Source organism: Triticum aestivum, chromosome 1A, assembly GCF_018294505.1.
Source record: "Triticum aestivum cultivar Chinese Spring chromosome 1A, IWGSC CS RefSeq v2.1, whole genome shotgun sequence".
In the NCBI taxonomy this organism is placed as follows: domain Eukaryota; kingdom Viridiplantae; phylum Streptophyta; class Magnoliopsida; order Poales; family Poaceae; genus Triticum; species Triticum aestivum.
Window position 1 is genome coordinate 103919413 of NC_057794.1, and position 72089 is coordinate 103991501.

Here is a 72089-nt window from a genome sequence, read left to right on the forward strand (position 1 = left end):
ACGGATCACCGCCGCCATCACCACCGTTTTCACGGGGGAAGCCAGGATGACTGCATGGTCCGTTAACCATCAAGACTTCCGTCGCGGGATTGCTGCTGTCGCACTCGGATTCAGTCACAACGGAGCCAGTCGAACAGGCCGTAGAGAGTTCCGTCGGGCTCGATTGCCACGACTTGTGGGGTGGCTGACTGATGGGCCACCGCGTGTCTCACCCACCACTGGAGCCGCAACCGACCGGAACGCTTGCGCCGGCGAACAGCGGGGGTGAGGACACCATAGGAGCCAACCGATACCGGGTCGACGGCTACCGGAGAAGGATGCCACGGACGCATGCGCGAAAGTGCGTCGCCCCGCAGACGGGAAGCGCCTCGATGTCGAGTGGAGCTTCCTAAAGCCAAGCGGAGTCATCGACAACGAAAACGAGCGCGCCGTGACGGATCTCGCGGCCCTCAGCCAGTCCGCCAGCGGAAATCATGATGATGAGAATCGGAAAAAATTGCAACTCCACCAAAAAGTCGCTAAGACCCCTGCCCCACGGCGGGCGCCAACTGTCGTGGATCTAAGACTGACAGTAGAATGGGGGTAGGTATGAGGAGGCAAGATCCTGGCTATGGCGAAGTTGTACACACGAGTTTTACGAGTTCAGGCCCTTCGCAGAGGAAGTAACAGCCCTACGTCTCGGTGCCCGGAGGCGGTCGACTGGATTATGTGTGTGTATGTGTGTGTTACAGGGGGTGCGGACCCTTGTCCCAGAGGAGGGGGTGGCTTATATAGAGTGCGCCAGGACCCCGGCTCCCCTTCGTTACACAGGGTTCAATGTACATAAAGATGAGGCGTTACTGGTAACGCCAGCCTTAAATGCCTTAATGGCCTTAAAGATTACAGAGTGAACGCTCATCCGTTGCCGTTCCAGATGACTCCTGGTCTTCAATAGGTCAAGTGCATTCTTGTATGGTCGAGTGGTCGATTGGTCGAGCGACTTCAGGAAGGAGGGGTCTCCGAGTAGCTGATCGGTCGAGTGGATTGCACTCGACACGTTTGTTGGGCCCTCCATGTGGTCTCTTGAGCTTCTTTGCTTCTATGACAGTGACCTTGGATAGGACATATAGGTCAGGCCTACGACCCTACCCCATGTCTATATCATCATCAGTGGAGTCTTGGCAGGCGTGGGCCTGGCTGCAGCCCCGCAGGTGTCTTTGGTAAGGGCCTTGCCGGGGGTCCGACAAGGGTCTTGCCGCGGCACCGCGGTCGTCCTCGGCAAGGATCTTGTCGGGGGTCTCGTGGACTTCCTTGGCAAGGATCTCGCCAAGGATCGTCGTTTTCTGGCTCTCGTCTGATCTTGTGTATTTATGGTTTCTACAAAGATCTGCATGCCACCATGGAGGTGCCTCCCGAGCCTTGGTTCCAATGTGGTTGATGGTGTTGGAACCCCTTGGGCTCAAGGGTGGTGCGCTCTGCTGGCATCGGGCAAGTTGCCCCGGCAAGGATCTTCTCAGGGCTGCGGAAGCCGCCCCGGCAAGGGTCTTGCCGGGGGATTCCACCTCACCCTCTTGCTCTCTTTGTGTCCCTGGTCTTGGCGTTGCTCTAGCTGTCGTGTGTTCCGGCTTCCCTCCTCTGCCCTGCTTAGTGTGGCCATGGGTGCGGCTCTGACTGCCCGTGCACAAGTAAAGGGGTGCAAAAGGAGAGCCCCTACTTTTGTACACTGACGGGAGCCCCCGGGCCTGGGCCACACATCAGCGCGACGCGTTGTTGGGCTAGACCCAGAACGGTGCACGGGCAGGTGGGGCGGATTTTTACTATAGTAACTTCTCTCTCTGCTGCGCTTCCCCATGACCTGCGTTGAACGCGCGACGTGGGGGTCATGCGTGACGTGGGGGTCATGCATGGGGCGGATTCCGCACGCATGCGTCACATCGTGGTAAAGAGGCGGCTCGCGCCTTCCCCATAAAAGGAGGAAAACGGAGAGGCGCGGCTCATTTACTGAGTGGGCTCGGGTCATGGTCTTCAAGGCGCCCGCGTCCCATGACCACCGGGTGGAGAACGGCCGTCTCATCCGTCCCCTCGATTTACGCTCGCCCGCCATGTGTCCCCCGTGCTGTGAAGATGGTAGGCGGTGGGTGCGGGCCTTGAATGATGAGGCAGGGAAACGGGTCGCTGCTGATTGGGGTAGCGGGTCGGCCTCGATTCTCTGCGCCCTCGATGGTCGAATTGGCTGAGTGGGGCGGCCGAGTCCCGACCCCGCCCCTTTATAAGAAGGGGGAGGGGGATGGCACCCCATATTCTTTCAACATCCCTCTCCTTCCACATCAGCTCCGCTCTTTCATCTGCCATGGCGAAAGGGGACACCGGTCCTTCGACGGTGGCGGCGAGGGTCTCTACTCGATAGCGCGTCCGTCCTTCCCAAAAGCCCACGGCGGCGGAGCCGGCCACGAGAGGAAGGGGGCGAGGCCGAGGCCGGCGTGGCGCTCGGGGAAGAGGGGACGGGGCGGCGCACCGGCCTTGCCTCCGCCAGCGATGCCTCCCCCAATGGAGGGCCACATCGGGGACCAGCCTCACGAGTTCTTCATCAGGCTGCGTGAGACACCGCACCATCGCCTTCGTCTTCCTGCGCCATTCGCTCGGTAGATGGAGCTCGATCCTCCCCAGACCCTGAGGTTGCATATGAGGGGCTGCAGGAACGGCGGCACGCGGGTCGACATCGAATTTCCCGCCCCTCATGTCATGTACCTTCGCCGCGGATGGAAGACTTTCGCTCGTATCCACAGCCTGACGGCGGGGCTCGTTCTCTATTTCAAATTAATGGAGAACGGCCTGCTCTCCGTCAAGGTCTTTGGAGACTCTGGAACTCACCTGAAGTGCTGCGTGAAGAGCTCCTCCGATGATGAAGACTCCTCTTCAAGCGGGAGTGATGAGGAGGACAGGGACAGCAACGACGACAGCATCGAGCGAGGGCACGTCGACCTCGTCTCCGACTGACCGCGTCGCCCCTCCCCTGCCGTGCGCTCTACCGAGGCCTCCCTCATCAAGCTCTCCATCGGCGCGTTCCCCTTCTCCTCCTTTTTGCCTTCACCTGCCGCATCTGGGAGGAAAAGGGCAAGAACGGGGATCACGGGGCACTTATTTTTTCTAGTTTGTAAGCCTGCGGGCACTTATTAAATTTCAAACTTTGTAATCCCCTTGCTCGTGTACCCATTCCGTATGAATTGTACTTGTTTGCAACGTATGAATGAAAGGAAGGGTGTTTTCTGGGTTTCATTTGCGCATGGGCGAGGGCCACACCGAGGAACGCGACCTCGTTATCTTAAGATAAACATGGTATCCCGGCAACAGGCCTTGTCATCTGCTACCTCTTGAGCACTGCGTTGGTTTTCCCTTGAAAAGGAAAGGGTGATGCAGTAAAGTAGCGTAAGTATTTCCCTCAGTTTTTGAGAACCAAGGTATAAATCCATTAGGAGATCATGCTCGAGTCCCACGCACCTACACAAACAAATAAGAACCTCGCAACCAACGCGATAAATGGGTTGTCAATCCCTTCACGGTCACTTACGAGAGTGAGATCTGATAGATATGATAAGATAATATTTTTGGTATTTTTATGATAAAGAGAAATAAAGATGCAAAGTAAAATAAATAGCAATAGAAATAGCTAAGTGTTGGAAGATTAATATGATGGAAGATAAACCCCGGGGCCATAGGTTTCACTAGTGGCTTCTCTCAAGAGCATAAGTATTACGGTGGGTAAACGAATTACTGTCGAGCAATTGATAGAATTGAGCATAGTTACGAGAATATCTAGGTATGATCATGTATATAGGCATCACGTCCGTGACATGTAGACCGAAACGATTCTGCATCTACTACTATTACTCCACACATCGGCCGCTATCCAGCATGCATCTAGAGTATTAAGTTCATAAGAACAGAGTAATGCTTTAAGTAAGATGATGTGATGTAGAGGGATAAACCCATGCAATATGATATAAACCCCATCTTTTATCCTCGATGGCAACAATACAATACGTGCCTAACTGCCCCTGCTGTCACTGGGAAAGGACACCGCAAGATTGAACCCAAAGCTAAGCACTTCTCCCATTGCAAGAAAGATCAATCTAGTAGGCCAAACCAAACTGATAATTCGAAGAGACTTGCAAAGATAACCAATCATACATAAAATAATTCATAGGAGATTCAAATATTGTTCATAGATAAACTTGATCATAAACCCATAATTTATCGGATCTCGACAAACACATCGTAAAAGAAGATTACATCGAATAGATCTCCAAGAAGATCGAGGAGAACTTTGTATTGAGATACAAAAGAGAGAGAAGAAGCCATGTAGCTAATAACTATGGACCCGAAGGTCTAAGGTAAACTACTCACACATCATCAGAGAGGCTATGGTGTTGATGTAGAAGCCCTCCGTGATCAATGCCCCCTCCGGTGGAGCGCCGGAAAAGGCCCCAAGATGGGATCTCACGGGTATAGAAGGTTGCGGTGGTAGAAATAGGGTTTTGGCTCCGTCTCTGATGTTTCCAGGGTATATGGGTATATATAGGAGGAAGAAGTACGTCGGTGGAGCAACGAGGGGCCCACGAAGGTGGAGGGCGTGCCTAGGGGGTAGGCACGCCCCCTGCCTCATGGCCTCCTTGATTGTTTCTTGACGCCCACTCCAAGTCTCCTGGATCATGTTTGTTGAGAAAATCACGTCCCGAAGGTTTCATTCCGTTTGATATTCCTTTTCTGCGAAACACTAAAATAGGCAAAAAAACAGCAATTTGGGCTGGGCCTCCGGTTAATAGGTTAGTCCCAAAAATGATATAAAAGTGTAAAATAAAACCCATTAACATCCAAAACAGATAATATAATAGCATGGAGCAATCAAAAATTATATATACGTTGGAGACGTATCACCGTCCTCCTGCTCTATGGCCCGACTACACTCACGCTCTTGGCGGAGGTAGGGGCCGAGTAGGATTAGGCCTTTCGCTCGCCCTCATCCCATCGCATCACAACCAAGTTCCGGTCCAAAGAGAGTTCTCGGACACGAGACGGAGGGGGCAAGATGGTACGAGAGCAAGCGGAGCCTTATACGTTCAAGGTTCATACGGGTGCACGAAGTGGGGGAGAAAAACATATCTGACGTTGCAGCCCCCGGCAACCTTGGCTTGCCGCGGTTAGATCCTTGTGTCTGCAGCCCCCGGCAACCTTGGTTTGCCGGGGCCGGAGCGCCGGCTTGTTCTTTTTCTTCCCAATAGCTCAGCAGAAATGTCCATGTACCTTGCGAACCAAAGGGGACGGAAAGGAACAGAGTGACGCACACTCGACCTGTATCTAGGGGTTAGCCTCCGCTAAGCACTATCAACCCTAACCGAGGGAGAGACTCGACCTAGCATGCATGTTAAAACTTAGGGCGCCAGCGCTTCATTTATTTATGCTCGGGGTCTGCACCTGGCTTTGTACAAAGGGTTACATGCCTTGCCGACAAGGCTTGTACAAAAGGTGGTTTGATGGGGGGCCCGGCAACTGTGCCTTATGGATAAAACTTGCGAAGATGTTCGATGTTCCAGTAGTTGCTCACTGGAACGCCATCTTTGGTCTCCAAGCGGACTGTGCCAGGCCTGGTGACTCGTATTACCTGATAATGGCCTTCCCACTTCGGCGTCAACTTGTTGGAATTCTTGGCCGACTGAAAGTGCCAAAGAACAAGGTCGCCTTCCTCAAATCTCCGGGCATGAACCTTGCGGCTATGGTAACGGCGTAAGGCTTGCTGGTAGCGTGCTCCTCGTACAGCCGCCCGAAGACGATCTTCCTCAAGGAGCGTTGTGTCATCTTGCTGCAACTGCTCTTTCTCAAGCTCATCATAAGCGAGCACTCGAGGTGACCCGTATGTGAGTTCCATGGGGAGAACTGCTTCTGCCCATAAACGAGGGAGAAGGGTGTCTGACCGGTGGCTCGATTTGGCGTCGTTCTGATTAACCAAAGAACTGCCAGCAATTCATCAATCCAGCGTCGTCCACACCTGCGTAGCCTGTCAAAAGTCCTTGTCCGAAGGCCTCGCAACACTTCAGCATTTGCCCTCTCAACCTAGCCATTACTCCGTGGATGTGCAACAGAAGCAAAACAGACCTTGCTGCCGAGGTCCTGGATGTACTGCATGAAGGCGTGGCTCGTGAACTGTGTGTCGTTGTCGATGATGATTCTATTTGGCACACCGAAACGGTAGACTAGCCCCTTAAAGAATTTGATGGCTGATTATGCTGTCACCTTTCTCACTGTCTCCACCTCCGGCCACTTTGTGAACTTGTCGGTTGCAACATACAAGTACTCAAAGCCCCCGACAGCACGGGGAAAGGGGCCCAGTATGTCGAGCCCCCAGACCGAGAATGGCTAGGAAAGAGGGATTGTTTGGAGCTCTTGAGCTGGTTGATGAAGCTTATTCGAATGGAACTGACACGCTTCACACTTGGTTACTAGTGTCGTTGCATCCTGGAGGGCAGTGGGCCAGAAGAAACCTTGTCGGCCTTGCTGGCAAGGGCCCTTGACCCTATGTGGGAGCCACATATGCCTCCGTTTATCTCTGACAACAACTCCAGTCCTTCCTCCCGGGGAATGCACTTCAATTTCACACCATTTGGTCTTTTTGTGTACAGGATGTCATCGACAAACTGATACATGGCAGACCGATGGGCTACTTTCCCCGCTTCTTCCTGCTCCTTAGGGAGTTCCCCTGTTTGGAGGAATCAGACGGTATGTTGTGCCATGCCGGAGCCTGAGAGGCTCGATGGCAAGGACTAAAGGCACTTCCTCTGCCATGGGAGCAGCTGTCTCTACAGCTAGGACTTGACGCCCCGCCGAAGTTGGTTGCCCCATGGCTGGCTGGGTGTCCACGGCAACATCCTTGCCGGCGGGTCCTGGGAGCTTGGCAGGACAGTACTTGTCGGGGCCTGATTTCCTTCGCTTGTTCTGCCCTGTTGATGGTTCAACAGATGGTTGACTCAGCCGAAGCACAAAAGTACCTGGTTCCATAGGTAGTTTGAAGGCGGCGTGCTTCGACAGGTAGTCGGCAATGTCGTTCTCCACTCGAGAAACATGCTCCGCCTGTATACCGTCAAAGCGCTCCTCCAGCTTCCTCACCTTATCTACGTAGGCCTCCATCAATGGGCTTTGATAATCTTTGTTGACTTGCTTGACAACAAGCTGCGAATCACCCCTGACGATGAGCTTCTTGATCCCGAGGTCTGTCACGATCCTGAGACCGGCAAGCAACCCCTCGTATTCAGCAGTGTTGTTCATGGACATCTCCCTGGGAAAGTGCATCTGTATTACATACTTGAGGTGCTCTCCGGTGGGTGCGACGAGCAGCACGCCAGCACCGGCACCTTGCAGAGAGAAAGCCCCGTCAAAGTACATAATCCAGTTGCAACTTGCCTCCTTGCCGGGGAGGGTGGTCTCATGGGTCTCTTCATCGGGCGTTGAGGTCCACTCGGCAATGAACTCTGCCAAGACTCTGCTCTGGATTGTCGAAGTACTTTCGGACTTCAAACCAAAGCTCGACAGCTCCACGGCCCACTCCACAATCCTCCCGGTTGCGTTTGGGTTATGCAATATCCGTTGCAACGGGAGGCGGGTGACGACGGTGATCTCGTGTGCTTGGAAGTAATGACGCAGCTTCCTCGAGGCCATAAGGAGGCCGAAGAGCAATTTCTGCACACCGGAGTACCTTGACCTAGCCCCCTGCAAGAGGGAGCTGACAAAGTAAACCGGGTGCTGCATCATTTTCTTCTTCTGCAGCACTTCGTCTGGTTGCGCAGGCCCTATCCCGCCAGCGTCAGACCCTGTTGGGGGCCTTGCCTTGCCGTCATCAGGCCCTCTCGGGGGGGGGGGGGCTCTGGCTTGCCATCCGTCAGTCCTGCCGTTGTCACTGCCTCTTCGTCGACCTCCCTCTATGCCACTAGTGCGGCACTGACCACTTGGTTCATTGCCGCCAGATATAGTAGCAACGGCTCTTGTGGTTTGGGCGCAACTAGTATCGGTGTAGAGGAGAGGTATTTCTTCAAATCATGTAGCGCTGCTTCGGCCTCTGGGGTCCATTCCATTGGTTCTGCCTTTTTCAAGATTTTGAAAAAGGGAAGGGCACGCTCAGCAGACCTGGAGATGAATCTGCTCATGGCGGCAACGCAACCAGTGAGCTGACGCATGTCCTTGATCCGCTTGGGCGCCTTAATCTGCTCAATAGCCTTGATCTTGTCTGGATTCGCCTCGATCCCACGCTATGACACGAAGAACCCGAGAAGTTTGCCGGACGAAACACCGAAGACACACTTCTCAGGGTTCAACTTGAGGTTGATCTTGCGCAGATTCGCAAACATCTCTTACAAATCTTGTATAAGTGTCACCATGTCTTTGGTTTTAACCACTGTGTTATCCATATAAGCTTCCATATTTCTATGTAGCTGGGGCTCAAAACCAATCTAGACTGCCCTTGCAAATGTCGAGCCAGCACTCTTCAACCCGAAAGGCATCCGTAAAAAGCAATACGTGCCACATGGGGTGATGAATGCTGTCTTCTCTTCGTCTTCTCTTGTCATGAAGATCTGGTGGTACCCCGAGTAGGCGTCAAGGAATGATAACAGATCACACCCGGCCGTGGAGTCAACAATCTGGTCAATGCGCGGCAATGAGAAAGGGTCCTTAGGACAAGCCTTATTGATATATGTGTAGTCAATACACAGCCTCCACTTCCCATTTGCCTTGCGCACCACCACCGGATTGGCCAACCACGTCGGATGGAGTACTCCTCTCACCAAGCCTTCCACTTCCAACTTCCTGATCTCCTTCATGATGAACTCCTGTTGTTCCAAAGCTTGCTTCCTGACCTTCTGCTTGACGGGTCGCGCATGAGGACAGACAGCAAGATGGTGCTCAATCACCTCCCTGGGAACGCTGGGGATGTCGGATGTTTGGCATGCAAACACATCGACGTTCGCCCGCAGGAAGGTGATGAGCGTGCTTTCCTATTTGTTGTCTAGGGTGGAGCTTATGATGAAAGCTCCTCCCGTGCCATCCTCCTCGATGGACATCCTCTTGGTCTCTGGTGGCGCAGCTTTGGATTTCTTGCTCTTGCTAGTGGAGCTCTCTGGCACATCCTCGACAGGGGCACAACACTCCGAAGAGGTGCGCTTGCCGGAGTGGGTGCGAGAGGTCTTGCTGATCCTCTTCCCTGCCGGGGCTCCAGCGGCAAGAGCGAGTGCTTTGGCGGTTGTCGCTGCACCTTCTTCCCAGTAGAGTTGGTCGGCGTAGATTAGTGTGTCCTTCTTGTCGGAGGGGACGGTGATGATGGTCATCGGCCACGGCATCTTCAGCGTGTGTAGGCATAATGCGCCGCCGCCATGAACTTGGCTAGTGCTGGGCGGCTGAGGACCCCATTGTAGGGCAAGGGGATCTCAGCTACACCGAAAACAATCCTCTTTGTCCTATAGTTTAACTCGTCTCCAAACATCACGGGCAGCGTGACCTTACCCTTCGGCTGACTCCTCCCCGGGTTAACCCATTGAAACGTGCCCGTCTCTTCGAGGTCTCTGACGGTGTCCTGGACTAGGGGGTACTCAACGTGTCATCTCCCGATCTGTTAGATTGGGTCGAGGACCCCCATGGCCATATACTCATGGGCCAGTTCGGACAGCTGCCGCATACATGGAAGATTCCACAAGATTTGGTGATCAAGACAAGGACTCCTCCCCACCGGCGTATTCGGCTAGGACTCTTGTTATCGTAGGCCTCTGGTGCATTATATAAACCAAGGCCAGACTAGTCGATAGAGAACATATACAACAATCATACCATAGGCTAGCTTCTAGGGTTTAGCCTCTCCAATCTCGTGGTAGATCAACTCTTGTAATACTCATATCATCAATATCAATCAAGCAGGACATAGGGTATTACCTCCATCAAGAGGGCCCGAACCTGGGTAAACATCGTGTCCCCTGCCTCCTGTTACCATCGATCCTAGACGCACAGTTCAGGACCCCCTATCCGAGATCCGCCGGTTTTGACACCGACATTGGTGCTTTCATTGAGAGTTCCGCTGTGTGATCGGCAAAAGGATCGATGGCTCGCCTGCAGATCAACTGCGACTTCGGCATCTTCGTCACCAGCTCGACTGGTCACCTTGGCTAGACCAAGGACTATGCCCAACCTCCGATCATCATGTTCCGATGAGGGCCTTCATCAACATCAACTCTGATCTCTATCAAGATCATGGATGAATCATCCATGGAGCTCCGGGGCTCAACGTCAACATTGCCCTCGGGCGACCGTGCTGTTTTTCCGAACAGCAAACTTGTATCCCCTTCTAGCACCTCTTAGAGTATCGCTTTCACGATCCCTTTGGTGGAATTGTGCGGAATTGAATCTACAACAGCCATGCAAAATTTCGTCGAGTTCCGATCGAGGATTCTCCGACAATCTACGATATACCGGAGCCCTGTCAATTCTGGACGGGAATTTGGACGAGTTTAGGGCGTGGTCTCCAGAGCCTAGCTCAGAGGTCCTTTGGAAGATCCAACCATTCACCTACTGCGGAATTCCCATATCTACGACCCCTCCAAATTTTAGCTCGATCCGACGGTTCAAACTCCGGGAACCTTCCGATGAGTGGATCAATTTTCGGATCCGTTCTCTGTGCGAATACGGATCCAACCTGAATTCATGTTTCTTTATGAACGTGACATTGGACAACCTTTTTAGAGGAATTCTTTTCTAGGGTATTGTGCGTTGTTTTTAAACATGTGCCCGTAAATTTTTAAGCCTCCCCTGAGGTCGCCTTCATCATCATGCTGGTGTCAAACCAGTCCGGCGATATTGCTCCAAGGATGCCGACCTGCGCTAGACACGTCGTCACTTTGTTGAGCTGAGCTCACTTCTTCGGATCATCATCTCGGCAAGCCAAACAAGATTCCGGCATCGTGAAGGATAAATCATCACCAACATCGCCGCCCCACGGATTACACAGAGCGAGCATACCGGAATCGCCGCACGGTCACTTCATCAAGCCGGCATCGACCACGTCACGACCTGCATCGGCAGGGCCGCACTATTGCTTCTTCAAGCTAGTTTCCATCACGCCGACGTCCGGAACTCGGACCGACCTGTGAATTCAGGCTTTGCCACGCCTTTACCGCATCACGCCGACGCCCTGCATCGACATTGACTTCGGCGCCAGGCCATATTTCTTTTATTACTCACTTTGCATAAATTATTCATTATGCAACGATTTTTTTAATTATTATTATTACTATTATCTCTGGTTTGCACTATTTTTTGTGCACAGGAAAATGATCCGGGGACTTCGTCATCACTCTGCCGGTCTGCATTGACTGTGCTATGTCACCACTTCGGCGTGTCGAGCTCTCCGCTCCGCCACCTCGGGACCGGCTTGGGGGATGGAACCTTGTCCTGCATCAAGCTCGGACCGCGTCATCAATGCCGAACACATTAGCCAGCTAAGTCGCTTTCCTGCTCAAAGTTTTAATTTTTAACTTGTGTTCGGTTCGACCAAGCATTATACTTTTTTGGGAAAAGTTGCTTGTAAAAAATTTCCTTGTCCAAACTTTGTTTGTGACACACATATTCAAATACCCCGTTTATTTGGGGGCTTCCTTTATGAAGCTTTTCCTCTTGCATATGATTATACTTGTACGGCTTCGTTCCTTGTTCGTGTATTACGCCACAATATGCACCATATTGACTTAAGCGATTTGCAAGCTGGGTTGCCTGGCTCCTGTGCTTACCCCTACGTTCCTGATTGTTCAGCTAGGGAGTAAAGGGAGCACCTCTGCGATTTTCATGACCGGGTCCTTCCAACTCTGACCTCAGACTGGGTGAAGCTGAAAGCTAGCGCTCTTATTGTTTTCAATCATGGTCGGCACACAACGGAACTCATGAGTACAAAAAATCTATTGCACAAGTCTCATAGCAATAATGAGCGCCGAAGAAAGGTATCAGTGGGGGTACTATTTTCTTCGAAGATGCTTCTTACACCTCGTCTGTAATATAGCATAAGTTCCCTGAGCGCGCTTTGTCTGTTACAGCCTTATGGCCCGGTTGCCTGGTTATCGGAAACACTGTCGATATTCTCGACAGGTGGAGTACATAACACTTTTCGGTCCCTGACCGAAGAGGGAGAAGCCGACGGTCGGTTAAGACGCGTTTAAAGTTTGGTTGAACAAATATATGATATAAGTACTTCGGTACATACAATCATTATACATAAAATTCTTTTACCCAAGTCACTTGGGGGCTCTTAAATTTATATGAGCCATTTTATAATAAGTGTTCTTCTTCTTAGTTGTTGCAAAGTTTTTATTACTATTATTATTCATCACTCCTTTTTTCGACACGAGTGTGCGGTCACTAGCCGGGGAGCCTAATTTCTCTCTCAAAGCTGCTAGAGTCTAGTTTGCTAAACTGGCCTAATGAGAAGTACTCCGCCTTCGGGATAGGAGGTTGAAGCCGTAGGCTGACCCGCTTGGAGTCTTGAGATAGGATGTGTCATGTTAAAGCATGACAGAAGCACTCTTTTTTTCTAAGACCAATTTTCGGATTGGCACCGAACACTTGATCTTGTTCGGATGTCATGTTTTTACTGACGTTTTTTGGTTTTCCAAGCTTTTGGCACTTTTAAACTATTTGTGTGTTTTCAGCACAAGTCTTGTAGTGCAACGCCGGACACCTTTAGAGATTAGGCAAAAACATTCTCGGATATTGCTATATATGCATCGGTTTCGAATTGTGCCTTCGGTCAATAGTTGGGTTGCCCGGCTCCTGCACTTGCTTCATACGTTCCGCTTTGTTCGGCTAGGCGTGCAAAGGGAGAACCACTGGGATTGTGCTTCTAGCTTACATGGTTAAGCACCTTAGTGGAGAAAGCCGAAAACTGACTGTCACAATAAGCGTAAACTGGTCAGCGATCCAATGACTGTGTTAAATGACGAGCCATTCATAACAATGGCCGAAGTGTTTACGGCTTGACCTCGACTGTCGCCGAACACTACCGGGGGCTAGTAACTAGCCTCCCAAACTAAATCCTCAATATTTTGCTCTTACATTAGAGCTGAGGTTTCATGATCATGCTTAGAATGACAACCCAAAGAAAGGAACCGATAGCGGGACTATTTTCTTTGGAAGACATTTCTTATGTTAAACAAGTAATATAACATATCTCTCTGTGTACCTTTGTTTATAAAACCGTATGGCCAGATTGCCTTGTTTGTCGTAAATCTTTGCCCTCATAAAGGCTTTATAAAGTAAGACAAACACTCCTCGGCTACTGGCCGAGGAGGTGGAAGCCAATGGTCGGTCAACAAAGTTTTGTACAATGCGGATCCAAGCATTAAATGACGTAAAGTACTTGGATACATAGAGTCATTAGACATACTTTGTGATTTTACTATGGATATCGATCCTTAATTCGGCCACCCTTCCCCGCATTAAGGCTCGGGGGCTACTGGGCTTCGGGCTTATTATTTAAAAATATTAAAGGGGCATATCGATCCCCTGATCTAGTGTTGCCACCCGACCAGTGTCTCGGGGGCTACTGCATTGCCTGTCCAATGCAGAAAATTTTATGTGCAATATAGTTTCCGAGGAGATTTTGATCCTCGGGTTGGTCGGCCGCACCCAACCTGAGTCTCGAGGTCTTAGCACGCCGCTTTTAGTGTCCCGAAGTATTCTGCCGAGCTAGGACTTGATCCTCAGGCCGATTTTGCAAATCAACCTAAGTATCAGCGGCTACTAGGATCAGCGGTCTTATGTCATCCTTCATGTGCATCTCAGGTTTTAGACCGATACCCACCTTGAGGGCTACTGGCTATATATCTTGGCAGAGAATAAATTGCACCAATCAAAAATATTGACAAAAATCGGCCCACATTCGGGGTGGTGCACCACCTCGAAAGCAGCCCGGCATAAAGCTCGGGCGCTAGTGGCTGGCTCCATAGAGGGCATTTTCGGCGTTGGAGCTCGGATACAGTCCGGCGTTGGAGCTCGGATACATAGTCCGGCATTGGAGCTCGGATACATTTCGGCGTTAGAGCTGGGAAGCGGTCCGGTGTTGGTGCTCGGCTGCAAAAGATACCTCGAATGCAGTCCGGCATTGGAGCTCGGATGCAAGAGGACGCTACCGCCCGGGAACAACTTCAAACACGAGGTGTGGCATAAAATGACAAGGCATTGATAAAGGCCGGAAACTTAAAGGGGCTCCTCGGATACCTGACGTGTAAACTCGTCGAATGCATTTCGGCAATCCTCAAGATCGAAGATGAGAAGATTTGTTGAACCGGTTTTCAAGACCAACAACCGAAGATGAAGAACAGTTTGGAAGAATCGAGGAGCATCCCTAGCTTGAAGACCGGTTTAGGGGGCTACTGACGGTGTCCTGGACTAGGGGGTACTCAAAACGTCATCTCCCGATCTGTTAGATTGGGCCGAGGACCCCCATGGTCGTATACTCATGGGCCAGTTCGGACAGCTGCCGCATACATGGAAGATTCCACAAGACTTGGTTATCAAGACAAGGACTCCTCCCCACCGGCGTATTCCGCTAGGAAACTTGTTATCCTAGGCCTCTGGTGCATTATATAAACCGAGGCCAGGCTAGTCGATAGAGAACATATACAACAATCATACCATAGGCTAGCTTCTAGGGTTTAGCCTCTCCGATCTCGTGGTAGATCAACTCTTGTAATACTCATATCATCAATATCAATCAAGCAGGACGTAGGGTATTACCTCCATCAAGAGGGCCCGAACCTGGGTAAACATTGTGTCCCCTGCCTCCTGTTACCATCGATCCTAGACACACAGTTCGGGACCCCCTACCCGAGATCCGCCGGTTTTGACACTGACAGTCTCCATCAGGAATCTGCAGCCTTTTGATCACAACGGGCGAGATCAAGTTCAGACCAGCCCCGCCGTCAACTAGCATCTTCGTCACCTTGAGGTTGCGTATTGTTGGCGAGACCAACAACGGCAAACACCCGACCGCAATTGTGCGATCAGGGTGGTCCTCGGCATCGAAAATGATAGGCGTGCTGGACCACTTCAGTGGCCTCTGAGCATCGAGTGATGGTTCCGCTGCTGTGATCTCACGCGCCCACTGCTTGAGCTGGCGGTGAGAAGTGTGCAGCGAGGCGCCAATGTCGACGCACATGGCCTCCATAGCCTTCTGGAACTCGTGCTCACCGGACTTGTCATCTTCGTCATGATCTTCATCTCCTTGCTTCTTGTCGCGGCCCCAAGCGGGCCTCTCTTGCTGGTTATCCTTTCTGCGGCGGCCTCCTTGGCTGCCATGCTTCTTGCCAGACCCCTCAGCACCATCCTGGCCCTTCTCCTTGTCCCACCTCTCATACTCAGCTTTTTGCTTCTCAGCAAGCAGCTCGACTTGCCGGCAGTTCTGGAGGTCATGGCCCTTGGTGTGGTGGATCTTGCAATATTGTTTGTCGGAGCCTCCTGGCTTGTCGGCAGCCGCCAAGGCCCGGCAAGTGGCGCACCCGGCAATTTCCTTGTCGGGATCGTCTGCCTTGGCCTTCTTGGTAGCGCCGGTGCCCTCGGATCCCTCGACGGCAAGCACGGTCTTGCCCTTGCGCTTCCTATTGCGGCGCTGGCCCTTCTTTGTCGGGGTGGCCGTGTCTTCGTCTGTGGAGTCGGTTTCTGTGCCGGCGTCCTCGCCGGGGTACTTCCTCCCCTCTTCGGCTCGAGTGCACCTATCGGCCGGAACATAAAGTTCAGCCACATCTTTGACCTTGTTCATCGCCAGCTCTTCATGCATCTTGCGGTTGTGCACATTCTGATGGAATGCGCTTATCACGGCGGCGGGATGAACATCTGGGATGTTGTATTGCACCCGGCTGAACCTCTCTATGTACTGGTTTCACCTTCCTTCTGGGGGATGATATGCAAATTGCTTTCCTGGCCTTGAGCTTGGTGGCCTCCGGTAAAGGCGCCAATGAACTCATGGCACAAGTCCGACCAAGAAGAAATGGAATTCGCTCGCAAGTGCATCAACCATGACATGACATTGGGTTTGAGTGCCAACGGGAAGTAATTGGCAAGCACATTGTCGTCGCGGGCTCCAACAGCTTGCATCGCGTTGGTGTAGATGATGAGGAACTCTGACGGGTGGGTCTTGCCGTTGTACTTCTCGCCAACGTCAGGCCTGAACGTGCGGTGGGAGGGCCACTGGAACTGCCGCAGCTCACGGGTAAAGTCTGGGCAACCCACCTCGTAAGGTAGGTCGCCAGAGCCCCCCGGTGTTGGGTGGTCCATACTGGGCCCTGCCCGCCTATCTGACTGGTGGCATGCATCGCGCTGGCGCTCGATGGCGGTTCGAGCAACTTCACGGGCTCGCTCCTGAAGAACTTGGCGCTGATCGCGGTGGGTCTGTGGGTCGGACGACGCTACAGAAATTTTATCACAAGCGTCGTCACGACGGATCGACACCCGTGGTGGCTGGTGTGGAGGAGGGGAGTGCACCGTGGATGCAGCACCCCCGATCCTTCCACCACTGGCATGCGGCGGCTCGTCGGAGCGCCGTCCTGAGGGCCCCTCCGGTTGTGGCTCATCTTTGTTGGCAACATTTATGAGGCTTCAGATGGTGGCTCTCCACTTGTTGAGCTTTTCTGCAGCAGGAGGAAAGTCGAGGAGAAACTGCATGCGTCCCAAAGCTTCTGCTGCGTGGGTGGTGGCAAAAGCTGCGTGGACCGTGACGCGCTCTGACTTCTAACCATGTTAGAAGGACCTCTATCATGGCCTAGCGGCTGTACGCCATTTTCGCCAGCGCCTCGGCGCGCGTGCTGGCCTTCTACGTCCCGTGAATGATGCACATGACTCTTCCCACGACGGTGCCCGGGGTCACCAGCATGGTGACGCTGCTCGTCGTGCACAACCTAGGAAGAGCGCCACGGGGCGCTGGCATAGGCGCCTCGGAAGTCGCCGCGACGGAGATGTCGGTGGGAAACGACACCTATGGGGTCACTGGGATCCCTTCTACGGTTGGTGGGCGCGGGGTTGTGCAAAGAGCGGGTCTGGTGGTCAGCACGCAGATCGTTTACCTAGGTTCGGGCCGCGGAGACACATAAAACCCTAGTCCTGCTTTGATGTATATTTGAGTGTTCTTGTGTTCTTGAACTAGCTGCGGTGTTTGTCTAGTCCAAAAGATCTGAATCCCTCTCCAATACGCCTCGGGCCTCCTTTTATAGACAAAAGGGGTAGCCATAGTGGCACACAGGAGGTGGAAAGGTGTACAGGGGCTGAGTCTATCCCCTGGCATCGTCGGAAAAATGCATTTAATGTGCTGCTGACGTGCCCCTCTTGCTTTATTGGGGACGGCAAAGAAGCTCGTCCCAGCTGTCGTCGCCTCGCCTGGCTCCGACGCGCATCCAAGCTGACAAGGCGTTGTAGCGCCACGTTGGCTGGCTGCTGGGCTGGCGCGGTGGTGGAGCTTTCACGAAGATCTGCATGCCACCACGCACGTGCTTGCTGAGTTGGTGTGGAGGCCGCGCGCTGCCACGCAGATGCTTGCTCAGCTGGTCGAGCTAGCAGCTGCATGGGAGCGGCGGTGGAGTCTTGGCAGGCATGGGCCTGCCTGCGGCCCCGCAGGTGTCTTCGACAAGGGCGGCAAGGGTCTTGCCACGGCACCGCAGTCGTCCTCGGCAAGGATCTTGCCGCAGGTCTCGTGGACTTCCTTGGCAAGGATCTCGCCAAGGATCATCGTTTTCTTGTTCTCATCTGATCTTGTGTATTTATGGTTTCTACAAAGATCTGCATGCCACCACGGAGGTGCCTCTCGAGCCTTGGTTCCAATGTGGTTGATGGTGTTGGAACCCCTTGGGCTCAAGGGTGGCGCGCTCTGCCAGCGTTAGACAAGTTGCCCCGGCAAGGATCTTGTTGGGGCTGCGGAAGCCGCCCCGGCAAGGGTCTTGCCAGGGGAGTCCACCTTGCCCTCTTGCTCTCTTTGCGTCCCTGGTCTTGGCGTTGCTCTGGCTGTCTTGTGTTCTGGCTTCCCTCCTCTGCCCTTCTTAGTGTGGCCGTGGGCGCGGCTCTGACTGCCCGTGCACAAGTAAAGGGGTGCAAAAGGAGAGCCCCTACTTTTGTACATCGACAAAGCTCTTTTCTGATGTCGTTGCCAGGGAGCAATAGCGTGGGGTGGTATTATCATGTATGCTTGTTTGCTTTCTTCACTAAGTAGATTTTGTTTTCCCTTTTGTTTTTGTTTAGATGTGGGTGAAACAAACAAAAAAATTGCAAAATACAAAAAAATTACCTACCTCTTATGCCTAAAAACTTTTTCAAAAAGAGAAGTGATTGGAATGTTATGCATTGGAGAAGTGAGGGTCGAGCTTGAACACTTGTGTTCATGCTCATGGAAACAATGTAGAATTTTTCATGGAAGTTTCTCAAAAATAAGTATCCCCTTGTATATATTCATAGAATTTTTCATGGAAGTTTCTCAAAAATAAGTATCCCCTTGTATATATTCATTGTATTATAAAAATAAGGTGTCATGGTTTGGCTTTAGGATGTTTAAATTGCTTGTTTGGTCTGTGCAGCAGAAAAACAGAAACTTTTGTCGTAGTCTTTTAATTTTCGTTTTTTACTGGTGTATGATAATATCTTGAAATTTCGAAACATTACTGCTTTGCAAAAAAATAGATTGTCCTAATTTGTTAGAGTTTTTGAAGTTATAGAAGTATATCAAAGTTCCAGATGGCTCCAAACTATCCTGTTCTTGACATATTATGTTTTCTATGTGTTATTCACTTATTTTGATGAATCTATGGGTTGTATCGGGGGGTATGAACCATGGTAAAGTTGGAATACAGTAGATATAATGCTGATATGAAAATGGAATGAGTTTACAACAGTACCTAGAGGTAGTGATTTGCTTTATTATACTAACGGATCTCACAAAGTTTTTGTTGAGTTTTGTGTGGATGAAGTGTTCAAAGAATGAGGAGTTACCGATATGAAAAGAATAAGGAGAGGCAAGAGTTCAAGCTTGGGGATGCCCAAGGCACGCCAAGTAAATATTTAAAGGATACTCAAGCATCTAAGTTAGGGGATGCCCCGGTTGGCATCCCATCTTTCTTCTTCAACAATTATTGATATACCTTAGTTTTTGTTTTGTTCACATGATATGTGTCTCTTGAGTTTATTTCCCCTTTCTTTTACTTTATGAACCATGCTAGTTTGAGATATCCCTTCATTGCTTTATATAATGCTCTTTGTGCTTCACTTAAATCTTTTGAGTATGGTTTTATAGAATGCTTCGTGTGCTTCACTTATATATTTTGAGCTTGGATATTGATAAATATATATTATTTGTAGAATGCTATATGAACTTCACTTATATCTTTTAGAGTATGAATAAAATTATCATTGAAAGTGAGTTTGTAAGAGTGTTAACTCTAGTTAATGATCCCACTATTTTGGAGGGTGTTGGATCTTATAATATTTATGAAACTGGATTTGGAGAGGTCATGACTTTATTTAATGATGATTCCACTATTTCGGAAGAGGTTCCAATTGATTATGAGAACAAAGTTGCTATCTATGATAATTATTGTGATGACACATATGCTAAAAATAATAATGATAACCATGAAACTTGTCATCTTGATTTTTATTTTCAATTGGATTATGCCTCATATGATAGTCATTTTGTTGAGTTTCCACCCACTACTATTCATGAGAATAAATTTTGCTTATGTGTAGAGTGGTAAAATTTCTATGCTTGTGGATCATGAAAAGAATGCTTTGTGTGAGATCTATATTGTCGAATTCATTCATGATGCTACTGAAAATTATTATGAGGGAGGAACACATGCTTGTTGCAATAATATCAAGTTTCCTCTCTATGTGTTGAAAATCTTGAAGTTATGCTTGTTTCCTATGCTAGTTGATTCGTGTTCCCATAAGTTGTTTGCTCACAAAATACCTATTCAAAGGAAGTGTGTTAGACTTAAATGTGCTAGTCATATTCTTCATGATGCTCCCATTATGTTTCAATTCTTATCTTTTATGTGAGCATCATTGAAATCATCGTGCCTAGCTGAAAAGGCATTAAAGAAAATCGCTTGTTGGGAGACAACCCAATATTTGTCCTTACTATTTTTGTGTGTTAACATGATTAAGCTACTGTAGTAATCATGTTTTATAGATTTTGTTTCAATAAAGTGCCAAGTAAGACCTTTGGGATGGCTTACGGTGATAGTTGATTTGATCTTGCTGAAAAACAGAAACTTTTTCACTCAGGAAAACAATTCTCATTTTTAACAGAGGCACGATAAAATATTGGTTCTTCTTTCAGAAGATTAGCAAACAAATTTCTTATGTTTTCCTAATTTTTTAGAATTTTTGGAGTAGCAGAAGTATGGTTGTTGTTCAGATCATTACAGATTGTTCTGTTTCTGGCAGATTCTGTTTTCAATGCATAGTTTGCTTGTTTTCTAGTTTATATGGCTTATATTGCTCAATATAAATTGTGGAAATGATATGGTACAGTAGGAATTGTGTGAGAACAATTATGAATCTTGTCTTGGACAGTACCAAAGTGAATGATTTACTCTTTATCATACTAACCCATCTCACGAAGTTCCGTTAAGTTTTGTGTGATTGAAGTTTTCAAGTTTTGGGTGAGATATCGATACGATGAGAATAAGGAGTGGAAAGACCCTAAGCTTGGGGATGCCCAAGGCACCCCAAGGTAATATCCAAGGAATACTCAAGCGCCTAAGCTTGGGGATGCCCCAGAAGGCATCCCCTCTTTCGTCTTCAAAACCATCGGTATACCTTACTCGGAGCTATATTTTTATTCGTTACATGATATGTGTTTTGCTTGGAGTGTATTTTCATTTTACTTGTTGTTTGAATAAAATCATTGGATCTGAAATCTTGAATGAGAGAGAGTCCTCCCATGGCTAGTTAATTACTTGACTACTCATTGTTCTTCACTTATATCTTTTTGGAGTAGTTTGTCATTTATGCAAGTGCTTCACTTATATCCTATGAGTAAATGGTTGAATGAATTGAATACCATAAATGTCACATCCCTAGCTTCTGGTGCTACCTGGTGTTTGCATCATGTTTAAATTTTGAAACTTGAACTGAGGAAAATTGGAAGCCTCAAAACCCTAAATAAAAGAAGGGCAAAAACCCTAAAAATCTCATTCATTGTTCCAAAATGCTCTTCTTAAATGTTTGATAATTTTTGGCAAGGGTTCTGGTCCCAACCAAAATATTGAACATTTTTAAGGATTTATTTTTGGGACTTTGAATTTAATTCATTAGCTATTTGAATTTGAATTATATTCATATAATTAGAATATAATTTCAAATATCCTTGAAATATTTTATGAGCTTTTGGAAAAGTCCATCTAGCAAAATAAAAATATTCAGAGGAGCTTTTGGCATTGTTTGAATTATTTTAAATTCAAAACAGTGGCAAAAGGATTAAATAAAAGAAAACAGAACAGGAATATAAAAAAACAGGAGAGAGAGGAAGACTTACCTGGTAGCCACCAGCAGCCCAGCCACTTACCTCGCGCCCCCAACCGGCCCAGCACGGCCCAGCCCACCGCCGCTCTCCCCCCTGTCGTCTTCCTCCCTCGCCAGAAGGACAGAGGCGAGGCGTGGCGAGCGCCGACGCCGCCCCGGCCACGTCCTGCTTGCCGCCTTCTCCCCGACGCGTCTAGATGGCGCCACGCACCTCCCTGCCTCTCTCCCTCACTCTCCCGCGCTCTCACCCCCTTCCCCTTCCTCTGCTCTCTCTCTCGCGCAGCCCGAGCAGAGCTCATCGCCGCCGCTCGCCATTGCCGCACCCAGAGCCTCCCCCTCGACCCCTCGGTGTGCCCAGCAGCTCGGCTACCTCACCCTCATCCTCTCCGCCGAGTTAAGCGACCTCGGACGCCCTGCATCGCCGTCATCGAGCCATCTTCTTCACGCACGGCCGCCGGATGCCGCTTGTCGATTTGCCGCCTCCGACGCCTCCCCGAGACCACCGAGCTGCTCATCGACCTCGCTGTGAGCCTCCGTGCAGAACCCCTCTCTTTCCCCTCGCGTTTGCGAGCTCTAGGCCATAGCTCCGTCGCGGCCGAACTCCGACCGCCGCTGACCTCGTCGCCGCCGTCACTGCAGCCACTGGAGCTCCCACCCGAGTACACCAGTGTGCTCAGCGCGCCTCCACGAACCTGCAGCTACCAGTAGCTCCGCCTCCCGTGCCCTCTAGCACCATACTCGGCTGCTCCCGAACGCCGGCCGCCGCCACGAGCTCGACTCCGGCGAGCTCGAACCACCCCAACCCCTCCCATTTGGCTCTCTGGATGCGCAAGAGCGAGGGCTATGCCCTGGTGCCCTCAGCGCGCCAATCCGACGCCCTAGCGCAAGTCCGGCGTGCCCCGCCGTGTTCTGTGGTCGCCGTCGGCTGGTCTCCGACGTGCTGACGTGGCGCCGTCGTTAGGGGCTAATGACCCTGCTAATTAACCCCTGTGACACTGACAGCTGGGCCCCGCCATCTAATTAATCATAGATTAGTTTCTATTTAGTTTTAACTAATATCAGTGGGCCCACACGTCAGCTTTGACTAAGCTGACGTGGCTGTTGACTGGGCCCACATGTCAGCGACACTAATCAGCCCCAGTCACTGACCAGTGGACCCCACTGGTCAGGTTTGACCCGGACCAGCCCAGTTGACTCTGCTGACATCGCCGTGAATTTATTTTTATTCAGAAAATTCCAGAAAATTGTATAAACTTCTAAAAATCATAGAAATTCAACCGTAACTCCAAATTAAATAATTTATATATGAAAAATTATCAGAAAAATTCAAGGAATCCATCTGTACCATTTTCATGCATGTTAGAACAACTTATAGCTGCTGTTTAGCACAAATCAATTAAATGGCATTTGAATAATCACATATGGAGTTTGAATTTGAATCTTGTATTCAAACCAACTTCATTTAATCTGTTGCTAGTTGCATTAGCTCAAAACACACTCATATTGCCATGTCATGAGCATGCATCATATTGTTGCATCGCATTGATTGTGTTCTCTCTTGTTTGCCAGTATTTGTCCCCTCTCGGTAGACGATGTTCCGACGATGTGATCGTTGACACTGATGAAGACTCAATGTTATCTTCAGAAGTGCCAGGCAAGCAAAACCCCCTTGTTCATTCCGAAACAATCCTACTCTCTCGCTCCTGCTCTCTTTTAATGCATTAGGACAACACCGATTCATCTGTTACTTGCTGCGGTAGCTGAACCCCTTTATCCTCTACATGACCTGTCATTGCCACAGTAAATAGATGAAACCCACTAGCATGAGTAGGAGTTGTTTGAGCCCTGTTGTGCCTACTCATTCATGCTTGTTTGTCATGCCTGCTACTGCTTAGAGTTGTGTCAGGTCTAATTCATCAGGGATGAATCAGAGGTGTGTGAACATGTCCTACTGTGTGTGAGCTAAGTGTGTGAATACGATTTGGTAAAGGTAGCGGTGAGAGGCCATGTAGGAGTACATGGTGGGTTGTCTCATTGCAGCCGTCCTCAGGAACTGAGTTCTGTGTTTGTGATCCATGATTCAGCTACTACCACGCATTGGGCCCGAAACCAATGGACCCTCTCGGCTTCTTGATCACCCTTGTCCTCTGTCCAGGAGTTGCAAGTAGTTTCTGGTGTTTGTAGTATGCTGGAGGCCGTGCGCAGCGCTGACCGTAGGGGTGGGCTGTGATGCGGTAGGCACGTGGCACGGTGTACCGGGCGCCCATTTGATGTCTCGGGAACCCTGTTCACATCGTTTGGGGCTGTGAGCGAAACTCCGGCCGGATCTCCTCATGGATGGAACCCGAATAGGCGATAAACCTGGACTAGAGACTTGAGTGTTTAGGTAGGCCGTGGCCGACACCCACGTTGGGCTTCCGCTTGAAGGTTGTCGAGTACATGTCGTGTAAACGGCGGTAAGTGGTGAGAGTGTGTGTGAAGAAGTACACCCCTGCAGGGTTAACATCATCTATTCGAATAGCCGTGTCCGCGGAAAAGGACTTCTGGGTTGCTTATATCAGTTCATAGACAGGTGAAAGTGGATACCCTAAAATACGCAAGATAAGCGTGAGTGCTATGGATGGCGTTCTCGTAGGGAGACGGGAGCGGATCCATAGTGGTGTATTGATATGGTGAATATGTGGACTCGTGTGCGCCACCTCAAAAGAGTTGCATTGCAGTCGTAGTTCAGGATAGCCACCGAGTCAAAGCTGGCTTGCTGCAGTTAAACCCCACCATCCCTTTGTTGATAATGATGCATATGTAGATAGTTCTGATGTAAGTCTTGCTGGGTACATTTGTACTCACGTTGCTTAATTTATGTTTTTGCAGAGAGACTTCAGTCTCACTAGTAGTTCCACGTGGACTTCGACATTTAGCTTGTTACCTCAGCTACGATCTTGTGCCCTCGGCAGGATCTGGTAGATAGTCAGGCTTCTCAGCCTTTTTCATTTATAGATGTCTGTACTCAGACATGATAGCTTCCGCTTGTGCTTTTATTTGTATGCTCTGAATGTTGGGTCATGAGACCCATGTTTGTAATATTCCGCTCCTCGGAGCCTAATGAATAAATATTTGAGTCGTAGAGTCATGTTGTGATGCCATGTTGTATTTGCACATATCGAGCATATTGTGTGTATGTTATTGAAATGCTTGGTATGTGTGGGATCTGGCTATCTAGTTGTTTATCCTTAGTAGCCTCTCTTACCGGGAAATGTCTCCTAGTGCTTCCACTGAGCCATGGTAGCTTGCTACCGCTCTGGAACACTTAGGCTGGCCGGCATGTGTCCTTCTTCGTTCCTGTGTCTGTCCCTTCGGGGAAATGTCACGCGATGAATACCGGAGTCCTGTTAGCCCGCTACAGCCCGGTTCACCGGAGTCCTGCTAGCCCAGTGCTACAGCCTGGATTCACTCGCTGATGACCGACACGTTCGATGCTGGGTCATGGATGCCTGTCCTTGTAAGTTAGTGCCACTTTGGGTTCACGACTAGCCATGTCAGCCCGGGTTCTTTGTCATATGGATGCCAGCGACACTATCATATACGTGAGCCAAAAGGCGCAAACGGTCCCGGGCCAGGTAAGGTGGCACCCGTGGGAATACCGTGCGTGAGGCCGCAAAGTGATATGATGTGTTACATGCTAGATCGGTGTGACTTAGGATCGGGGTCCTGACAGCGTTGGTATCAGAGCTTGACTGCCTGTAGGATTACCAAGCCAAACTGGTCGAAGTTGAGTCTAGAAATTCTTTAGTTATATAAGGGAATTGATTGTGGGATGGAACGTAAGGCTCTTTTTACTCCTTATACCTTATGCCTTCTGATCTAAGTCATCTTATCTTTCCTACGGGGTTAAGGAACTAGGCTATCTCCTCTTTCTATCAGGATCACGTGTTTCTAATCTGTAGACTTGTAAGATTGTTGGACTTAAGCCTCGTTTCAGTTCCTATTACTTCCGTATGTTAACTGTTGATCTCGAAACCTTGGTATTGTGCTTCTGAGTGGCTATGCCACCATTTTTGTAGCATGTCTCAAATCTTTTGAGTATTTATAGCCGTTATGCTGTCCGAGTCATCCCAGGTTTCTAAACAATCTGATGCATTTGCAAATCCGTTCTTCCCGTTCCCGATGTCCTTTTGGTCAGATTAATCACACAAATTAGTGAGTTGAGGTACTTTATTGCCTCGACATATATGTTGGAATAATTATTATGACCCTAGGTGTTTTAGGGAGTCACCTAGTAATCTAGCAACGTTTTGTGTTCCCAGTGTGAAGATTCTGGCCTTTATTATCGAAAGCATCCTGTGATGCCATTTAATTAGTAGGCATTCTATTCCTGGGTTCTTGAACCCGAGATTCACTCTACTTACTTCATGTTGATAGTGTTTGCTAGTTCCTTTAGGTTATTAGTAACCTTTGTGATAGTCCTCGAGGTTCGTGGTACATCCTTCTTCCAATTACCATGAACCATTCTTGGCAGGAGTTCTTCTGAACCAAAAGATGACAACAAGAGTGCTCTCGATGAGTTCTCCATGCTATATTGTGACTCTGCCAGCTCAACCTTTCTGCATGGGTTATCCGAAAGAATTATGTTGAACTTGGTTCGACATACTAATCTATGCATCCACAACTCAGAAAGTTATATGTTCCTTTGAGTTGTCCCTCTTTAGTTGTCTACTGACCTTCGTCTATCAATTGATAGTCAAGAGTATGCATGCATTCGTTTATCGATGACTATTACTCTTGTGGTCCGTCAAGCCATTCTATCGCGGAATGACTAGGAGAAACAAACTCCAGTACCTCTTCCATATCCAGGATTGGGTCAAAGAAGTTGTGCTCCGCAGAACAAATTGCTAATCCAGCTTTCGCTTTGTTCTACCTTGGAGTATTACCATCTTTTATATCGGGATTGTTATAGGAATTGCACACCATCCTATGAACTCTTGGTACAGTGATACTTCTTGCCATCATTGTTCATTCCTCGGTTCCTGTGTTATTGTAACCGGAATGCCGACAAATGAATCATGGCGTGTGAAATCAATACTGCTAGCAACTCCATTGCTTGGTAGTTAAATGGACCACAACCTCATTCTTAGCATGCTGATTATTGAGTCATCATTCTAAGATTGATCGTGCTACCTAGTCCTTATTTCGGTGCACCCTTCGATTGATGAGTTAGGATCTTGTCAAGTCCTCACTCATTTGATCATATCGTCTTGCCCTCAAAAGCGAGATTGTTCTCGAGCTTAGTAACATACCGGTGGTTCGTGATTTTCTGAATGTCTTCTCGGAAGTATCACCAGGTCGTCACCTGACCGTTATGTTGAGCTCGTGATCAAGTTGGTTTCTTATGGACCACCTTCTCTCCAAGAATCGGTGTTAGATATCCCTGAGCTAGTTGGTTAAGCTGGACAACAACTTGGAGAGTTGGAAGATAAAAGCTTGTCTGACTTAGTTCGTTCCAAAGGGATATTCTTGTGTAGTGTGTGTTGAAGAAAGATGATATCTTCATCGATTGGTCCCTGTGATCAGTTGTTGGACCTATTGTCTTATCAATCCTTTGATTTGAGTGTGGGCCATCGTCAAGTCAAATCAGTACCAACGATGCTCTTAATGTTGTCTTACTCGTGGTTGATCCCTCGAGCATACACCATTATATCTTTTGGGTCTGACCAATGCTATCACTTGTTCACATAATTATGGAATTCCATTTACATGGAAATCTCGATGAGTTGTTGTTGAGCCCATCAGCAGCATTTTGTCTCTCCCATGAGTCATGTTGAACATCAACCTAGTGTTGGAAACTTGTGTAAGCATTCCTTCGTGTTTCGTTCATGAAGCATATGTTTGGATGAAGGTAGTGACTTCCTTTAATTCATGTGCATCTGATGCAAGTTGCCGCCGTGGATTCGAGAAAGTCAATGTTGCTTTCTTTGGAATCATTCCAAATCAGTCATGCACACGTGCGAAGAATTCTGTGGTTTGAAGACTTGCAACCTTCAATCTATATGTATCCCTAGCACACCAAGCCACTGATTGATTTGCTCAAGGAGAAGGAGTTCCTTCATAAGAGCTAATCCGGACTTATGTAAGGACTTCGATATCCTCGATGATGGTTCCCAACTTGAACTCGGTAGTGTTTTATTGTAAGACTACCACGTGGTCATGCTTGTCTAGGACATCGTGTTCACACGTGTGTAGCAGAACCAGCTCATGTTTTGGAGCTTACTATCGTAGTTCATTCCCCGAGAATCTCGCAATGTCATCTCGTCGATTTGTGTTGCAAACTTTCGTTTTTCTTCCTAGACTCGATGAGTCTGGAATATCCTGACACCAACCAGATCTGAATCTCAGGCAGATATGATGGGTTGGAACATTTCCCAAGAACTATAATATTGGTCTCGCGATAACCGGTAAAGTGGATGTCGTGGCCAACACACCCAGTCGGAAGACCTCCTGTTGTAGTATCTTGATTGAGGAAGTTGGCCCCCTTCCCATAAGGACTTCATAGGATTTACTCCCTAGTTGTGCCTTATGATTTTTGTGTTCCCGAAGTCCGACCTTTTTACTTGATGTTCTAGATATCAAACCATATCTATGAATGGGTTACACTAGCACATCAAGGAGAACATTAGAAGCGGAGTGCTAAATGTCTCTCGGTCGATCATCCAGATTTTATTTCCTTGGCCTTGCCAAGGGTGAAATCTGAAAAAGTGTTATTCCCCCCCCCTTGCATCTGCATCGTCCGTCAGTATTCATCGTGGTAGTACGTTGTATTGTCAGCACCCTTGACACGGATGTTGATAAAACCTTGATGATTGTGGAAATGCTCAAGTTCTTGAGAGCACGTACAAGCGCTACATGTTACCATCGGCTCTAACTGGGATTCCTCTCAGTTTCCTCGGCAATGCTATGACCTTTTCAAACAAGTGAATTCACTCTCTATTGTTGGGTTCTTCCCCAGTTACCAGAATCATTCCCAGCATTTGCATTCTGTTCCCAGCTTGCACCGCCAATGTGCCATTCTACCATGGGTCTCATCCATTTCCGATGATAAACAAAATCATCTATGACGTTGTTTTCAACAAGGTAATCCACATCATCCAAGTCCGAGTATGCCATTCTACCGAACCCCTCTAAATGACCGATTATGATTTGCCTTAAGCTGGTATAAAGAGTTTCAATGATCCTTGAATCAAAGGTAATTCTTTTTGCCACTTAAGGGGATATATCTTCGAGTCACCTTCCCTAAGGTGCATCATTATGGTGTCATGTCAACTTAACTCCTCGCTACGTTGACAACCGTTCACCACCCTCTTAGGTGAGGAATTGTTGTCTACCTAGTAAACCTCCGTCATCCGTTCCACTCCATCCCTCCAGAGGTGTGCTTCGTCTCTTAGCTCGAGAGATGTTGCTATGTCTCATTCCGAGAGTTAATCCTGAGTTGTTCGACCTTCGAGAAGATTGATCCTTTTAGAGTTCCCTTCTCCTCTCATTGTCATGTTGGTTGGAGTTCTCGGAACAAGACATCAAGATAATGATGGTGAGCGAATCAACGTTCAGTTGGAGTGCAACCTGGATCATGAAGATTACACTAGTTTGCGTTTCCCCTTCATCCTACCCTACGCTTGAATCTCGAGACGAGATTCTTGTTTAGTGGGGGTGAGTTGTCACATCCCTAGCTTCTGGTGCTGCCTGGTGTTTGCATCATGTTTAAATTTTGAAACTCGAACTGAGGGAAATTGGAAGCCTTAAAACCCTAAATAAAAGAAGGGCAAAAACCCTAAAAATCTCATTCATTGTTCCAAAATGCTCTTCTTAAATGTTTGATAATTTTTGGCAAGGGTTCTGGTCCCAACCAAAATATTGAACATTTTTAAGGATTTATTTTTGGGACTTTGAATTTAATTCATTAGCTATTTGAATTTGAATTATATTCATATAATTAGAATATAATCTCAAATATCCCTGAAATATTTTATGAGCTTTTGGAAAAGTCCATCTAGCAAAATAAAAATATTCAGAGGAGCTTTTGGCATTGTTTGAATTATTTTAAATTCAAAACAGTGGCAAAAGAATTAAATAAAAGAAAACAGAACAGGAATATAAAAAAACAGGAGAGAGAGGAAGACTTACCTGGTAGCCACCAGCAGCCCAGCCACTTACCTGGCGCCCCCAACCGGCCCAGCACGGCCCAGCCCACCGCCGCTCTCCCCCCTGTCGTCTTCCTCCCTCGCCAGAAGGACAGAGGCGAGGCGTGGCGAGCGCCGACGCCGCCCCGGCCACGTCCTGCTTGCCGCCTTCTCCCCGACGCGTCTAGATGGCGCCACGCACCTCCCTGCCTCTCTCCCTCACTCTCCCGCGCTCTCACCCCCTTCCCCTTCCTCTGCTCTCTCTCTCTCGCGCGCAGCCCGAGCAGAGCTCATCGCCGCCGCTCGCTGTTGCCGCACCCAGAGCCTCCCCCTCGACCCCTCGGTGTGCCCAGCAGCTCGGCTACCTCACCCTCATCCTCTCCGCCGAGTTAAGCGACCTCGGACGCCCTGCATCGCCGTCATCGAGCCGTCTTCTTCACGCACGGCCGCCGGATGCCGCTTGTCGATTCGCCGCCTCCGACGCCTCCCCGAGACCACCGAGCTGCTCATCGACCTCGCTGTGAGCCTTCGTGCAGAACCCCTCTCTTTCCCCTCGCGTTTGCGAGCTCTAGGCCATAGCTCCATCGCGGCCGAACTCCGGCCGCCGCTGACCTCGTCGCCGCCGTCACTGCAGCCACTGGAGCTCCCACCCGAGTACACCTGTGTGCTCAGCACGCCTCCACGAACCTGCAGCTACCAGTAGCTCCGCCTCCCGTGCCCTCTAGCACCATACTCGGCTGCTCCCGAACGCCGGCCGCCGCCACGAGCTCGACTCCGGCGAGCTCGAACCACCCCAACCCCTCCCATTTGGCTCTCTGGATGCGCAAGAGCGAGGGCTATGCCCTGGTGCCCTCAGCGCGCCAATCCGACGCCCTAGCGCAAGTCCGGCGTGCCCCGCCGTGTTCTGTGGTCGCCGTCGGCTGGTCTCCGACGTGCTGACGTGGCGCCGTCGTTAGGGGCTAATGACCCTGCTAATTAACCCCTGTGACACTGACAGCTGGGCCCCGCCGTCTAATTAATCATAGATTAGTTTCTATTTAGTTTTAACTAATATCAGTGGGCCCACACGTCAGCTTTGACTAAGCTGACGTGGCTGTTGACTGGGCCCACGTGTCAGCGACACTAATCAGCCCCAGTCACTGACCAGTGGACCCCACTGGTCAGGTTTGACCCAGACCAGCCCAGTTGACTCTGCTGACGTCGCCGTGACGTGGTGCTGACGCCATAAATCATTTCTGGATTTATTTTTATTCAGAAAATTCCAGAAAATTGTATAAACTTCTAAAAATCATAGAAATTCAACCGTAACTCCAAATTAAATAATTTATATATGAAAAATTATCAGAAAAATTCAAGGAATCCATCTGTACCATTTTCATGCATGTTAGAACAACTTATAGCTGCTGTTTAGCACAAATCAATTAAATGGCATTTGAATAATCACATATGGAGTTTGAATTTGAATCTTGTATTCAAACCAACTTCATTTAATCTGTTGCTAGTTGCATTAGCTCAAAACACACTCATATTGCCATGTCATGAGCATGCATCATATTGTTGCATCGCATTGATTGTGTTCTCTCTTGTTTGCCAGTATTTGTCCCCTCTCGGTAGACGATGTTCCGACGATGTGATCGTTGACACTGATGAAGACTCAATGTTATCTTCAGAAGTGCCAGGCAAGCAAAACCCCCTTGTTCATTCCGAAACAATCCTACTCTCCCGCTCCTGCTCTCTTTTAATGCATTAGGACAACACCGATTCATCTGTTACTTGCTGCGGTAGCTGAACCCCTTTATCCTCTGCATGACCTGTCATTGCCACAGTAAATAGATGAAACCCACTAGCATGAGTAGGAGTTGTTTGAGCCCTGTTGTGCCTACTCATTCATGCTTGTTTGTCATGCCTGCTACTGCTTAGAGTTGTGTCAGGTCTGATTCATCGGGGATGAATCAGAGGTGTGTGAACATGTCCTACTGTGTGTGAGCTAAGTGTGTGAATACGATTTGGTAAAGGTAGCGGTGAGAGGCCATGTAGGAGTACATGGTGGGTTGTCTCATTGCAGCCATCCTCAGGAACTGAGTTCTGTGTTTGTGATCCATGATTCAGCTACTACCACGCATTGGGCCCGAAACCAATGGACCCTCTCAGCTTCTTGATCACCCTTGTCCTCTGTCCAGGAGTTGCAAGTAGTTTCTGGTGTTTGTAGTATGCTGGAGGCCATGCGCAGCGCTGACCGTAGGGGTGGGCTGTGATGCGGTAGGCACGTGGCACGGTGTACCGGGCGCCCGTTTGGTGTCTCGGGAACCCTGTTCACATCGTTTGGGGCTGTGAGCGAAACTCCGGCCGGATCTCCTCATGGATGGAACCCGAATAGGCGATAAACCTGGACTAGAGACTTGAGTGTTTAGGTAGGCCGTGGCCGACACCCACGTTGGGCTTCCGCTTGAAGGTTGCCGAGTACATGTCGTGTAAACGGCGGTAAGTGGTGAGAGCGTGTGTGAAGAAGTACACCCCTACAGGGTTAACATCATCTATTCGAATAGCTGTGTCCGCGGAAAAGGACTTCTGGGTTGCTTATATCAGTTCATAGACAAGTGAAAGTGGATACCCTAAAATATGCAAGATAAGCGTGAGTGCTATGGATGGCGTTCTCGTAGGGAGACGGGAGCGGATCCATAGTGGTGTATTGATATGGTGAATATGTGGACTCGTGTGCGCCACCTCAAAAGAGTTGCATTGCAGTCGTAGTTCAGGATAGCCACCGAGTCAAAGCTGGCTTGCTGCAGTTAAACCCCACCATCCCTTTGTTGATAATGATGCATATGTAGATAGTTCTGATGTAAGTCTTGCTGGGTACATTTGTACTCACGTTGCTTAATTTATGTTTTTGCAGAGAGACTTCAGTCTCACTAGTAGTTCCACGTGGACTTCGACGTTTAGCTTGTTACCTCAGCTACGATCTTGTGCCCTCGGCAGGATCTGGTAGATAGTCAGGCTTCTCAGCCTTTTTCATTTATAGATGTCTGTACTCAGACATGATAGCTTCCGCTTGTGCTTTTATTTGTATGCTCTGAATGTTGGGTCATGAGACCCATGTTTGTAATATTCCGCTCCTCGGAGCCTAATGAATAAATATTTGAGTCGTAGAGTCATGTTGTGATGCCATGTTGTATTTGCACATATCGAGCATATTGTGTGTATGTTATTGAAATGCTTGGTATGTGTGGGATCTGGCTATCTAGTTGTTTATCCTTAGTAGCCTCTCTTACCGGGAAATGTCTCCTAGTGCTTCCACTGAGCCATGGTAGCTTGCTACCGCTCCGGAACACTTAGGCTGGCCGGCATGTGTCCTTCTTCGTTCCTGTGTCTGTCCCTTCGGGGAAATGTCACGCGATGAATACCGGAGTCCTGTTAGCCCGCTACAGCCCGGTTCACCGGAGTCCTGCTAGCCCAGTGCTACAGCCTGGATTCACTCGTTGATGACCGACACGTTCGATGCTGGGTCATGGATGCCTGTCCCTGTAAGTTAGTGCCACTTTGGGTTCACGACTAGCCATGTCAGCCCGGGTTCTTTGTCATATGGATGCTAGCGACACTATCATATACGTGAGCCAAAAGGCGCAAACGGTCCCGGGCCAGGTAAGGTGGCACCCATGGGAATACCGTGCGTGAGGCCGCAAAGTGATATGATGTGTTACATGCTAGATTGGTGTGACTTAGGATCGGGGTCCTGACAATAAATCTGAATTTATATATGTTTCATGTGCTTATACCATGGGTAGTTATGATATCACATATAATAAGTATAGGTGGTAAATTTATTGAAAGTTAGCAAACATAGTATTGGTCACTTGAACAATTCATGGAAGAATATTGAAGGAAGAGAGATTTCACATATAAATATACTATCTTGGACATCTTTTGTAATTGTGAGCACTCATTAAAATATGACATGCTAAAAAGTTGACGTTGGACAAGGAAGACAACATAATGAGTTATGTTTTCTTATATCTGAATAGAAGTTATATTGTCATGGATCCTCCAACATGTTGAGCTTGCCTTTCCCTCTCATGCTAACCAAATTCTTTGCACCAAGTAGAGATACTACTTCTGCTTCCAAACATCCCTTAAACCAGTTTTGCCATGAGAGTCCACCATACATACCTATGGATTGAGTAAGATCCTTCAAGTAAGTTGTCATAGGTGCAAGCAATAAAAATTGCTCTCTAAATATGTATGATCTATTAGTGTGAATAAAATAAGCTTTATATGAACTTGTGATATCAAAGAAATAAAAGTGATGGACTGCATAATAAAGGTCTTTATCACAAGCGGCAATATAAAGTGACGTTCTTTTGCATTAAGATTTTGTGCATCCAACCATAAAAGCGCATGACAACCTCTGCTTCCCTATGCGAAGGGCCTATCTTTTACTTTTATCTTCTACCCCTATGCAAGAGTCAGGGTGATCTTCACATTTCCTTTTTACACTTTGTCCTTTGGCAAGCACTGTGTGTTGGAGAAATCCGGATATATATATATATATCCACTCGGATGTAGGTTTTCATAAAGTATTATTGTTGACATTACCCATGAGGTAAAAGGTTGGGAGGCGAAACTATAAGACCCTATCTTTCTCTGTGTCCGATTAAAACTTTGAACCCATAAATATCACATGAGTGTTAGCAATTGCGAAAGATTAAATGATGGTTGAGTATGTGGAATTTTCTAAATCAAATCTCTTACATAGACCCTTCTTGAAAATAAGATGAATTGCAATTGTTTGGTGACTAAGAGCATGGTTTGTTAATTTTCAAGAAAGCTTATGGTCTATACTTTAACATGTGAATAGCTCATTACTTGAGCATGAGAAGTTTTATGAAGATGAGCTATTATTTATGATAAAGAATAATGCTAGAAAAAGTGCTTGGAACTTTCATTGATCAAACTTGTGCACTGGATAGCATTCACACTTCATAAATTATTTCTTTTATCATTTACCTACTCGAGGACGAGCGGGAATTAAGCTTGGGGATGCTGATACGTCTCCGACGTATCTATAATTTATGAAGTATGCATGCCATGTTTACAACAATTCAATATGATTTTGGTACGATTTGATTAGAACCAACCCAAACTGACACTGTTTTCAGCAGAACTACCATGGTGTTGTTTTTGTGCAGAAATAAAAGTTCGTGGAATGGGCTGAAAATTTACGGAGAATATTTTTGGAAAAAATAAAAAATACTGGAGCGAAAAGATACCAGAGAAGAGCCCCGGGCTAACCACATGGGTGGGGGCACCCCCCTAGGGCACGCCACCTGTCCTTGTGATCGCCTCGTGGGGCCCCTAACGTGAAACCGACATCAACCCTTCCTATAAATCCTAATAAACCCATAATAGAAGAGAGATTGGGTGTTCCTCCACTGCAAGCCTCTGTAGCCACGAAAAATCAATGTAGGCCCTCTCTGGCACCCTGACGGAGGGGGCCATCATCACCAAAGGCCATGGAGGAGGATCCCGGAGGGTCCATCGTTGCCGTGAAGGCCAAGGACCAGAGGGGGAACCTCTCCCCATCTAGGGGGGCATGGAGGAGCAAGCATAAGGGGGAGAACCTCTCCCCCTCTCTCTCGGTGGCATCGGAGTGCCACTGGGGGAATCACCGCTGCAATGATCTTCTTCATCAACATCACCTTCATCATCACCATCCTCATCTCTTTTACGTGGTCCACTCTCCCACACCCCACTATAACCCCCTACTTGAACATGGTGCTTTATGCCACATATTATGATCCAATGATGTGTTGCCATCCTATGATGTTTTGAGTAGATTTTTTTTGTCCTTTGGGTTGATTGATGATATAGATTGGTTTGAGTTGTATGTTTTACTTTGGTGTTGTCCTATGGTGCCTTCCATGCCGCGCACACGTGAAGGATTCCCATTGTAGGGTGTTGCAATACGTTCATGATTTGCTTATAGTGGGTTGCTAGAGTGACAGAAGCTTAAACCCGAGTAAGGGGGTTGTTGCGTATGGGATAAAGGGGACTTGATGCTTTAATGCTATGGTTGGGTTTTACCTTACTGACCTTCAGTAGTTGCGGTTGCTTGCTAGAGTTCCAATCATAAGTGCATATGATCCAAGAAGAGAAAGTATGTTAGCTTATGCCTCTCCCTCATATGAAATTGCAATAATGATTACCTATCTTGCTAAAAATTGCCTAGGATAATTCCGCACACTGATCCATCATTATTCTACACTCGCTATTTATAGTATATAGTAATATATTCTAACTTTATATTAATAGCACCTACTTTTATATATTAGTTCTCCGATATTATGCGAAGTTATCCTCTTCATACCCACAACGTAGTTTTATTTCTCGTTTCTAGTTGGAAGCAAATGTTCGGTGTACATAGAGTCGTATCAGTGGCAAATAGGACTTGAGAGAATATTGATCTTACCTTTAGCTCCTTGTGGGTTCGACACTCCATACTTATCACTTCCATCTTTGGAAAGTGCTACGATGATTCCTTGCACTTGAGGATTATCACCATGGTCGCCGGCGATGAGCTCACGGGCACTTGCGGCCTATGGCTATGGTGCGAAAATGAGCACGAGGAAGGAGGGGAAATGGTGTATAGCTCACGGCGGGTCGGCGGGCGTGCTCAGCGAGCTCGCGGAAGGACGAACAGCGACGGGGCATTGACGACGATCTCGGGCGGCCGTCCAGGCTTGGTTCCTTCGGCTTGGAGAAGCTATGCGAGGATGCAGTGCTCGGGGGCATGTCCGAGGGGCGAGGGGGCGGGTGTGGTGATAACCCATAAGTATAGGGGATCGCAACAACTTTCGAGGGTAGAGTATTCAACCCAAATTTATTGATTTGACACAAGGGGGGCCAAATAATATTCTCAAATATTAGCAGCTGAGTTGTCAATTCAACCACACCTGGAAACTTAGTATCTGCGGCAGAGTGTTTAGTAGCAAAGTAATACGATAGTGGTGGTAACGGTAACAAAAGAGTAATGAAAGCAAAGTAATATTTTTGGTATTATGTAGTGATTGTAACAATAGCAACAGGAAAATAAATAAGCGTAAACCAGTATATGGAAAGCTCGTAGGCATCGGATCAGTGATGGATAATTATGCCGGATGTGGTTCATCATGTAATAGTATAACATAGGGTGACACAAAACTAGCTCCAATTCATCAATGTAATGTAGGCATGTATTCCAAATATAGTCATACGTGCTTATGGAAAAGAACTTGCATGACATCTTTTGTCCTACCCTCCCGTGGCAGCGGGGTCCTAATGGAAACTAAGGGATATTAAGGCCTCCTTTTAATAGAGAATCGGAACAAAGCATTAGCACATAGTGAATACATGAACCCCTCAAACTACCGTCATCACCGGTAAGTATCTCGATTATTGTCACTTCGGGGTTAACGGATCATAACACATAATAGGTGACTATAGACTTGCAAGATAGGATCAAGAACTCTCATATATTGATGAAAACATAATAGGTTCAGATCTGGAATCATGGCACTTGGGCCCTAGTGACAAGCATTAAGCATATCAAAGTCATAGCAACATCAATCTCATAACATAGTGGATACTAGGGATCAAACCCAAACAAAACTAACTCGATTACATGGTAAATCTCATCCAACCCATCACCGTCAAGCAAGCCTATGATGGAATTACTCACGCACGGTGGTGAGCATCATGAAATTGGTGATGGAGGATGGTTGATGATGACGACGGCGACGAATCCCCCTCTCCGGAGCCCCGAACGGACTCCAGATCAGCCCTCTCGAGAGGTTTTAGGGCTTGGCTGTAACGCCCTGAGACCGATGTGCCAGGTGTCTTCCAGCTATTCGCTGTTGTTGCCTTGTCATTTGTTTGTGTGTCATGCATTTCATATCATGTCATCATGTGCATCGCATTTGCATACGTGTTCATCTCATGCATCTGAGCATTTTCCCCGTTGTCCGTTTTGCAAATCCGGCGCTCCTATGTCCTCCGGCGTCCCCTTTTGTCTCTTTTCATGTGCAGGTGTTAAACGTTCTTGGATTGGACCGAGACTTGTCAAGCGGCCTTGGTTTACTACCGGTAGACCGCCTGTCAAGTTTCGTGCCATTTGGACTTCGTTTGATACTCCAACGGTTAACCGAGGAACCGTAAAGGCCTTGTGTGTGTTGCAGCCCAACACCCCTCCAAAGTAGCCCAAAACCCACCTAAACCCCCTCCATCATCTCGGTCGTTCGATCACGATCGCGTGGCCGCAAACCGTGCTCATTTTGGAGTCTCCTAGCTCCCTCTACCTATATATATGTGATCCCCTCCCAAAATCTCGCGGATGAAACCCTAGATCCTCCCACCTCGCGCCACCGGACAAATTTTCCCATGCCGGACATGTCCGCGCCGCCGTGCCGGACCAATCCGGCCTCGCCACATCACCGCCGCCGGCGTCTCTCTCCTTCCCTCCGCGCCAGGCCCGTTGGGCCCAGATCGGGCCCGCGGGGCCCATCCAGCCGACGTCGCGCCCGCGCGCCAACAAGGCACGCGCCGTCCGCCGAGGCGCGCCCCGCCGCCGCCGCCTCCGCCATTCTCCGCCGCCTCGCCATCCACACCGTGTCGCGCCACCCGCCGCCTCCTCGTTGTTGCGCCGCTCGCCGGCGTCGCCTCGCTCTGGCGAGCCGCCGGATGCCGCCGCCGCCATCCGCGCCGCCCTTCGCCACCGTTCGTCGCCGGAATCCGCTCCCAACCAAACACCGCCCCGAGCCCCGGATCCCTCTGTCCCGGGTCCTCCCCGTCCCATTTCCCACGAGGTGAAATCTGCTAAGTCCCAGATCTGCATATTTTCATGCCATATTCATCGCGTCATAACTTTGTATCCGTGGCTCCGTTTTGAGCGTGTAGCATATAGAATTGTTCGTCTCGACGAGTACTTTATTTCATTCCATTGCACCATGTTCATTTGAGGTTATCTTGATGCCCTAAATGCTGTTGCAAGAGTGCTAGTTATAATAGTTTCAGATTCTTATCGGCAATTGCTCTTTTGTCATTTTTGCCATGATTGATGTGTGCCTCCTATGAACTTGAGTCCTACCTGAGTTTTGAAGTATGCCATACCATCTTTACAGGGGTGTATGCCATGTATTTTTGTGATCTCTGTGGTGACTAGCACAAGCATGCAAAGTAGCTCTCACAATGTTGCTGATTTCAAGGACTTGGAAATCTTCTAAGTCTTTGTCCTGTTAATATTTTTATGCCATGTATTCTTGCTGCTACAGAGTGATCCATGCCTCTTTTGAGCATGATCAGTAAGGATGTTTTGTAGATATTGTGGTGCTCTATCCATCCATGTCTTTGTTTGCATTTAAGGAGTACCCTAGCATGTCTCAATCTTGCTTTACTTTTGCTATAAAATGTTCCTGGCAGATTGTTTACATGTTAAGAATTTTTGTCGAGCTTGTTGTAGTTGTTCCATGCATGCTATGTTGTTGTTCTTGCCATGTTTAGCTTCTATGCCATGTCTACTTGCTGGGTGTATGCTTAGTTTGTCATGTAATGCCTTGTGGTGAGTGCATCGAGCTCGTAAACATACCTACTTAATATCTGTTTTGACATGTTCCAGTTTTCTACTAAGTCTGAATCTGTTAATGATAGTTTCTATGTTCACATGCTTGCCATTGTATTTTCTGATCCCTTTTGGCTTATGGTCAGTAAGGGACTTTTGTTGTGTGCTATGAGTAGCTTCATGCCATGCCTTGCTTTGCCATGATATGTTCCTGTAGCATGTTGTTATCTTGCTCTAACAATTGCTTCCTGATGTTAAATTCCTGACATGTTGTTAATTTCACTAAGTCTGCAACCTGATATCTTTTGCACTTTTGCCATGCTTGTTTGAACCTACTATTGAGTGAATTAGCTGTAGCTCAGTGTTCATCTTTTGTCAAGCATCTTGAGTGGATCCTTGCCATGTGCTTTGTTGTTATGTTAGAGAGCAGTAGCTTTTTGTTCTTGATGCATTTAGAGGGCTTCGTGTTGTTAATCGCAGATCGGTGCCATATTTGTTTTGCTTGCCATTTGCAAACCGTGCATCCGATTCCGGTGATCTTTATATCGATTTTGACCGAAATCATCTCATCTCTCTAGCGGCACTCTTGGTTTTCCAAGTTGAGGCCTGGTTCAATCTTTCCCTTCCGAAGCATGCATATGCATTCCATATCACATCCCGCATATCATGCCATGTTTTGCATCATGTTGCTTGCGCATTGCACCGTGGTTGATTGTTGTCTCCTTTGCTTTTGTTCTTGCCTTGGGTAGAGCCGGGAGACGAGTTCGTGTTCGAGGTACCCATTGAGTACGCTTACGAGGATCAAGCTTTCGTCTTCTCGGAGAACTTTGCAGGCAAGATGACCATACCCACGAAATCACTTCTATCTTTGCTTGCTAGATGCTCGCTCTTTTGCTATGCCTATGCTGCGATACCTACCACATGCTTTATCATGCCCCCCATATTGTTAAACCGAGCCTCTAACCCACCTTGTCCTAGCAAACTGTTGTTTGGCTATGTTACCGCTTTGCTCAGCCCCTCTTATAGCATTGTTAGTTGCAGGTGAAGATGGAGTTTGTTCCTTGTTGGAACATGGATATTTGTTGGGATATCACAATATCTCTTATTTAATTAATGCATCTATATACTTGGTAAAGGGTGGAAGGCTCGGCCTTATGCCTGGTGTTTTGTTCCACTCTTGCCGCCCTAGTTTCCGTCATACCGGTGTTATGTTCCTTGATTTCGCGTTCCTTACGCGGTTGGGTTATAATGGGAACCCCTTGACAGTTCGCCTTGAATAAAACTCCTCCAGCAAGGCCCAACATTGGTTTTACCATTTGCCACCTAGCTTTTTTTCCCTTGGGTCGGCCAACCCAAGGGTCATCTTTATTTTAACCCCCCCGGGCCAGTGCTCCTCTGAGTGTTGGTCCAACCTGTCAGCTGCCGGTGGCCACCAGGGGCAACTCTGGGCTGGCCTACCGGAACCTTGGACAATCCGGTGTGCCCTAAGAACGAGATATGTGCAGCTCCTATCGGGATTTGTCAGCACATTCGGGTGGCTTTGTTGGTCTTGTTTTACCATTGTCGAAATGTCTTGTAACCGGGAATCCGAGCCTGATCGGGTCTTCCTCGGAGAAGGAATGTCCTTCGTTGACCGTGAGAGCTTGTGATGGGCTAAGGTGGGACACCCCTGCAGGGTTATGAACTTTCGAAAGTCGTGCCCGCAGTTATGGGCAGATGGGAATTTGTTAATGTCCGGTTGTAGAAAACCTAAGACTTATCGTAATTAAAATGCATCAACCGCGTGTGTAGCCGTGATGGTCTCTTCTCGGCGGGGTCCGGGAAGTGAACACGATGTTGGAGTTATGCTTGATCATAAGTAGTCTAGGATCACTTCTTGATCATAGTTTCTCGAACGTGATTTGCCTTCTCTTCTCGCTGTCATTTGTGTATGTTAGCCACCATATATGCTAGTGCTTGCTGCAGCTCCACCTCATACCTTTTACCTACCCATAAGCTTAAATAGTCTTGATCGCGAGGGTGTGAGATTGCTGAGTCCCTGTGACTCATATATTACTTCCAAAACCAGTTTGCAGGTGCCGATGATACCATGCAGGTGACGCAACCGAGGTCAAGGAGGAGCTCATTGAAGATCTCGCGCTTGTGTTGTTTCATTTCAGTTGATCAGTACTGGAGCCCTGTTGGGACAATCGGGGATCTGTAGCATTAGGGGTAGTCTTCTTTTATTTGGTTCCATAGTCGGACCTTGATTGTATCGGGATGATGTAATGCTTTATTCTTGTATTGTGTGAAGTGGCGATTGTAAGCCAACCCTGTACCTCTTTCTTATTCAGTACATGGGATGTGTAAAGATTACCCCTCTTGCGACATTGCCTTCAATGCGGTTATGCCTCTAAGTCATGCTCCGACACGTGGGAGATATAGCCGCATCGAGGGTGTTACATTGGCAGCGGCTTCGTATCGTAAAACGCGATGAAATCTTCTCTCTTATGTTTTTTATCCCCGAAAGAAGATATATAGAAGTTGGAGTTGGAGTCGAGAGGTCTCCAGGGGGGCCACGAGGTAGGGGGCGCGCCCTAGGGGGCACTCCCCCCACCCTCGTGGACAGGGTGTGGGCCCCCTGGTCTTCATCTTTAGCGAGGGATTTTTTTATTATTTATTGTAAGATATTCCGTGGAGTTTCAGGTCATTCCGAGAACTTTTGTTTTCTGCACATAAAACAACATCATGGCAATTCTGCTGAAAACAGCGTCAATCCGGGTTAGTTCCATTCAAATCATACAAGTTAGAGTCCAAAACAAGGGCAAAAGTGTCTGGAAAAGTAGATACGACGGAGACGTATCATGTGGCTGTGTGGGCAGCGAGCGGTAGCGCTCGGGCACAAGAGAGAGAGAGAGAGATCCAAGGAAGGGGGTGAGAGCGAGGGAGAGTGAGAGAGAGAGAGGCAGGGAGATGTGTGGTGCCATCTAGGTGCGTCGGGGAGAAGGCGGCAAGCAGGACATGGCCCTGCGTGTGCCAGAGCGCGGCGAGCACGCGCCCCAGTCCTCCTGGCGGGAGGTTGGGGATGATTGGCAGTGGCCAGTGGGCTTGGCCTGTCTGTTGGGCTGCTGCTACAGGTAAGTGGCCCAAGTTAGTTCTCTCTCTCTCTACCTATTTCTATTTCTTTCTGTTTTTTCTGTCATTTTTTATTTAGTTTTAGCACTAAACCATTTTATAAAATTCTGAAACTTTTTCAAGGCACTTACTGAATTATTTTAGATACCCTCACCAAGATTCAAAATATTTGGAGCTGCAAAATTATTTATACCATTTTAAATCTCCAATTCAAATATCTATTGAATTAATTCAAAGCCCAAATATGTCCTGTGAAAATCTAAACCATTTTTGGTAGATGCTTCCACCTTAATCCAGAAATGATGAAAAATTTTAAAGGGCATTTTGAAATCATTGAAAATAATTTTAATTGAACCTATTTGAAGTCCTTTTGATGCTAGGGTATAAACATCCCCATTTCAAATTTCCATGAAAGTTAAACATGATGCAAACTCTAGGCAGTACCCAAAGCTAGGGATGTGACAACTCGCCCCCACTAAACAAGAATTTTGTCCTGAGATTCAAGCGTAGGGTAAAAGGAAGAGGTGACTCGTACTATCACAGTCTTCATGATCCAACTACCCTTCTCAAAGATGTTGATTATTGCATCATATTGATCTTTGACGTCTTTGCTTTCGAGATCTTCATCCAACATGATGTTGAAAGAAAGGAAAGCTCTACAAGAATCGATCTTCACGAAGATCGAGCAACTCAGGATCAACTCGTGGAATGAGACGTAAAAACATCTCTTGAGCTGAGACACAAAACACATATCGAGGGCGATGAAATAAAATCAGATGATGAACGTTCAAGTTGGTAGGAAACAATTCCACACTTAGGAAGATGGTCCACGGGTTTTCAAGTAGCGAGGAGATAATTGCCATGATTCCATAACAGGACACCTTAGGAGAGGTGGCTCGTATAATTATTCCCTTAAGTGGCAAAAAGAATTACTTTTGATACAAAGATCATTGAAACTCTTCATACCAGGCTAAGGCAATTCACAAACGATCGTTTGAAGGAGTTTGAAGAAATGGCATACTTAGTTTGGAAAGGAAAACCATTGTTATCGAACAACTCGTAGACGAAAGGCATATTCCAAATGATATCGAGGATATAACCTAGTGCCTGAGTGTGCTCTCAAGAACTTGAGCATTTCCATATTCATCAGGGTCTTACCAACATCCATGTCGAGGATCCTGGCAACACATCATACTACCATGTTGAATAGTGATGGACGATGCAGATGCAAAGGAAGATAACACTTTCTCAGATTTCACCTTAGCGATGCCAAGGAAACGAAATCTGGATGATCGACCGAGAGACATTTAGCACTCCGCTTCCAATGTTCTCCTTGATGTACCAGCTTAACCAAATATCATTCGGTATCTGGAACATCAAGTAAAGGTCTGGCTTCGGGAGCTCAAGGAACCCATAAGGAACAACTTATGGACTAAATCATACCAACTCCTCATGGAAGAACGGCCAAATTGTTGGCTCAAGATACTACAAGAAGAGATCTCCCGGATAAGTGTGTTAGCCATGACATCCACTTATCGGTTCAAAAGACCAATATTATAATTCTTGCTAACGTCCCAACCATCATATCTGCCTAAGATTCAGATCTGGTTGGTGTCAGGATATTCCAGACTTAGCTTGTCTGAAAAGGAAAGTTTGCAACACAAACCAACAAGATGCCGTTGCGAGATTCTCAGGAAATGAACTACGATAGCAAGCTCCAAAACATGAGCTGGTTCTGCTACATACATGTGAACACGTTGTCCAAGACAAGCATGATCACATAGAAGTCATACAACAAAACACTATCGAGTTCAGGTGGGGAACCATCATCGAGGATATCAAGGTCCTTACCTAAGTATAGCTCTTAAGAAGGAACTTCTGCTCCTTGATCAAGTCAATCAGTGGCTTGGTGTGCTAGGAAACAAATGTAGAATGGAGGCGGGCAACCTATCAAACCATAGAGTACTTCGCACATGTGTGACTAACTTGGGACGATTCCAGAGGAAGCAAAAACAAACTTTCTTGAATCACGACGGCAACTTGCATCAAATGCACATGAATTAGAGGAAGTAACTTTTTTCATCCAAACATATGCATCATGCACGAGACATGAAGTAAATGCTTACACAAGTTTCCAACACTAGCTTAATGTTCAACATGAATCATGGAGAAGATAAAAATGTTGCCGATGGGATCAACAATAATTCATCTAAGTTTCCATATGGATGGAATTCCATAATAAAGTGAGCAAGGTGATAGTATTGATCAGACCCAAAAGATATAATGGTGTATGCCCGAGGAATCAACCACGAGTAAGACAACATTATGGGTATCGTTGGTTCTGATTTGATTTGATGATAGCCCATACTCAAATCAATGATTGGATAAGACAATAGGTCCAACAATTGATCACGAAGATCAACTGATGAAGATATCGTCTTTCTTCAACACACACAAGCATGGATATCCCTTTGAAGCGAACTAACTTAGGCAAAGCTTTATCCTCCAACCCTCCAAGTTATTGTTTGGCTTAACCAACTAGCTCAGGGGTATCCAACACCAATTCTTGGAGAAGGGTGATTTAGAGGAAAACCAACATGATCACAAACTCAACATAGCGGTCAGGGAACAACCTGCTAATACCTTCGAGGAGATATTTGGAAAATCACGAACCACCAATATGTTATTAAGCCCGATGACAATCTTGCTTTTCAGGGCAAGAAGACATGATCAAAAGAGCGAGGGATTGACACAATCCTAACTCATTGATCGAAGAGTGCACCAGAAATATGGACTAGGTAGCACGATCAATCTTAGGATGGTGATTCAATAACCATCATGCTCAGAATGAAGTTTATCATCCATTAACTAACAATCAACGGGGTTGCTAGGATATTGATTTCACACATCACGTTTCATTTGTCGGTATTCCGGTTGCAACAACACGGGGACCAAGGAATGAATAATGATGGCAAGAAGTATCATCGCGTCAAGAATTCATGAGAGGTGGTGCAATTCTCATGACAATCCTGACATAAAGGGGGTAATACTCCAAGGTAGAACAGAACAAAAGCTGGGTTGGCATTTTGATCTGCGGAATACAACTGCTTTGACCCAATCCAAGAAATGGATGAGGTGCTGGAGTTTGTTTCTCCTAATCCATTCTGAAATGGAATGACTTGATGGACCACAAGAGTAAAAGGCATCGATGAACACGAATGCACACATACCCTTCACTATCAACTGATGGACAAAGACCGAAATACAATTGAAGAGGGACAACTCAAAGGAACATATAATTTCTTTAAGTTGTAGATGCATCGGTTAGCACGTTGAATAAACTCAACATCTTTCTTCCGGATAACCCATGTAGAAGGGTAGGACTGGCAGATTCACAATATAGAATCGAGAACTCATCAAGAGAACTCTTATTGTGATCTTTTGGTTCAAAGAACTTCCGCCAAGGATGGTTCATGGTATTTGGAAGAATGATATACCACGGACCTTGAAGACTATCACAAGGTTACTAATATCCTAAGGGAACGATCAAACATTATCAACACGAAGTAAGTAGAGTGAATCTTGGGTTTAGGAACCCAGAAATGGAATACCTACATACTAGATAACATCACGAGATGCTCTCTGGAATGGTGGCCAGAATCATCACACTGGGAACACAATACAAGGTTGGATCACTAGGTGGTTCTCTGAAATATCCTAGTTTCTTGATAGCTTTAACAAATACATCGAGGCAACGTAGTACCTGATGTCACTTGAAGCTACGTCGGTATTTCCCCAAAGAGGAAGGGATGATGCAGCACAGCGGCGGTAGGTATTTCCCTTAGATATGAAACCAAGGTTATCGAACCAGTAGGAGAACCAAGCAACACAACGTAAACAACACATGCACACAAATAACAAATACTCGCAACCCGATGTGTAAAAGGGGTTGTCATTCCCTTTCAGATAGCGGTGCCTCAAGATAGGCAAACAGACGTGAGAGAGTTGTAAATATTGATAGATCGAATGCCAAATAAAATAAATTGCAGCAAGGTACTTTTGAGTTTTTGGTTTAATAGATCTTAAAATAAAAGCAAAGGAAAATAGATCACAAAGTCAAATAATATGAGAAAGAGACCCGGGGGCCGTAGGTTTCACTAGTGGCTTCTCTCGAGAAAAATAGCAAACGGTGGTGAACAAATTCATGTTGGGCAATTGATAGAACTTCAAATACCCATGATGATATCCAGGTAATGATCATTACATAGGCATCACGTCCAAGATTAGTAGACCGACTCCTGCCTGCATCTACTACTGTTACTCCACACATCGACCGCTATCCAGCATGCATCTAGTGTATTAAGTTCATGGGGAAACGAAGTAATGCAATAAGAACAATGACATGATGTAGAAAAGGTCTATCTATGTAGAGATAGACCCCATCGTTTTATCCTTAGTAGCAACGATACATACATGTTGGTTCCCCTTCTGTCACTGGGATCAAGCAACGTAAGATCGAACCCACTACAAAGCACCTCTTCCCATTGCAAGATAGATTGATCAAGTTGGCCAAACAAAACCCAAATATCGGAGAAGAAATACGAGGCTATAAGCAATCATGCATAAAAGAGATCAAAGAAACTCAAATACTTTCATGGATATAAAAAGATAGATCTGATTATAAACTCAAACTTCATCGATCCCAACAAACACACCACAAAAAGATTTACATCATATGGATCTCCAAGAGACCATTGTATTGATGTAGCGACCAGACCTCAACCAGTCTGATCTCTGTGCTTCAGTGTCATCCCTGGATCAGTAATGCTGACACGCATAGTACTTGAAGGATTTATAACAGAGTAGCAAATCACACACTTATTACATCGAATGTCTCAAAAGAGAACTTGTTACAATAAATATGGCTTAAGGCCATCTAATAACGATAACAGCGAAAGGCTTGGAAGATAAGTGAGTCCATCAACTCCAACGGCATCACTAAGTATAGAACCACAACCTAAAGGCACTTTACTCGTCGTCTGAAAAGTCTGCAACATGAACGTTGCAACCCGAAACGGGTCAGCACATGGAATATGCTGGCAAAGTAACACATAGAGAGTAATGGAAGAATAAGGCTATACTATATGTATATATGGCTGGTGGAAAGCTCTATGGTTACAGTTTTGCATAAAGCCATTATTTTCCTACTGCAAAAGGAATAATTTTTTATGTAACTATCATGGTAGTTGTTAAACATTGAGAGTGTAGACACCCTCTCAATCCCAATTAACAATCATCATTAAACCCAACAATATTAATTAAAGTAACATGATGAGATTCACATGATAATCCAAGTACTAGATACTCAAGACGTCCATAACCAGGGACATGGCTAACCCTGATTAGTTTATACACTCTGCAGAGGTTTGCGCACTTTTCCCCACAAGACTCGATCTCCTCCGTTGGGATTCTCGCACTACATGATGTTTGAGAAACGGATGACCGAGACATAGTCTTTCAGAAGTGCTAGCACCTTACGATCGGGTAGACCGTTACACCTACTTTCCCCTACATCTGCTAGTCTACCACTGTAAGAGTTCGCATGACTTAATCAACTATGCTAGAGCACATAGTAGCTTGTGGCTGCACACGGAAGTTTCTAGTACGAATAATCTCATGGTCCCTTTGAGCCTAGGTGGCGGTCCATAAAGAAAACAGGCAATCGCTGGAATACCCAGGTGCCTCAATCCACCCAGATGTGTGTTTAAGTTGCCACCTTAAATAAACCATTAATTTAAAAATCTCACATCTGTCATGGATACACTCACCCAATCCACGTCTACTAGCATAGCATGGCAGTATAAGCAAACGTAGAAGTAACTCCCAAAGGTTTGATAATAAAACAGGTAATAGGTACTACCTCATCTACTTTCCAAAACCCACAATTTAATTAGATCCTAATCATGCAATGTTTGAGGATTGATCTAATGCAATAAAACTGGGTAGTAAAGAGGTATGATCAAAGTGTCACTTGCCTTGCTGATGATCCGCGAAACCTGGAGATTCAAAGTAGCAAGCGGCACACTCTGGGTACTCTATCGCAAACAAACAAGTATACAATAAGTACTCATCTAATGCACAGGTAAAACTCAAATAAGAGAACTAACCAGAAAGTTCAACTTAAGAACTCGGGTTTGCAAAAAGAATCAAATCGAACAAAGCAACGAAAATCAAACGGCGAAAGAAACAAACTTTGTTTACTAATCTGGACCTAGGTCAAATTTTATAGAAGCAAAAACTTGTTTGAGTTGGTTAAACAGAAAGAGGGTTTCGAGACAAAACTCCAGGCGCTTGAATCGCCTGATTCCGATAAACGAGCGAAAAGTTATAATAGAACGAAAATCGGATCAGAAATCACGATCAGAAATAATCGCGGAAAATCCGAGAAAAAGAAAAATGACGAACAGATTAACGAACGAATGTTCGTTTTCTGTAACTAAACGGTGAACGCATTCGTTAAAACGAACGAACGAGCGAACGCTCGCTAAATAAACTAAACCGGAAAAAAACCGATCTAAAAACCGATCTAAAAAACCGAACGGAAAACTGGCGGAAAACCGAACGATTTTCTCGAGGAAAACCGCCAGCGGCGGGGAGGGGTCAACCTCGGTGGGGCAGCAGGGTCGGCGGCTCGGGCGGCGGCGGGCGGCGGGGTCGGCGGCGGCTCGGGCGGCGGCGGCGGATCGGCTAGGGTTAGGGTTAGGCGCAGCGCGGCTTACGGGCTAACGGGCTCAGGGCGGCGCATTATAAAGGCTGGCTGGACAGAGTCCTGGCCGAACACGGCCCAAGGTCGGTTTCGTGTTTTTTATATAAATAATTATGCGTAGAAAAACAAATAAAAGAAATACTAAACGGACTCCAAAAATCTCGAAATAAATTTTCCCCGGCTTCTAAAATCAAGTCGGTCTAGATGAACATTTATTTGGGGCCTAAATGCAATTTTGAAGAAACGCGCATTTTTCCTAAATTCAAATAAAATAGCAAGAAAACTCCGAAATAAAATCTTATTTGATTTTATTATTAAATCCTCAATATTTCTTTATTTTGGGAAAGTCATTTTATTCCCTCTCCCATATTTTTATAATAGAAATAATTGAAGATAAAATAAATAAAATCAAATGATCCTATTTTCAAAATTTGAGAAAACTCAAATATGAAAATAACGAAATCCCCAACTCTCTCCGAGGGTCCTTGAGTTGCGTAGAATTTCTAGGATCAAACCAAAAGCAAATAAAATATGATATGCAGTGATGATCTAATGTATAACATTCCAAATTGAAAATTTGGGATGTTACAAACCTACCCCCCTTAAGATGAATCTCGCCCTCAAGATTCGGGTTGGCTAGAAAATAGGTTAGGGTGGTCCTTCAGCAGTTCTTCCTCTCACTCTGAGGTGGCTTCATCCTCGGTGTGGTGGCTCCACTGAACTTTGCAAAACTTGATAACCTTGCTGCAGGTGACTCGGCTGGCATACTCAAGAATATTGACTGGTTTCTCCTCATAGGTCAAATCACTGTCCAACTAAATCGCTTCCAGCGGCACTGTATCTCTCAGCGGTATATCAGCCATCTCTGCATGGCACTTCTTCAACTGGGAAACATGGAATACATCGTGAACTCCTGACAATCCTTCGGGTAATTCCAATTTGTAGGTTACTTCTCCCATATGCTCCAAAACCTTGTATGGTCCTAAAAAACGTGGCGCTAACTTTCCCTTAACTCCAAAGCGCTTAACTCCTCGAAGTGGAGATACTCGAAGATAAACTTGGTCTCCGACTTCGTAAACTAAACTGTCTCCTTGCATTGAGAATCTGCATAGCTCTTCTGCCTGGACTGGGCTACCTTGAGCCTATCGCGAATCAACTTCACCTTCTATTCAGACTCCTTAATCAAATCTGGTCCAAACAACTAGCGGTCTCCAACTTCATCCCAAGACAATGGGGTCCTACACCTCCTTCCGTACAATGCTTCGAAAGGGGCCATCTTCAAACTGGATTGATAACTGTTGTTGTAAGAGAACTCTACATATGGCAACTTGTCGTCCCAACTAGATCCGTAATCTAGCGCACAAGCTCTCAGCATATCCTCCAGAATCTGGTTGACTCTCTCAGTCTGTCCATCTGTCTGCGGATGAAAAGTTATACTGAACTCTAGCCTGGTACCCAAAGTTTTGTGCAACTGATTCCAGAACTTTGAGGTAAACTGGGTTCCTCTAGCTGATACAATGCTCCTCGGAACTCCATGCAGACATATGATCATGGTCATGTATATCTTTGCCAACTTAGCACTGGTGTAGGTAGTCTTCACTGTGATGAAATAATCTACCTTTGTCAAACGATCGACTACTACCCAAATCGAGTCATAGCCTAAACGCGTTCTGGGCAATCCCGTAATAAAATCCATGCCTAGCTTATCCCACTTCCATTCGAGTATTGGCAAGGGCTGTAACAATCTTGCTGGCTTCTGATGCTCTGCCTTTACTCTCTGACATACATCACAAACTGCTACATACTCCGCAATATCCTTCTTCATTCCGGTCCACCAGAAAGTATCCTTCAAGTCCAAATACACCTTGGTATTTCCTGAGTGAATCGAATATGGTGAATCATGGGCCTCCTGCAGAATTAACTTCCTGATCTCCGGGTCATTGGGCACATAAACACGGTCTTCAAACCATAGGGTATCGTGCTCATCCTCACGAAATCCTTTAACTTTTCCTTTGCTCATCTTCTCCTTTATAGAGGCAACCTCCTTGTCAGTCCTCTGAGCTTCTTTGATCTTATCCATCAAAGTAGACTGAATCTCCAGTGCTGCTACATAGCCTCTCGGAACTATCTCCAAACATAGCTCACGAAGGTCCGCGGCTAACTCCTTCGGTAAATCTCCCGTCATTAGTGTGTTGACATGGCTTTTATGGCTCAGTGCATCGGCTACTACGTTAGCCTTTCCGAGATGATAATGCAATCTCATATCATAATCCTTGATGAGTTCCAACCATCTCCTTTGCCTGAGATTTAGCTCCTTCTGTGTGAAAATGTACTTCAAACTCTTGTGATCCGTGTACACCTCACAATGGTTTCCAATGAGAAAATGTCTCCAAGTCTTCATGGCGTGCACTACGGCTACTAACTCCAAATCATGCGTGGCATAATTCAACTCATGAGGCTTAAGCTGTCGTGAGGCATATGAAACAACTCTTCCCTCTTGCATAAGCACTGCTCCAAGTCCTCGACGTGAAGCATAGCAATGCACCTCATAATCTTTGTTCTGATCCGGCAAAATCAACACTGGTGATGTAACCAAACGTTTCTTCAACTCCTGGAAACTGGCCTCACATTCCTCAGTCCATTTGAACTTGGTATCCTTCTTCAACAACTCCGTCATAGGCTTCGCAATCTTCGAGAAATTTTCAATAAATCTTCGGTAGTATCCTGTGAGTCCAAGAAAACTCCAGATCTCTCCAACTGTTGTTGGTGCTTCCCAATTTGTCACAGTGACAACCTTGGTGGGATCTACTGCTATACCTTCTCCGGATATAACATGTCCGAGGAATCCAACTTCCTTCAACCAAAACTCACATTTGCTAAACTTGGCATATAACTGATGTTCTCTGAGCTTCTCAAGTGCTAAATGCAAATGCTCCTTATGCTCCTCTTCATTCTTCGAGTAAACCAGAATATCATCAATCAACACTACGATGAACTTATCCAAAAACTCCATAAAAAATTGTTCATCATGTTCATAAAATAGGCATGTGCGTTAGTCAGACCAAATGACATAACGGTATACTCGTACAGCCCATACCTAGTGGTAAAAGCCGTCTTAGGTATATCCTGTTCTCGAATCTTCAACTGATGGTATCCTGATCGCAGATCGATCTTGGAAAATACCTTAGCTCCTTGCAATTGATCAAACAGATCATTGATCATCGGTAGTGGGTACTTGTTCTTGATCGTTACTTCATTTAATCCTCAATAATCAACAACCATCCTTAATGATCCATCCTTTTTCTCCACTAGAAGTACTGGCGATCCCCAAGGCAAAGAACTTGGGCGAATATAACCTTTATCCAGTAACTCTTTAATCTGCTTCTTAATCTCCTCCAAATCTTTTGCGGGCATCTTGTATGGTCTCTTAGATATTGGCCCTGTGCCTGGCAAAAGCTCAATCAAAAACTCAATGTCTCTATCCGGTGGCATGCCTAGTAACTCTTCTGGAAATACATCCAAAAAATCCTTTACCACCGGTACTTCCTCCTGTACAACTCCTGTTAGGGAATTTACTTGAGTCCTCTTAGGCACATGTCGGGATACATACTTGATCCTTCTTCCTTTTGGCGTTGTAAGCAAAATTGACTTACTGGTGCAATCGATGTTTCCTCCATACATCGATAGCCAATCCATACCCAGAATTACATCCAAACCTTGCGATTCCAAAATGATCAAATCCAAGGGAAACACATGCCTAGCTATACTCAATGGCACTTGAAAACATCCTCGGCTCACCATATACTCCGCTCCTGGTGAGCTTACTAGCATAGGTGTTCTAAGAACCTTGGTGGGCAGGTTATACTTATCCACAAATCCCCATGAGATGTATGAATGCGATGCACCAGTATCAAAAAGAATGTGTGCAGTAAATGACTTAACCAAAAACTTACCTATTACTGCATCTGGCTGAGCTTCAACCTCCTCCACGTTAACGTGGTTCACCTGTCCCCTATTGAAAGGGTCCGGCTTCTTCCCAGAGCTTTACCATTTCCATTCTGGGATTCAGGACATTCATTGGCGTAATGTCTAGTCTTCTGACACTTAAAGAAAGTGACTTGGCTCAAGTCTCTCTTGGCTGGTGTTGATGGGTTGGTACGGTTCTGGCCATTGCTTCCTCCATTCCCATTACCATTCTTGGGGCCATTATGATTGTGCGAGCTTCCTCCCTCGTGGGTATGCTGAAAAGGTCCTCCCGGTTTAGGGGTAAAACGCGGCTTCCGCTGAGCTCCAGAATTGTAATTCCCTTGTCCATACTTCCTCTTACGGTTTTCAATCTGCTGCTGCTTCCCTTCAATCATAAGTGCATGATCTACCAACTCCTGGTAGTTGTTGAAGCTTGCTACCATCAACTGCATGCTCAACTCATCATTCAGTCCTTCCGGAAACTTCTCCTGCTTAGCTGCATCCGTAGCAACGTCATCTGGGGCATAACGTGCTAGCTTACTAAAGTCATCCACATACTGGCCAACTGTCCGTCCTCCTTGGCGCAAGTTGTGAAACTCACGCTTCTTCATGGCCATAGATCCTGCTGAAACATGGGCAGTACGGAAAGCCTGCTGAAACTGGTCACATGTGACAGTGTCGATAGGGTAAGTGGCTATGAAATTCTCCCACCATGATGTTGCAGGTCCTTCAAGCTGATGTGCGGCAAATTTCACCTTTTTCGCATCTGTGCATCCTGTCGTGGTCAACTCCCTTGCTGTCTTGTGGAGCCAATCATCTGCAACAATCGGCTCGGTGCTACTGGAGAACACCGGCGGATTCAGCCTAAGAAAACGAGTTAAGTGATCAACAGGTGGTGGCGGTGGTGGGTTGTTGTTGTTGTTCCCCTGATTCTGATTCTGGACTAGCAACTGCATCAACGTATTCTGCTGCTGGATCAACTGAGTGAGCTTCGGTGGGAAGGTAAATCCGGGGTCACGTCTCAGAGGCATCTGATGGGTTTAGAAAAGATGAGATTTAAGAATAGAGAGATGTCTAGAGAGATAACACTACCCATATGCACATGAGGCAAAAGCAAAAAAATCACTTCATTCAATCAAACAAGGGCATACAATCGGTCTAACTATCGCCAAAGTGCTCGGACTACTCTATTTACATGGTGGAATACTACTACTGATGGGGTGGTCTACTAGAAATATTCTTTGGTTGCAGACTCCATGATATCTGGTCCAGCTTCATCAACATAGTCATCATCGCTATCGTCTAGGTCCGAGTCGGTGTTGTCGATGATGATGTAGTCTTCCGGGCGAATCTCCTTGGGTTCTTCGTCTTCTTCTACTGGTGTAGGGTCTCCCATGAATATTCTGATCTTCTTGATCAGGTCGTCATTCTTCTCCACTAGTACGACGATTTCCTCCTCATAATCTTCACGTGTAGCCTTGAGTTCTTCCTCCAGTTCCGTGATTCTTGTCCTCGCCTTCTTCAGATCTATCATGTTTGCGCACATCTGGTTCTCCTGACGTCGAATGTGCCGGTTTAACTCCTGGATAAAAGCTGCGATTGATCTATCCTTCTTGGTGATGATCATCTCCCAATGCTCATCTCGACGCCCACAAATCTGGTAGATAGTATCCTTGAGATCATTGCGGTAAACTTCTCCAATACGTCCCATGGCGATGTGAGCTGCCATGCTCTTTCCTAGACTCCGGGTTGGTGCATCAAAGGAAAACTCTATGGGCTTAGTGACTGGCATGAACGTCCTTCCTGGAACTTGAACTTGAATCATTCAGCGCTCCTCTTCAGGTAAAGTGGCGTTGTAGGTTCCTGTGAAGCTTGGTACTCCGATGTTCAGGTATCTAGTGACTTCCTTCAAGTGACGTCCAAAGGGTGTATCTTCATCCGGTTGTGTAAACTTGTTCCTTGCATCCGCCATCCTAAAAGAGTAGAAAAGATGAGGAGTCAGAAATGAGAAGAGTGAGTAGTGATCCAGGGCTTTAGCTTAGTGGTTGTGTCCTACAGTCAGTGTGTGCTCTGATACCATCTTGTAGGGACCAGACCTCAACCAGTCCGATCTCTGTGCTTCAGTGTCATCCCTGGATCAGTAATGCTGACACGCACAGTACTTGAAGGATTTATAACAGAGTAGCAAATCACACACTTATTACATCGAATGTCTCAAAAGAGAACTTATTACAATAAATATGGCTTAAGGCCATCTAATAACGATAACAGTGGAAGGCTTGGAAGATAAGTGAGTCCATCAACTCCAATGGCATCACTGAGTATAGAACCACGACCTAAAGGCACCTTACTCGTCATCTAAAAAGTCTGCAACATGAACGTTGCAGCCCAAAATGGGTCAGCACATGGAATATGCTGGCAAAGTAACACATAGAGAGTAATGGAAGAATAAGGCTATACTACATGTATATATGGCTGGTGGAAAGCTCTATGGTTATAGTTTTGCGTAAAGCCAATTTTTCCCTACTACAAAAGGAATAAATTTTTATGTAACTATCATGGTAGTTGTTAAACATTAAGAGTGCAGACACCCTCTCAATCCCAATTAAGCATCATCATTAAACCCAACAATATTAATTAAAGTAACATGATGAGATTCACATGATAATCCAAGTACTAGATACTCAAGACGTCCATAACCGGGGACACGGCTAACCATGATTAGTTTATACATTCTGCAGAGGTTTGCGCACTTTTCCCCACAAGACTCGATCTCCTCCATTGGGATTCTCGCACTACATGATGTTTGAGAAACGGTGACCGAGACATAGTCTTTCAGAAGCGCTAGCACCTTACGATCGGGTAGACCGTTACACCTACTTTCCCCTACATCTGCTAGTCTACCACTATAAGAGTTCACACGACTTAATCAACTATGCTAGAGCCCATAGTAGCTTGTGGCTGCACACGGAAGTTTCTAGTACGAATAATATCATGATCCCTTTGAGCCTAGGTGGTGGTCCATAAAGAAAACAGGCAATCGCTGGAATACCCAGGTGCCTCAATCCACCCAGATGTGTGTTTAAGTTGCCACCTTAAATAAACCATTAATTTAACAATCTCACATCTGTCATGGATACACTCACCCAATCCACGTCTACTAGCATAGCATGGCAGTATAAGCAAACGTAGAAGTAACTCCCAAAGGTTTGATAATAAAACAGGTAATAGGTACTACCTCATCTACTTTCCAAAGCCCACAATTTAATTAGATCCTAATCATGCAATGTTTGAGGATTTATCTAATGCAATAAAACTGGGTAGTAAAGAGGTATGATCAAAGTGTTACTGCTTTGCTGATGATCCGCGAAACCTGGAGATTCAAAGTAGCAAGCGGCACACTCTGGGTACTCTATCACAAACAAACAAGCATACAATAAGTACTCATCTAATGCACAGGTAAAACTCAAATAAGAGAACTAACCAGAAAGTTCAACTTAAGAACTCCGGTTTGCAAAAAGAATCAAATCGAACGAAGAAACGAAAGTCAAAAGGCGAAAGAAATAAACTCCGTTTACTAATCTGGACCTAGGTCAAATTTTACAGAAGCAAAAACTTGTTTGAGTTGGTTAAACGGAAAGAGGGTTTCGAGATGAAACTCCAGGCGCTTGAATCGCCTGATTCCGATAAACGAGCGAAAAGTTATACTAGAACGAAAATCGGATCAGAAATCGCGATCAGAAATAATCATGGAAAATCCAAGAAAAAGAAAAACGACGAACAGATAAATGAACGAACATTCGTTTTCTGTAACTAAATGGTGAACACGTTCGTTAAAACGAATGAACGAGCGAACACTCGCTAAATAAACTAAACCGGAAAAAAACCGATCTAAAAAACGGATCTTACAAAAACGAACGAAAAACCAGCGGAAAACCGAACGGTTTTCTCGAGAAAAACCACCGGCGGCGGGGCGGGGTCAACCTCGGCGGGGCAGCGGGGTCGGCGGCGGCGGCTCCGGTGTCAGCGGCGGCGGCGGCTCCGGTGTCAGCGGCGGCGGCGGCGGGCGGTGGGGTCGGCGGCGGCTCGGGCGGCGGCGGCGGCGGCACGCGGAAGCGGCGGCGGCGGCACGCGGCGGCGGCGGATCAGCTAGGGTTAGGGTTAGGCGCGGTGCGGTGCGGCTTATGGGCTAACGGGCTCGGGGCGGCGCACTATAAAGGCCGGCCGGATAGAGTCCTGGCCGAACACGGCCCAAAGTCGGTTTCGCGTTTTTTTATATATATAAATAATTACGCGCGGAAAAACAAATCAAATAAATACTAAACGGACTCCAAAAATCCTGAAATAAATTTTTCCCTGGCTTCTAAAAGCAAGCCGGTCTAGATGAACATTTATTTGGGGCCTAAATGCAATTTTGAAAAACGCGCATTTTTTCTAAATTCAAAATAAAATAGCAAGAAAACTCCGAAATAAAATCTTATTTGATTTTATTATTAAATCCTCAATATTTCTTTATTTTGGGAAAGTCATTTTATTCCCTCTCTCATATTTTTATAATAGAAATAATTGAAGATAAAATAAATAAAATCAAATGATCCTATTTTCAAAATTTGAGAAAACTCAAATATGAAAATAACGAAATCCCCAACTCTCTCCAAGGGTCCTTGAGTTGCATAGAATTTCTAGGATCAAACCAAAAGCAAATAAAATATGATGTGCAGTGATGATCTAATGTATAACATTCCAAATTGAAAATTTGGGATGTTACAATTGAGAATCAAACGAGAGAGAGGAAGCCATCTAGCTACTAACTACGGACCCGAAGGTCTACAAAGAACTACTCACGCATTATCGGAGAGGCAGCAATGGAGGTGGTGAATCCCATCCGAGATGGTGTCTAGATTGGATCTGGTGGTTCCGGACTCTGCGGCGGCTGGAATTGATTTTCGTCGACTCCCCTAGGGTTTCTGGAATATTGGGGTATATATAGAGCAAAGAGGCGGCCCGGAGGGTACCCGAGGTGGGCACAACCCACCAGGGCACGCTTGGGCCCCCAGGCGCGCCCTGGTGGGTTGTGCTCTCCTCGGAGCACCCCCAGGCACAGCCTTGGACCATTAGGTGTCTTCTGGTGCATAAAAAATCTCTGTAATGTTTCATGGCATTTGGACTCCGTTTAGTACTGATTTTCTACGATGTAAAAAACATGCAAAAAACAGCAACTGCCACTTGGCACTATGTCAATTGGTTAGTACCAAAAAATGATATAAAATGACTATAAAATTATTATAAAACATCCAAGATTGATAATATAACAGCATGGAACAATAAAAAAGTATAGATACGTTGGAGACATATCAGCATCCCCAAGCTTAACTCCTACTCGTCCTCGAGTAGGTAAGTGATAAAAACAGAATTTTTGATGTGGAATGCTGCCTATCATGTCATATCATATTCTTTTCTTCATAGCATGGACATTTGGACTTTTATATTGTTCAAAGCAATAGTCTAGTTTTGACATGATAACTTAAATACTCAAGCATATTAACAAGCAACCATGTCTTTCGAAATATCAATGCTAAAATAAGCTACCCCTAGCCCATCATGCTCAATCAGTGATCCATTCATGAAACACACTCGCATATTAACTACACCCAATGCTCAAGTACGATCATAGTGCCTCCTAGTTGGTGCTTTATAAGAGAAGATGGAGACTCAAGTTCAAAATAAAAATTGCATAAAGTAAAAGAAAGGCCCTTCGCAGAGGGAAGTAGGGATTTGTAGAGGTGCTAGAGCTCAAAGTGAAAAACTTAGAGATAAAAACATTTTGGGAGGTGTATCCTTCCCACCAACAAAAACGACTTAGATTTCCCAACACTTTACATGCTAGATATATCATAGGCGGTTCCCAAACAGAAAATAAAGTTTATTCCTTTCCACAATACTTTCACTTTCCATGGCTAACCGGGTCCACGGGTGCCTTCCATACCAACACTTTCCAAGGAATTTATTATTTGACAACATAAAGTAAATTCATTTTTCATTTCGGGACTAGGCATCCGTAATACCTTTGCCTTACTCTCGTGCAATGACAAGTGAATAAACACTCATCGTGAGAATAACACATCTAGCATGGAAAATATTAGCCACCCCTCACCGCCCCGCGAGCGAAATGAACACACAAAAGAGAAGTTTATTTTGAAAATTAGAGATGGCACATACAAATTTGCTTAGAACGGCAAAATAATACTGCATATAGGTAGATATAGTGGACTCATGTGGCAAAACTGGTTTAAAGGTTTTTGGATGCACAAGTAGTGATCATACTTAGTGCAAAATGAAGGCTAGCAAAAGATTGAGAAGTGACCAACCAAGAAACGAATAATCCTATAAATGAGCATTAATCATAACTAACACCAAATAATGCACCACAAGTAGGATATAATTTCATTGCATAATTATTGACTTTCGTGCTTGCATAGGGAATCACAAACCTTAACACCAATATTCTTACTGAAGCATAATTACTCATCAACATAACTCACACATCACATCATCATATCTCAAAACTATTACTAAGAATCAAGTTTATTTTGTCCAATGATCTTCATGAAAGTTTTTATTATATCCTTATTGGATATCTATCACTTTGGGACTAATTTTCATATGTTGCTTTTGATAAGCTCAAACAAATATAAGTGAAGATCATGAGCATAATATTTCTTTCTCTCAAAATAATTGAAGTGAAGCAAGAGAGAATTTCTTGAAAATTTTACTAACTATCAAATAAATCTATGTGAAGCAGGAGAGCATTTCTTCAAGAATACTAATGCACACCATGCTCAAAAAGATATAAGTGAAGCACTAGAGCAAGTCCATAGCTCATAAAAATTTAAGTGAAGCATAGAGAGAAATTCTAACAAGTCATGACATAATTTTGGCTATCTCAAATAGGTGTGTCCAGCAAGGAATCAAGACTTAAAACACAAAATAAAACAACCAAAGACTCATATCATACAAGACACTCCAAGCAAAACACATAGTATGTGACGAATAAAAATTTAGCTTCGAGTAAAATACCGATGGTCGTTAGAAGAAAGAGGGGATGCCACTCGGGGGCATCCCCAAGCTTAGTTGCTTGCTCTCTTTCGGATAATAGCGGGGGATGCAGGGGCATCCCCAAGCTTAGGCTCTTCTTACTCCTTATTCCTTCATCCATCGTAAGATAACCCAAAACTTGAAAACTTCAATCACACAAAACTCAACAAAACCTTCGTGAGATCCGTTAGTATAAGAAAATAAATCACTACTATAAGTGATGTATCAAACCAATTCATATTTTGTTCTTGCATTATATCTATTGTATTCCAACTTTTATATGGCAAAAACTCATCAAAAAAACCATAGAGCCATCAAAACAAGCACACAACGCAAAGAAAACAGAATCTGTCAAAAACATAACAGTCTGTAGTAATCTGGGTGTTTTGAATACTTTTGTAACTCTAGAAATTTTGAAAAATTAGGATGGCCTGAGCAATTTGTATATTGATCTACTGCAAAAGGAATGGGTATTTTATCACCCTCTGGTTAAAAATGAAAATTATTTTCGCGAGTGCAAACATTTCTATTTTTTCAGCAAGATCAAACAACTATCACCAAGAAGATCCTAAAGGCTTTACTTGGCACAAACACTAACTAAAACATAAAAAACACAATCATAACAGTAGCATAATTGTTCTAACACTCAAAAACAGGAAGCAAAAAAGCAAAAATAAATTGTATTCATTGGGTTGCCTCCCAACAAGCGCTATAGTTTTACACCCTTAGCTAGGCATAAAGCAAGGATCTAAGTTTTGTCATCTCCCCCATTTTCAAAGCAAAGAGAAAACTTCTTATCAATGGCATTTATTTTTCTATTTTGTGAAAGCACGTGACCATTAATTGTGGAGGTAAGATTAAGTATGTTGCGAAAATTCGTATCTAAACTAGCCTTCATCTCTTTGATTATTTCATTTTGATAAAAAAACACAAGAGTGTAGTGGGTTCATCATTCTTTTCCTTGGGGTGCCCAAATATGGTTTTCATCCTTCCATAAGTATCAATGGCATCCCCTCCAAGAAAATCGTTTTCAAAAATAGAATCCAAAACTTGCTTAAAGGAAGAAGGTAAACCAATATAAAAACCTTTCAAGTATATCTCTATCTGATATTGGGGCACATAGCTAGCTCGGATTCTCAATAGCCTATCCCAAGCATCTTTCAAAGATTCATCAAGCAAATAACGAAAAATTCCGGGATCATCTTCATCAAGATTGTTAAATTTTTCCCTAACAATCCCGGTAAGCCTTTCCATATCATCGTTGTTTATGAGCTTAGAGAGGACAGAGGGGCTATCCAAAGCATTGACACTCGTGAGAAAACCCTTAGCCTTTTTGGGGTCGGCCATGGCGACAAAAGAAAAGAGCTAAAGTGGACAAAAAAGAGGGGGAATAAAATGACAAATTTTTGTGAAGTGGGGGAGAGGAAAAAGAGAGGCAAATGGCAAATAATGTAAGTTGCGAGGAGATGAGATTTGTGATTAGGAACCTGGTATATGTTGAAGATCCTCCCCGGCAACGGCTCCAGAAATTCCTTTTGATGTCGCTTGAAGCTACGTCGGTATTTCCCCAAAGAGGAAGGGATGATGCAGCACAGCGGCGGTAGGTATTTCCCTTAGATATGAAACCAAGGTTATCAAACCAGTAGGAGGACCAAGCAACACAACATAAACATCACCTGCACACAAATAACAAATACTCGCAACCCGGCGTGTAAAAGGGGTTGTCAATCCCTTTCGGGTAGCGGTGCCTCAAGATAGGTAAACAGACGTGAGAGAGCTGTAAATATTGATAGATCAAACACCAAATAAAATAAATTGCAGCAAGGTATTTTTGGATTTTTGGTTTAATAGATCTTAAAATAAAAGCAAAGGCAAATAGATTGCAAAGGCAAATAATATGAGAAAGAGACCCGGGGGCCGTAGGTTTCACTAGTGGCTTCTCTCGAGAAAAATAGCAAACGGTGGGTGAACAAATTCCTGTTGGGCAATTGATAGAACTTCAAATACTCATGGCAATATCCAGGCAATGATCATTACATAGGCATCACATCCAAGATTAGTAGACCGACTCCTGCCTGCATCTACTACTATTACTCCACACATCGACCCGCTATCCAGCATGCATCTAGTGTATTAAGTTCATGGGGAAACAAAGTAATGCAATAAGAATGATGACATGATGTAGACAAGATCTATCTATGTAGAGATAGACCCCGTCGTTTTATCCTTAGTAGCAACGATACATACGTGTCGGTTCCCCTTCTGTCACTGGAATCAAGCTACGTAAGATCGAACCCACTACAAAGCATCTCTTCCCATTGCAAGATAAATTGATCAAGTTGGCCAAACAAAACCCAAATATCGGAGAAGAAATACGAGGCTATAAGCAATCATGCATAAAAGAGATCAAAGAAACTCAAATACTTTCATGGATATGAAAATATAGATCTGATCATGAACTCAAAGTTCATCGATCCCAACAAACACACCGCAAAAAGAGTTACATCATATGGATCTCCAAGAGACCATTGTATTGACAATCAAACGAGAGAGAGGAAGCCATCTAGCTACTAACTACGGACCCGAAGGTCTACAAAGAACTACTCACGCATCATCGGAGAGGCACCAATGGAGGTGGTGAACCCCATCTGAGATGGTGTCTAGATTGGATCAGGTGGTTTTGGACTCTGCGGCAACTGAAATTGATTTTTGTCAACTCCCCTAGGGTTTCTGGAATATTGGGGTATTTATAGAGCAAAGAGGCGGTCCCGGGGGCACCCGAGGTGGGCACAACCCACCAGGGCGTGCCTGAGCCTCCTGGCGCGCCCTGGTGGGTTGTTCTCTCCTCGGAGCACCCACCAGGCACAACCTTGGCCTATTAGGTGTTTTCTGGTCCATAAAAAATCTCCATAATGTTTCGTGGCATTTGGACTCCGTTTGGTATTGATTTTCTATGATGTAAAAAACATCGGAAAACAGCAACTAGCACTTGGCACTATGTCAATAGGTTAGTACCAAAAAATGATATAAAATGATTATAAAACATCCAAGATTGATAATATAACAGCATGGAACAATAAAAAATTATAGATACATTGGAGATGTATCAGTACATCAACTCAGTGCTATATTAGTGTGGGTAATCTGGCCCAAAAGGAACATCGAGAATAGGGAGGAAAGATTTGCAAATGCATCAGATTGTTTAGAAACCTGGGATGACTCGGACAGCATAACGATTGTAAATGCTCAAAAATATTTGAGGCATCCTGTAAAATGGTGGCATAACCACTTAACATCGCAATATCAAGGTTCTGAGGCCAGCTATGAACACACGGAAGTAGTAGGTACTAAAATGAGGCTTGAAACCATCAATCATATAAGTCTATGGATTAGTAACACGTGATCCTGATAGAAAGACAAGAAGCCTAGTTCTTAGTCCCCGTAGAAAAGAAGAGATTGACTCAGATTAGAAGGGCATAAGGTAAAGGAGTAAAAAGAGCCTTACATTCCTTTCCACAATCAATTCCCTTATATAACTAAAGCATTTCTAGACTCGACTTCGACCAGTTTGGCTTGGTAATCCTACAGGCAGTCACGCTCTGATACCAAAGCTATCGGGGCCCTGATCCTAAGTCACAGTGATCTAGCATGTAACACATCATATCACTTTGCGGCCTCACGCCCGGTATCCTCACGGGTGCCACCTTACCTGGCCCGGGACCGTTTGCGCCTTTTGGCTCACGTATATGATAGTGTCGCTAGCATCCATATGACAGAGAATCCAGGCCGACATGACTAGTCATAAACCCAAGGTGGCACTAACTTACAGGGACAGGCATACATGACCCAGTAATGCATGTGTCGGTCATCAACGTATGAACCCAAGTCGTAGCAAGCTACAAGGACTTAAATGAACAACACATGACATTTCCCTGAAGGGACGGACACAGGAGCAAAGAAGGACACATGCCGATCATCCCATGTGTTCCGGAGCAGTAGCAAGCTACCATGGCTCAATGGAAGCACTAGGAGACATTTCCCCATAAGAGAGGCTGCCAAGAATAAACAACTAGATTGTCGAATCCCACACATACCAAGCATTTCAAAATCATACACACAATATGCTCGATATGTGCAAATACAATATGGCATCACAACAAAACTCTACAACTCAAAGTAATTATTCAGAAGGCTCCGAAGAGTCATACATAGTAAGAATTGCAATCATGGGTCACATGACCCAACAATACAGAGCATACAACAATGGAAGCATAACATGTCTGAGTACAGACAACTACAAATGAAAAAGGCTGAGAAGCCTGACTATCTACAAGACCCTCCCAAGGGTACAAGATCGTAGCTGAGGTAACAAGCTAAACATCAAAGTCCATGCAGAACTACTAGTGAGACTTAAGTCTCTCTTCAAAAACATAAATAAGCAAATGTGAGTACAAATGTACCCAACAAGACTTACATCAGAACTAGCTACATATGCATCAGGATCAACAAAGAGGTGGTGGAGTTTAAATGCAACAAGCTAGCTCTAACTCAGTGGCTATCCTATACTACGACTGTTGGTAACTCTTTGACGTGGCGCACACAAGTCCACATATTCACCATATCAATACATCAATATGGATCCGCTCCCGTCTCCCTACGAGAAGGCCATCCATAGCACTCACGCGTATCTTGCGCATTTTAGAGTATCCACTTTCACTTGTCTATGAACTGCATAAGCAAGACAGTAGTCCATTACCGCGGACGCGACTATTCAAATAGATCATGTTAACCCTGCAGGGGTGTACTTCTTCACACACGCTCTCGCCACTTACCGCCATGTACACGTCATGTATCTCAGCAACCTTCAAGCGGAAGCCTGGCGAGGGTGTCGGCCATGACCTTACTAACCACGCAAGACTCTAGTCCAAGTTTATCGCCTATTCGGGTTCCATCCGCAAAGGAGTCTGGCCGAGGTTTCTATCATGGCCCCAAATGATGTGAGCACGGTTCCCAAGCCCACCATCCGGGTGCCACTTGGTACACCATGCTGAAGGAAATATGCCCTAGAGTCAATAATAAAGTTGTTATTTATATTTCCTTATATCATGAAAAATGTTTATTATTCATGATAGAATTGTATTAACCGAAAACTTAGTACATGTGTGAATACATAGACAAACAGAGTGTCACTAGTATGCCTCCACTTGACTAGCTCGTTAATCAAAGATGGTTAAGTTTCCTAGCCATGGACAAGAGTTGTCATTTGATAAACGGGACCACATCATTAGAGAATGATGTGATTGACTTCACCCATCCGTTAGCTTAGCACTATGATCGTTTAGTTTATTGCTATTGCTTTCTTCATAACTTATACATGTTCCTATTACTATGAGATTATGCAACTCCCGAATACCGGAGGAACACTTAGTGTGCTATCAAACGTCACAACGTAACTGGGTGATTATAAAGATGCTCTACACGTGTCTTCGATGGTGTTTGTTGAGTTGGCATAGATTGAGATTAGGATTTGTCACTCCGATTGTCGGAGAAGTATCTCTGGGCCGTCTCGATAATGCACATCATTATAAGCCTTGCAAGCAATGTGACTAATGAGTTAGTTGCGGGATGATACATTACGGAACGAGTAAGGAGACTTGCCGGTAACAAGATTGAACTAGGTATTGAGATACCGACGATCAAATCTCGGGCAAGTAACGTACCGATGACAAAGGGAACAACATATGTTGTTATGCGGTTTGACCGATAAAGATCTTCGTAGAATATGTAGGAACCAATATGAGCATCCAGGTTTCGCTATCGGTTATTGACCGGAAGTGAGTCTCGGTCATGTCTACATAGTTCTTGAACCCATAGGGTCCGCACGTGTAACGCCCCGGACACACCCGCCGGTGGTCGTTACTCCTGGCGGGATCTAGACTGGCCCCATAGATCAATACTAGTCTTTTATGTGCACTTTGTCCTCACTCGTGCGCACCCGGGAGCAACTTCCCGGTCGGTCACCCATCCTGAAATTACTCCAAGCTAAGCACGCTTAACTTTGGAGTTTTGTCCGAATGGGCTTCCGGAAAAGAAGGAATTCCTTATTAATATGAGTAGTCTATCATCCCTATTAAGCCATGCTATCACAACCCCCCTCCTTCTTCTTATTCTTCCTTAACCCCCCCCCCCCCAAGATGGGAGGAGGGTTTCCCCTCTGGTCCATGGCCTCCATGGCGGTGGAGGGGCGAGAGCCCCTCCGAGATTGGATCTCTCTCTGTCTTTGTTTCATTCTGTTTCTATGCTCCCAGTTTCTGGCCTTTCACCATTTCTTAAATTCCCAGAGATCCCTAACTCCGATTGGGCTGAAATTTTAACATGAGTTTTATCTGGATATAAGCTTCCTTGCATCCAAAGGGCACCTCCAATCGACCTTTGAGGTGGCCACAAGCTCCCTGGCCGCGCCCTGGGTAGGGGGTCGCGCCTCAAGGGCTTGTGGGCCCCTCGGGCAGCGTCTCATGCTGATTTCGCTTCCCAAAAAATCACATATATTCCAAAAAAATCTCCGTAAATTTTTATCGCGTTTGGACTCCGTTTGATATGGATTTTCTGCGAAACAAAAAGCATGCAACAAACAGGAACTGGCATTGGGCATTGGATCAATATGTTAGTCCCTAAAAATGATATAAACTATTGCCAAAAGTATATGAAAGTTGTAAAACATGGCACGAAACAATAAAAAATTATAGATATGATGGAGAAGTATCAATTCTTCCCATAGGCTTTTTAATAGTAGAATCAGCCAAGTGCAAATTAAGAGAACATTCTTCAATATCAGTAAGACCAAGCACATCACATAAAGATTTCGGAATTGTGGAAACACTAGCACCCAAATCACATAAAGCAAAACATTCATAATTTTTAATATTGACTTTGATAGTAGGTTCTCATTCATCATGTATTTTTCTACGAATTGAAATCTCTAATTCCAACTTTTCTTCTAAAGCTTTCATCATGGCATTTAAGATATGTTTAGTAAAAGCTTTATTTTGTTGATAAACATGGGGTGAATTAATCATGGACTGCAACAAAGAAATATAATCAATCAAAGAACAATTATCATAATTAAAGTCTTTGTAATCCAAAAGAGTGGGCACATCACTAGTTAAAGTTTTGACCTCTCCAAACCCACTTTTATCAATTTTCTCATCAAGATTTTCACCCTCCGAATTATTGGGACGCCTTCTAGCTAAAGTTGACTCTTATTCAGTCCCTTTATCATCAATTTTGATTTTACTAAACAAGGAATCAATGGAAGAAACACCAATCATTTTAAGATCTTCATCTTTTTTATGCAAGCAATCACTAGAAAACACTCTTTCTAAAAATTCTGTTTTAGCTCTAAGCATAATGTTTTTTCCTTTCTTTAATCCATAGAAACATATAAAGCTTTAATTGATTCATGAACCTTGGGTAAAAAATCAACTTGAGATTTTCTACATCATGAGAAATTCTATCAATGCTTCTAGAGATATCATCAATCTTATTCAACTCTTCTTCTATCCTAAAATTGAAAACTTTTTGAGCATTGATAAATTCTTTAATATTGTTCTCAAGATCAGAGGTGTTCCTATTATTATTGTAAGAAGAATTACCATAACTATTAGAGGAATTTCCTAGGAAAGGCCTAGGATTAAAATTACCTCTATAAGCATTGTTATTAAAATTGTTTCGCGAAACAAAATTCACATACATGGGATCACTATTTTGCTCAATCAAAGTAGACAAAGCCACACCATTAAGATCAATAGGAGCACTTTTATTAGCAACCAATTTCATAAGAGCATCAACCTTTGCACTCAAAGTAGAAATTTCTTCAACCGAATTAACTTTTTTACTAGTATGTGCTCTTTCGGTATGCCATTGTGAATAATTTGCCATAATATTATCTAGCAATTTAGTAGCTTCACCCAAAGTAATTCCATAGAAGTACCACCCACGGTAGAATCCAGAAGATTCCTAGAAACAAAACTCAATTTCGCATATTTTTTTGTATAATCATCCAAAGATTTAAATCATGAGCAGGACAATTTTTTAGCATTAATTTCATTCTTTCCCAAGATTGCGCAACATGTTCATGCTCATGTTGCTTAAAATTCATGATTTGAGTCCTAAGGGAAATAATTTTCGTGGGCGGAAAATACTTAGTAACAAAAGCATCTTTGCACTTATCCCAAGAATCGATACTATTATGATGCAAGGAAAGAAAACCAATTTTTTGAACGATCCCACTAAGAGAACGAAAATAATTTCAACTTCACAATATCATTTTCCACATATTTTTTTGCATATCACACAATTCTACGAATGTGTTTATATGGGACACGACATCCTCATTAGGAATACTGAAAAGTTGCTCTTGCATAACAAGATTCAACAAAGCGGCATTAATATCACAAGACTCCGCACTGGTGGCGGGAGGAGCAATCGGAGTGCTAATAAAATCATTATTATTGGTATTGGAAAAATCACACAGCTTAGTATTTTCTTGAGACATCGTGACTACGCAAGCAAGATTGCAAACAAAAATAGGTCTGACGAGAAAACGACGAACGAAAAAGAGAGCGAATAAAACGACAAATTTTTGTGAAGTGGAGGAAATGAAAATGAGAGGCAAATGAAAACTAATGTAAATTGCAAGGAGATGAGATTTGTGATTAGGAACCTCATAGATGTTGATGATGTCTCCTCGGTAACGACGCCAGAAATTAGCGAGTTGTCGAGAGACTATCTTGACTTGATCCTCCCCGACAACGGTGCCAGAAATTGGTGAGTTGTCAGGAGACTATCTTGACTTGATCCTCCCTGGCAACGACAGCAGAAAATCCTTTTGATGTCGCTTGAAACTGCGTCGGTATTTCCCCAAAGAGGAAGGGATGATGCAGTATAGTTACGATAGGTATTTCTCTTAGTTATGAAACTAAGGTATCAATCCAGTAGGAGAACCAAGCAACACTATGTAAACGGTACCTGCAAACAAATAACAAATACTTGCAACCCGACGCGTATGAGGGGTTGTTAATCCCTCTTCGGGTAACGGCGCCAGAAGTTGTCAAGTTGACGAGATAAAAATTGTGATAGTTTGGATAAATAGATCTCGATAAAACGCGAAATAAAAGATGCAAATAAAAATTGCAACAAAGTATTTTTGGGTTTTGGGAATAATAGATCTAAAAATAAAAGCGAATGAAAATAGATCACAAAGCAAATGATGAAGAATAGATCTAGGGGCCATAGATTTCACTAATGGCTTCTCTAAAGAAATAGCACACGATGGGTAAACAAATTACTGTTGGGCAATTGATATAAAATCGAATAGTTATGACGATATCCAAGGCAATAATCAATATATAGGCATCACGTCCAAGATTAGTTGACCAATTCCTGCCTACATCTACTACTATTACTCCTCACATCGACCGCTATCCAGCATGCATTGATACGTCTCCGACGTATCTACTTTTCCAAACACTTTTGCCCTTGTTTTGGACTCTAACTTGCATGATTTGAATGGAACTAACCCGGACTGACACTGTTTTCAGCAGAATTGCCATGGTGTTATTTTTGTGCAGAAATAAAAGTTCTCGGAATGACCTGAAAATCAATGGAGAATTATTTTGGAATATATAAAAAATACTGGAAGAAAGATCCATGTCAGGGGGCCCACACCCTATCCACGAGGGTGGGGGCGCGCCCCCTGCCTCATGGGCCCCCTGACGCTCCATCGACCTCAACCTTGACTCCATATATTCACTTTTGGGGAGAAAAAAACTAGAGAGAAGGATTCATCGCGTTTTACGATACGGAGCTGCCGCCAAGCCCTAAACTCTCTCGGGAGGGCTGATCAGGAGTCTATTCGGGGCTCCGGAGAGGGGAATCCGTCGCCATCGTCATCATCAACCTTCCTCCATCACCAATTTCATGATGCTCACCGCCGTGCATGAGTAATTCCATCGTAGGCTTGCTTGACAGTGATGGGTTGGATGAGATTTATCATGTAATCGAGTTAGTTTTGTTAGGATTTGATCCCTAGTATCCACTATGTTCTAAGATTGATGTTGCTATGACTTTGCTATGCTTAATGCTTGTCACTAGGGCCCGAGTGCCATGATTTCAAATCTGAACCTATTATGTTTTCATCAATATATGAGAGTTCTTGATCCTATCTTGCAAGTCTATAGTCACCTATTATGTGTTATAATCCGTTAACCCCGAAGTGACAATAATCGGGATACTTACCGGTGATGGCCATAGTTTGAGGAGTTCATGTATTCACTATGTGTTAATGCTTTGGTCCAGTACTCTATTAAAAGAAGGCCTTAATATCCCTTAGTTTCCAATAGGACCCTGCTGCCATGGGAGGGTAGGACAAAAGATGTCATGCAAGTTCTTTTCCATAAGCACGTACGACTATATTCGGAATACATGCCTACATTACATTGATGAACTAGAGCTAGTTCTGTGTCACCCTAGGTTATGACCGTTACATGATCGATCGCATCCGGCATAATTCTCCATCACCGATCCAATGCCTACGAGCTTTTCCTATATTGTTCTTCGCTTATTTACTTTTCCGTTGCTACTCTTACAATCACTACAAAAACCAAAAATATTACTTTTGCTACCATTACCTTTTGCCACTGTTACCAATATTATCATATTACTTTGCTACTAAACACTTTGCTGCAGATATTAAGTTATCTAGGTGTGGTCGAACTGACAACTCAGCTGGTAATACTTGAGAATATTCTTTGGCTCCCCTTGTGTCGAATCAATAAATTTGGGTTGAATACTCTACCCTCGAAAACTGTTGCGATCCCCTATACTTGTGGGTTATGAAGAACATTTTCTAGCGCCATTGCCGGGGAGCATAACTCTATTCTTTGAGTCACTTGGGATTTATATCTGCTTATCATTATGAAGAACTTGAAAGATCAAAGAACCAATATTTTTCCATCAACTATGAGGGGAGGTAAGGAACTCCCATCTAGCTCTGCACTTGATTCACCTTCTGTTTTGAGTAAGCTCGCGACACCTAAACCTGCTTCTGCTATTCATTCCGATATGTCGCATGTTATTGATGATGCCACTTCTGTTATGCATGATACTTATGATGAAACTACTTCTATGCTTGATACTACTGTGCCACTTGGTGAATTTCTTGATGAACAACTTGCTAGGGCTAGAGAGAATGAAATTATTGAAACTGATAATATTGATGAAAGTGATGATGAAGATTCTCCCCTAGATATGAATTGCCTGTTGTTCCAGAGGGTTATGTTATGGATGAAGAAACTGCTAGAGACTTTCTTGCCTGCAATGATAGAAGTGATCTTAAGAAATTATTAGCTAAGCTAAAAAAACTCTGAATGCTAGAATGAAATATGATCCTGCTTATGCTACTTCACCTATCTTTATTACTAATAAGGATTATGATTTCTCTGTTGATCCTGAGTTAATTACTTTGGTTGAATCTGATCCTTTCTATGGCTATGAATCTGAAACTGTTGTGGCACATCTTACTAAATTAAATGATATAGCTACCCTGTTCACTAATGATGAGAAAACTTGCTACTATTATATCCTTAAATTATTTCCGTTCTCATTAAAGGGTGATGCTAAGATATAGTTTAATTCTCTTGATCCTGGTTGTGTGCGTAGTCCCTAGGATATGATTTACTACTTCTCTGCTAAATATTTCCCCGCTCATAAGAAACAAGCTGCCTTAAGGGAAATATATAATTTTGTGCAAATTGAAGAAGAGAGTCTCCCACAAGCT